The following is a 72,089-nucleotide window of genomic DNA, read 5'->3' as shown; positions in this document are numbered from 1 at the left end:
ATAGCTCAGTATTTAACACCGTAATCGCATCCAGACTGACTGATTGCCAAGCTCTTGGACCTGGGACTCTGTGCCACACTTTGCAACTGGATCCAAAATTTCCTCACTGGCAGACCCCAAAACATGTGTGTCAGTGGAAAGACCTCTTCCCTCCTAGTCCTCAAAGCCAACACTCGACAGGAGGGGCCCTGACTATGTTTCCTGTACAGTTTCACATACTACAGGATTTTATTTAGTATCTATGTTCGTATTTTGTTTATTGTGTTTTTTTTTTATTCACCCAGGCTGCGGATAAGGTCTCCAAGCCTAAATACACAAATGAAAAATTATTGTTATTTATTGTTTCCTGCACATCTGTTGTTGAAGGTTAGGAGGTGTCTGTGTTAGTGTGCAAGAAAGAATTTCACTGTACTTGGTACATGAAATGACAAAAATTTGAATGTTGAATCCTCAGGAAGAGGACCCTAGAATCATTCAAGATGCGACTGGCTAATCAAGTGGAAAAGTATTGTACCAGTGTCTTTTCAAAGATAATTTGCCTGCCCTAATTAATTACTCAAACAATATACTCCAAATATTTCTGCAGTCATAAATAAACAAATATAAATTGTGAAGTTATGTTACTCACATATTGATTTAAGTACGATATTATTTAAATAATTCAAATGTTACACAGGCAAAAAATATAGATGAAACAACTGAGGTTGAGGAAGAATCTTCTAAATAAGATTTAAATTATTAATGAATTAGCTGTCATAAGCTTCTCTACAAAAGGAGTGATGTGTTTGAAGATGATTTTTTTAAAGATCAGTGTGTAAGCCAAGCATTATCCCAGACATAGGCAATGCTGAAAGATTAATCTTAATTTTGTTTTCCTAAGATTCTCAGAATATTACAGTCAATCAATCGCTGATGGCACTGGACTTCTGGCCTCAGGAGCAATGAACCGAGAGTTACACATCAGGAGAAGTGATGGGGATGCCCAGCTTGTGATTCTCATGTTTCTCACCACCTGTCACCTCGAAATTCAGCTTGTGTGAAAGCTGCCGCAAAAGGATCCCGGCTGCTAGAGCATGGAGGTGGAGCATCTTTGAAGGGATCAAAAATCTGTCCCTCCAAGGTACCTCAGGGCTGTTGGAAAAGCTCTTGGTTATTATCATTGAGGTCTCAAAGGAAAGGTCAGATTTGAGGTTGCTTTCACAGCACAAAATGAAATTAATGTTAAAAAATGAAATTCAGTATTTTGACTGCTATTACTCAACCATAAAATAAGCAATTTTGGAGCACTGTATTTTAAGTTGGATCAATAATATGGAAAATGTATTCTGATGTTGTCACATCCTGCCCACCATGTCTGCCTGACCCTCTTGTCTCCTCCCTGGTGTGACCCTAACACACCTGGTGTTCGTTTGCCTTACTTCTCATTCCTGTACTCATGTTAATCACTCCCAGCTGCCTCTTGTCTGCTCCCTCATGAGTCATGTATTTAAGTGCTTCCCAGTCCTGTGGTTCCCCAGTTCTGATGTAGTGTCTTCATTTGTTTGTTTTCAGTTCTGTTCAGTCGATTTAAATAAGCATACTTTTGTTTGCCCTGATGCCTCCTCCAGCGTTTTTCATTCCACCTGTTACGAGAGATGTATTTATTAATTCATAAGACAAGTTTATATATTCATATTTATTGATGTACAGTGTTTTCACCAATGTGTAATTTCATAATATTCATGAAAGTCATATCCACATGACACCAGGACAACAGCTGGCCATGCCCAGTTGGCTCCCATTCCGCCAACCTTGAATACTAAAGGTAGGAGTGATCCTATTTTTTTTTTTAAGATAGAGGGTTATAAGAGGGGCCATAATTCATATAAAGGGGCAATATTATCATTAGCCAATAGGTTTTTAATGGGTGACTGGCATGGGAGGGGACATTCTGGGAAGCAATCAGCTTTCAACGGGGGCCAGTGGCCCTGGGACTCTGCCCCTCTATACACCCCTGATTAAAGGTATATCTGTAGCTCACTAACTTGATTTGATTGAGTGCATAAATGAACATGGGATTTAATTACATCCTTGCAAAATATTGAGCGTTTCTTATGGAATAGCATATATGCTTATTGCAAATACCGCATTTAGCTTGCTAACTAATTTTGCATACCTAGCTGTGAGACTACCTCCCAGCTTGCCATTGCCTTATCTGCACACACTTTGTGACAAACTGCGGTCTTAAGCATCCTGTCAGCAGAAAAACAGACTGCTGTACATTCCTTGTTAGGATGTGTATCATTATGGTCTCACTGCATTGTCTTTTTCCCTCAATGAACAGTGGAAGATCTCAGAATACAGCAAGAGTATGTTGGTATGCAGTCTCCCAGGTGGTGAGTGGCCTTCACTTCCCCAACCAACCATCTGTAACATACACAGTTCTGTGTTTTGTGTGTGTGCAACCTTCAGAATACTAATGTGTCAGTGAATTTAGCTTCCTGTATGATCTGTAATCCTTGCCAGGCTTTTTTCAAAGAACCTATTGCTTCAAAGATTCAAAAGGTTAATTGGAATTCTTCAATATTCCCCTGACCTTGGCAATGTTCTTAAAGGAAAGGTAAAAGAAAATTACATGATATTGCTCAGAGGTGTAGCTTTTCCAGATGATGCTTAGTCTTGAACTTGTTTGTGTCATGCATCTAGGATTAACAGAGCTCAGTATGGGACTCTTTCAGGAGATAAGTGCTGTCAATCAAAGAAACATTGTTCTGTTTAATGACATACAAAAACTACTGAGCAATTAGCATGAAAGTGTGGTCCTGTTCTGTAGCTCAGTCAAGTATTAGAAATGTTCTCAATTAATGTTATGCTGCTGTATTGCCCAGTGTCACACAGTGACACAAACGGTCTGACAAAACCAGATTAAACTAGTTCTATCCGGCTCTGCCTTCTAGGAGGTCTGATAACAAGAAAACAAAAATGATAATGGGAAAAGAAATATTAAAATACACCCCTCTGGGTAGAAGAAACTTTCATTTGAAGTTGCTAAGACTACTTCTTTTTATTTCCCTTACCATTTCTTTTCCATCTGTCTTCTTGATCTGCTTGTTGTGGTCTATTATTCTTGATTGCCTACTCTACCGGGGAGGAAGACTGATTTTAAAAGTCACTTCTGGACAAAGCATCATTATGACAACATTGTTCATATGCACTTGTCTCCTTGGAGGTCTTAGTTGGTGTGTCCAAGCCTTTAAATTGTGTGTGACTATAAGACATGCGATCAAATCGCATCCTGCTCATAATATACACTGTCTCATGTCCCATACTTCCTGTGATAAGCTTCTGACTTACCTAGATGCTCTAAAGGATAAATGCTTGTGGCAGTTGAATGAATGAATATATTTTAATGAAAATAATTGCCATAAAAATTTCAATTTAATATATTTTAAACTTGTGTTTATATTTTCACATTATATTACATGCATTCTATCATTCTGTTTTAAAGCTGAGGATATCTTTCACATGAAGATCACTCTTTTTAAAACACAAATGATCTATATTTTATGAGGCACTTTCTCTTGCTTTTAAATTCTCCTCCTGGTGTCCTCTGAAAGAAGCAGGAATCGTGAAGAGGGATGGTCCTTCATATTAATCACGAGTCTTATTGATTTGAGAGTTTCTACCTGCCAAATCTCATCCAAATGTCAGGCAGCAGTTCAATTCACAGCATTTATTTTATTATCCCCTAGTAGGGTTTGGCTGTGCATTAAAGCAAATTGTTGCCTGCTTTTAAAAGCACTGCTCAAAATACACACACACTCTGTCTGAATCTTAATTAGCATTAAATTTATGGGCTGAACATTAATCCTAAAAACAAAACAAAACAAAAAAGGTTTTAAAAAAAACGTTTTTTTTTGTGTTTGTGAATTCATTTTATATGCATTTTTTTCGTTACTGAGGATCAAAAGAATTCTGTATCCAAAACGGCTTACTACAAATTCCACAAGATCCACCCCAATGTTTTTGTCTCTTCAAAGTAAAGAAATACAGTAAAAGGTCTTGAGGAAATATGTTGCATGGCAATTACACTGAACCCTCAAAATAAAAAAAGACCATTTTCCCCATATAAAATTACACATGCATGAATGATTGGTGCCCAAACCCAAATAAATAGTCTGTAGGGTTTGCAAACTGCCCCAATGCTTTTGATGTAGTTAATTTTAGGTTTATAATGGAAAAATATAGATTTGTCTTAAGATTTCTTTTGTGGGTGTGAGAGTCTGAAAGCTTGAGTGTCATGCCAGATGTGTGAGATTTGGCAACCCTACATTACTGACATGGAAACCTCACTATGATTGTTTTTGTTCCAGAGCTTACATGTCATCTGCAGTCACTACATTTTGCCCTCCTTTGACTACCCTATTACCTCATCCCCTCTTCTTTATGGTTCATACATACAACTGTGGTCTAATGTTTCATGATAATTATTGATACTTTATTGATCCCCGTGGGGAAATTGTCTTTACGTTTCTCTCAACTTGCTCTTTTTTGTAGAGTAAGTTGTCCAAAAAGGGCAGCCACCTGTAGCGGTGCCCAGGGAGCTGGGGGTTAAGGGCCTTGCTCAAAGACTGAGAATGAGTTTCAACTGGCGACCTTCTGATAACAGGCACACAGGCTTAGCCTACTGAGCCATACACTGTGATCTAATGAGTTGGGGTTTAAACACACTGTGGAGCGACCACGCCAACATTGCCTGTGTTTGATTTTTCATATTGTATAAACATTTTTTTTTTCCAAAGATCAAACCATAACATTAGTGTTTATTAGTCTTCAGATATCATGTTGAAGACATAAGGAGAGTTAGGTATTCATCAAAGATTGCTGTTGTTCAATCAAGTTCTTTCCTTTTTAATTACACAGTATATATTATTTTACTGCATTTATTTCTTTATTCTAACCCCTCACAGTGTAGTATTTGTTACATCTGTGCCTTCAGTTGTGGAACTGAAGAAGGTCTGTACAACCTTGCTCTAAATCATAAGTAGCTGGCTCCAAATCTTATTTAGACTGAGCAGTGAGCTTTGACCAGGACTTGGTCTCATCAGTACTCTCTGAGTATAAGTTTCAGTGCTTGATTCTTTTTGGAGTCTAGTTTCCAGGTTTGTGGTGCTAGATTTAACATGTTTTACGAGGTATGTGGGGTTTTACAGGGTTGCTGGCATCTCAATATTAGTTTTTGGTTCTTTGCACCGGTCTTGTTTCCAGGTTTGTGGTCTGAAGTTTCCCATAATTCCGCAGCTAGCATGCTGTTGACCCCGCATCTTGTTTGAGGTTTCTTGTGGTTGTCTTGTCTTTCAGTTTCAACCCCATTTCCTGGTTTCTGTGTCCCGGTTTCTGTTCCCAGTTTTCCCACTGCTGTACACCTCATTCTGTGCACACCATCCAGTCTGCATCCCCAGGTCCTACTGGTTACCTGGTTCCTGCAGTGTGCTGTCCAATAATCTCAGGTCCCATCAGGTTGAAAACTTGGCATCGTGTATAAACGACCCAGTTCAAGATCCCCTGTTTTGGACATGTTTTTGTTCTGAAAGTAAATAAATATGTTTTAACTGAACACTCTGAATTCTGGTCATGACAGAATTACTCTCAGAATAATGAACAGAATGTATTATTTAGAATGGAAAATTGGGGTACATCTGCTCATATTCCCCAGTGAGACTAAATATTTCTTCATTTGTAGGAGTCCTAGAATAATGATCCAGAGTTTTATGGCTTGTAATATTTTGTAATGAAATACTCCACAGCAGAAAAGTACACCATGTACTACATAAATATTGAGAAAAATTATATATAATAATATGCTAATTCAACAAGGAACTTGCAAAGGTAAACGGACACTCTTTCATTTGTATAATTAATAACTTTTATCTTTTCATGTATCTGTTGCATAACGGAAGACTGTTGTGTAAATAAGCACTGTTTCACTTATGCATATATTTTGATTTAACATCTGAGTGTCTTTGTTGCTTCTTTTCCTTAGGTGGTTGAACAACGCAAATATTTCAATGCAACTTGGACCACAGCAGCACGTTTTCCTAAGCGGATCAGTCCCGGATGTCAATAAGGACTATTTTAAATTACAGGGAAAGAATAAAATGTCATTGAACCTGTTTTCTTAGGGAACAGCCAATTCTAGCATCTTTAAGGTTATGATTCCAACAAGGGGTGGAGGGGTCACAATATTCTCCCTTATAGAAGAGGCACAAAGTTGAGGCTGTTCTTTCATGTGTCTCTCATATTGAAGGATAAAGGCCCCTCTGCTAGCTTCAGTAAAGGTGAAGAAGAAGAATTTGTGTCAGTCATACTTTATTCTGTAATATTGGTGTTTACTTCAAAATACAAAGAGAAGCAGGATATTAAAATGAATGGTCCACCTTGGGATGAAAGACATCCATCGCTTTGTCCGTTATTCAGTTCCCACAAATGCTGCCGGTGTGTTTAATTGGAAGTGATGCCATTGAAAGCCTTTGATGACGGAAGATCATCTGTCTGAAAGCTCTCTGTAAGTATTTTAAGTTGAAAGGGAAAAATGTTGATGAAGCGACAAAGAAAATTAATATCTCTACTATAGCTTTCAGAGACAACATGTTGTTTTCAAAAGTAAATCACTAAAATGGTTTGAGAGGATTAATCATTTTAGATTTTTTGAAAATTTTTTGGGCACCTTAATGGCTTGAGCACTGTTGCCTCACACCTTCATGGTTGGGAGTATGAGTCTCACCTCTGCTCTCTTTTTGTGGAGCTGTCCTCCCCATGTTACTGTGTGTGTGTGTGTGTGTGTGTGTGTGGGGGGGGGGGGGGGGGGACATTCACAAAATAATTTCTGAATCTGGTGAAACTGTTACACAGCTATGCATTTTAGCATTCCTTGCGAATAAATGCTCAGGTTATCATAATCATAAGGGCAGTCTTTGTCCCAAAACTCTGAGATGAGACCAATGGAAATCCCTAAATCTCAGTCGCCAAAGCTCTCACAGCAACCCGCAAGGGCTCCCACAAATTTTTCCTGGGTTTTTCCTACTGGATATCATATGAATCCACAATCTGTGACTATATATTACTTAAACACCCTGTATATTACACTTTTTTGTCAATTGTCTTTCCTTGTAAATCATATATATTTATATATTGTGTCATGATTTAGTTATGTTTATGTGCTGTGGTAATCAGTGCGATTTTCCTGTTCCTTCTTCCTTCTTTCTACCCTTTTTCCCAACAATAACTGTTTTTAAAAATCATTACTGTATTTACTGCAGTTCTAGATATTGTTTACGGCACATGACTAATATTCTGTGTCTGTCAAAATATTCAAATGTCATTGGGATGTGCTCGTGGGGATTTTACTTAAAAATCTAATCTGAGGGCAGAGGGAAAAATAATTGGTTCAGAGAGATACCCAATCAGATGTATTGATCCTGCCTCCTCTAGTTGCATTTTTCTTTCTGTCTTTAGAACATTTTTGTGTAAGTAAAACTCCCACGAGCCTGGAATCTTGGATCGATACTGATGTGTGACTTTGCGATGAATGTGAATATAGTATTTCATGATCAATAGTGATCAGAGCAGTAATTTGCTCTTACCTGTTCTGCCTGTTGGAGATTATTATCATTTATGAATATATAGTGATTATGGATATTTTGTGTATGTGAATTTGAAGCCTTCTTTCTATTTTTCACTCTCACATGGTGGCACTATTCACATTGGCAAATTACAAAGAAAGAAAAACGTATTACAGAAAGGTCAATACTAATCATCACACTTCTGTTTTAATAGAACAGCAGATGGGCTTGTTTATGCATAGCTTCAAATGTCACACACTATTAAAACAAATTTTTATTAACCACAGAATTTCAGGTTAAACAGGAAGCTCAAACGGGAACAAAAGCAGATGTCCTTTCTGTAATTTTAATATGATGCTTTATCATCATTACAGTTCAGTAAAAATGTATACTGTCTAGCAATATAACATTATTATTATTATTAATAATAATAATAATAATAATAATAGGTGTAACACAACTGTATCCGAACAACTGAACAAGTCATTCTCCACTAGAACTGTTTGGGATTCCAAGAGAGATTTCTCTGTGAGAACAGAGAGACTGTCACCTGTAGCCTCCATGTTGCTCATAGAGGAGGTGCGAGGATTCTTGAAGCTAAACTCATGTAGCAAGTTAGCTTTCAGTAGCCTCAGCCTGTAATGCAGCCCCTTTTATCTTAATAGTGGCATAAGTAGCATGACAATCACGTGATGGCCCCACACAGATTATCTCAGTCTGTAGACGTAGAGTGCGCATTAGTGCTGCAGATAAATGAAACTATCAATTCAACAGCATAGCTTGCGTTATATCATTACGCTGACCCCCAGAGCCCCAGCACTCTGAGCCATGGTGAAATCCCATGAATCAAAAATGAAAAGCGAACTGTCACTTACAAGCCCACACTGGGTTAGGAGCAGCTGAACCTGTGTACACCCTATTCCATTTACCATTCTACTGTAAGGCGGTGGTAGCTGAGCATCTTTATAAAACAGCATGTACCAATATTTACGTTAACTGCACCTTCATAATGCCTTTATAATGCTTTAGTAGAATATTAATGCACATTCATAATGCATTCATAATGCATTGATAAAACAATGCATTATAACAATGCATAATATAAGCAGCATACATTAACGCCCTAACATACCTTAATAGCGTTAATATACATTAATAACAAACATTATATAATAATAACATACATTTTAGTCATAAAACACAGGACTACAAAAAAAATTCAAATGCCAAGGTTTTTTTGATGGATTTAGGGTATTTTGAGGGTGCTGAATTGTCAAGTTATACAAGTAATGTACATTAATGGTGTTAAGGTATACTTACATGCTGCTTATGAATGTTCAGTGAACACATTAAAAATTCATTATGAAGGTACAGTTAATGTAAAGCATTACCCAATATTGGCATTTTTGATCATGGTAAATCCATTGCAAAAATAGTAGTCATAAGCAAAGCTGACACATATAAAATGAGCTTTATGTTACAAGTTAAACATTATAAGTCATTATCCCTGGAATTCCACATGAGACAAAGTAGCTAAGGTTAACAGTTGCTGTTTTAAGCAAGGAAGTTCCTGTGTACTTTGGCTCAAAGGGCAGAAGTGCGGGATGTGAAAGACGAATGCTACTCAGTGAAACCCTTTGTGTGATTCAGTATCCGGCTGACAGGGTGATAGATAGGGTACATACTGTGAAGACCGTCTGTTCTGAGGATCACCTCTCATAAACCATCTACCATCCTCCACGGCTCTCCTGCATTACTTTTGTGCTCAGTAGCAATGCCATAAAACTGTAGGAATGGACCGGCAGGTAGCATAGCGGTTAAGTATATTATATAAGAATATCATCTAGTTGTAAATATGGCTCAACATACAGTAAATCCCCTTAGCTTGCATTTGTATATTCTTTCACATACACATACAGAGCACATATTGTTTACCTGACCAGCGCTAGCTCTAACTTTTCAGGGCCCCTAGGTAAAGCTTTACGTGGGAGAACCCCCACCCCACACACACCACCAGCACCAAGAAAATCGATGATCATTTCACTTCCTCTACAACAGAGGTAATTTGAGGGCCTGAGGCAACTGGCTATTCTGCCTATAGCTAGAGTCAGCCCTGTGCCCAACCCCACCTGAGCATGCTAATAATAAATAGGCTGGGAGGTTGTGTATATGTTGGTAAAGTGCTATCTTCTATTACACGCTCTGTGAGTCACTGCTGACTATCTAACTGTGGTCTGCTGTGTACATGGAATGAACTTTGTTGATGTCCACTCAATGTACAGGACCTTCAGCCATACAAAGGCGAGAGTGACAGAGTAATCCAGTGCAGATGCTGATAGGTGATCATCAAAGACAATGACAAAGAAACAAAAACAACAGCGGGGTGGCATGTGGCACGTGGCACTGAAGGTTAGGACTCTGTGCCCATTATCAGTTCAAATCCCGTGGTCATAGAGTGATTTCACCGTTGGGCCCCTGAGCAAGGTCATTAACCCAAATTATTCCAAGGACTGGCTAACCCTGCTTTGTCAATGGTCACTTTGGATAAAAATGTCTGATAAATAAATAAATGTAAAATTGTACCAGCAGCCTTAATTATAGCAGGTAATCTGTCTAGAATTAAATATCTATAAGACCGAGGGGTGATCCCTCACATGTGTTGGTAGACTCTTCTATAAACGTTCAGTCCCATGATTTAAATCTCTACTTCCAGCAGTCTTTTGATTTAATTACATTTTTTCAAGAAGGCCTGTATGTTCAGGATTGCATATATACCTTTGGCCTTTTATTGTGTAATAAAATCAGACAATAGTCTGATGTATTAGGGTTAAAATAACTGCAATTTATTGGATGTCCCATTTTAGAGGTCATGAGTCATTTCCAGAAGTGAACCTGGAGGAGAAAATATTCAGTCTGTCATGTAAGATCACATGGATGAGGCCTGAGTGGCCATGTTCTGCCATGTTCTTCGATAACACTAATGATATTGATCCATTTTGGATGGAGGCTGCCCTCTTGTGAAAACCAAGTATTAATAAATGATTTTGAACTAATAATTAATAAGTTAATCTATTCATAATGTTATTCATAAATGCTCACCAATTCTATAACCAGCAATTTATGGAATATTGTCTGCTACAGGTTACATTCCATCAGCTGAGATTTAGTAACAGACCAGAGATTATTAAGTTCGGAATTTTTGTAGCAGTTCAGACTCTGGCTCCTGGGAGCCATTTTACTAAAACCATTGACTCACCACAATCCTTAAGTTGACAAGCACCTTATCTGAATTAGCAAGCATGCAGGAAACCTGTGTATGGTTTTAATAAGTTACCGGCCTGTTCTTTGAGCTTTCAGATCCCTCTCTGACAGTGACTCAGGACTCAGGACTCAGAATTAGCTGCTGCTGGTGCCAGCAGCAAACTTGAAACAGTTGGGACAAGAGGGCTTACAGTTGAGTTAAAAATAGCTGAATAATCAGAACGGACCAAGTCTGTTCAGTGCTCGGGCCACCCGATGTGTAAGAATGTGATAATGTATCCCTGCGGTCCATGAATCAGGGCCTGTACTCCAATGGAGCATTTTTGACATCTAAAGTCTGTAGTTTATGGTGTTGGCAAGACATTTGGATTAGGAACGTGGTGGCTAAATCTGTCGACTTGTCATCTGAGGGTTGCTGGTTCAAACCTCATTAGGGGTCTGTTGCGGGCACTTCAGGTGAAAAGCTTCAAGCTGAATTGTTTGGGGGTGTTGTGCGGCCCAGTAGGTAACAGAACCATGCCAATAGCAGGAATGCTGCACAACCCTGCTCTCTGACCTCATGCCTTCCTCTCTTGCTTTGTTGCTTTGGACAAAAGCCTCTGCTATATAAATAAAGTGAAAGACTGCCTACACTCTACATATATCAAGACTCACACAACATACAGTAAGCGTGCTCTTAGCAGATGACATAGTGAACTCTTAGGGAAAGATCTACCCATTAATTGCTAATGTCGCCTATTATCATTATCACTCCAAAACGTATATTTCCTGTATTTTCTATTAATTACACTAACCACTGTTGTTTGGTGGTTATATGGGATTTTTCCTCTCTATTTAGAGTTAGACACAAAACTGAGAATCTCTGCTGCCCGGACCAGCTGCATTTTTTTTTTCAATTGAAATTCCTCAACACCCATATTTATTCTAAAATGTAACTTTTGGAGAGGGTTCTGTATCCAATTAAATTCTGCTTGTCAAAAAATAGACAAACTATATATGGCATGTGTGCGTGGGGGGGGGGCGGGGGGGGGCTTGCCAATGAATAAACCGACTCTAAACATTTCTCACATGTACTTGCACGCACTGGCTTTGGACATCATGCACATTCTTCCATTCTGTGAACAAAAGCTTAAACACTGGTTCATCATTTAACCCTAACTTGATCTTAATGGTTTCCTTTGACTGAATGTGTGTGGTTACCAAGTGAATAATGTAGTAGTACCTGCTTAATGCATTAATTAACCAGTAACTAAGTATTTGTTAAGTACCGATCCCATGTTCATTCATCATTTGTCATTTCATGGGGAAACCTATATTAGTTCATGATTTGTTCTTGAGCAGTAAATGACTTAAATAATTCTTCACTTACTCAAGTGAAGTTTTACCATTATTAAGTAATTAGTTAACTGTTAAGTAATATAGTGCCTGAATGGAGTACAAGAACTCTCATGCTTGATTAATGATGAACAAGCATGGGAGCAGTATGGAACTTACACTTAGTTACTGGTTAATGCAATAATTAAGCATGTACTACTACATTATTCATGTCCCCTCAAGTAAAGTGTGACCTGATTCTGATTAGAAATCTCTGTCTTGAGCAGCTCCTGTTTAGAGTGTAAGGTTGGTGCTCCCTCTCATTAAAATGTCTACAAATTGAACTTTCTGAAGCAAGTCAATAAAAAAAAATGCCAAACACTATTATTAAGCATTATTATAAGCATTAACCATTATTTACCAGTTATGATGAAATAATACATGTAATAATGATGCCTGGTGTGCAGTATCCAGTTCAAATCCAAAAAATGGTCCTCACAATGTCAAAATAACAGGTTTTTATCACATTGTGGGGACATTTGGTTTCACAGTGTAATATATACAGTACATGCCCATGCACACATACACATACACACACTAATACAGACACAGTCATACCCTTTGAGCATTTCAGAGACTCCATATAACCTAAATGAATGTAAGAGAGACATTGGGAAGCTCACATGGGTCAGATAACAGACTCTCTGCATATGTAGTGGAGGTTTATAAACCATTAATGTGCCATCATGCACATAGCCAGGGAGTAAAATTATAAGTTTGAACCCATCTTGAAATTTACTGCAGCCCCCCTTTAGTGAAATGAACTGAGCCCCCTCCCCCCAATTGGAAAAATGTACTGGTAGCGGTGCCAGACTCCCCATGAAATTTATTTCTGGCTACGGGCCTGTTTTCTATACCCGCTTGTCCTATACAGGGTCGCAGGATAAATCATGCAATGAATTAAATTTAAAAACGTATATATAACCATCCATCAATCCTCTATAACTGCTTACCCATTTTGAGATTGCAATGTTAAATATAATTCACAAAGAAAGGAGATACCTTAAAAGCTAAGTTTCACAATTCACTACTTCTGATATGTATAACTTCTGATGACTCCGTGAACAATTCTTTTTTTTTTTTAACAATTATTTTTATTGTCATTTCAGAATGGTAGAGAATACAGTATATTATTTTAGACTAATACCATACCCCCCACCCGGTAGACTTATTCAGTACAGAGGATATACAGGATATAACAATTCTTGATAAATAAATTTATATAGGCAATCGATTCATATGAAAAATATTTACATTAACCTACATTGCCCATTTCAATAGCATTCATATACTGTACTAGCATTTTAGTGATCTAGCAATTTCTGTACACTATAGTTAATGTCCCTTTGAGCTTTGAAATAGTTGCAGTGAATCACATTATAATAAGCTAAACTTGAGGTTTGTTTCTACCTAAAAGTGATTGCCCTTGTTTGTGGTGCACAACTGAGAAAGTACATGAAACCCTTTTATATAAGAAATGGTGGAATGTTGCAATTACAGTAGCTTATTCATAACGTTCATCATATCCAAATCCTAAGGCTGAGATACTGCAAATGATCAGAGCAATAATTACCTCATGAAGCCATTTTTATACAGCCACTTAGGCTACTTCTGTTATTTAATAATCAGTTCTGAATCAAAGAAAGAAACGGAAGTGATGTTATAACAATATTTTCACAATCGGAATATTAAAAATCCGGAGCTAACATAACTGATAAAACTGCTTGAATATAAAAGTTGTTTGTGAAAGAGTTTTCCTGTTTATTAGATATCAATGCTATGCATGAGTCATAAGAAAAAATATTTGGTTCAAATGAGAAATATATTTTGTCCAGTGAAGCTGAAGTTTTCTCAATTTTTTTCTTATCCAGCAGTCCATATTTTTACCTCAGCAACTCTTCTGAATTAAGACAATTCTGCCCTTGTGCCTACTTAGTCACACACACTTATGTAAACATCCATAGAAGTGGACCTAAAACAGAAATACCTCTGGAAAAAAGACAGACAGCTACAAATGCCAAAAGCCATGACAGTCCGCACTAGTTAGACATTATAATGCTAAGCATTATCAGGCAACTAACAGAGATCCACAGAGACTGAAGAGTAGGTTCCCAAATTGCAGATATATTAATCTTGCATGTGCGCAGCTCAGTTGTGTTTCAGACATGCTGCAAGTGTTATGGCGTGTGCAGGAAAGCAGGCAAGCAGGCAATGGGAGCCGTAAATACGAGAAGACAGGGGTTTATTCACGATACACAGACTTCACCCGCAAGCAACGTTAATGACAGACCTGGGGATACAGACTCAGACGAACTTAAATACACAGGATCAGTCAGAAGTAACACAGGACAGCTAAATAAAATCAAGAATTCACATGAGGTAACGAGGGGGGTGTGGCAAACTGAAGGATCGTATGAGCAGGTCATGACAGCAAGTGCTTGCTGCTGGTATCTCTCAGATCGCATAAATATAGACTTTGCTTCATGAGCTTTTGAAAGCGCTCAAACTCAGGAAAGTCACTTTGAGTCCATGCAAAAAGCTTAGTCAGTAGGCTCCTTTTAAAAATAGTTATCAAAACGGTATTAAAACTCACTAAAGACCCATTTGTGGAAACTTGGAGAGTCATATGCTTGGCCTCAGGATAGCCGAAGATTATGAGTGGGTGGCTCTGCATATCTGTGCTGTATAAGGGCAAAGAAATACTGTATAAGGCCATAACTTCATGCAAAACTGGTAAAAAAATCTATATAAACAATATAAAAAAAAAATACCTGAGAGTACAGAAAAACAGCCTTCAGCCTGATTCATCAATTTATAAATGCTTATTTTTTATTGAAGTAAGAATGGGTTCTTAGATCATATTCTGAATTTCACTGCCTGAAAAAACAAATTCTTATGTTGCTTATTGAATTTGCAGTCTTGATTCCATTCTCCATTAAATATGTCATGTTCAGTTCTATATTGGTTGCCTTGAATTTCTGAAATATTGTACCTCAAAGCATTTCAGATTAAGGTTCTTTCTGTGCATTCTGTGTTTTTCAAATATCCATGTATGGATCCATCTTCTAACTCCAAATTGTTTTGACCTGTAAGCACAGGTGCCACAAGGAGTTCCGTTCATATAGAATTCACCCATATTCCTTTATCACGTTCCCTTTTTTCCTGCAGGGGAAGAGGGTCAAGGGCATCATGGACGCTGGGTGCACCATCACTCTTGACTTTGAAGATGTCCTGCCCCCAGGATATTTGTTGGACAGCTAGATCAGGCACTTGCAGAACACAGTCTCTCCTTTTGGGTTGTATGAGGCCCCAGTCCTCCTGAGGTTACATCGGGCAGCCACTGCAGCCTATCTAGATGATGTAGTGCATTTAGTGTGTTGGATAGAGCGAGATGCGTGAGGAAGATGTTGGATGACCTGAGAGTGGCTGGGCTTACTGCCAACCCCAAGAATTGCTCCAAAAGTGTAATATGCTCCTAAATCTGCAGAAAAAAAATAATTATTGTGGTTTGGAATGCACCCTGGCTGATAAAGGCCCATGTGTATACCATGCTCGGGTTAGTGGAGCACTATCATCACCTCATTTTCATCCCTGGCAGCTTCACTATCAAATCACACAAAGAAAGGCTGGCCAGATACAATAATCTGGACCACTAAGGCAGAAACAGCATTCTGGGCACTGCAGAGTTCCCTCACAGTAGGATTGGTCTTAAAAGACATAAACTTTAACTGCACCTTCTTGTCCAGATTGGCACCTCCAATACAAGTCTCAGAACAGCGTTAGCTTCACTAAGGCAGTGGTGAAGAGTGCCTGGGACTGGACTTAAGGCACATCTGCAGAAATGAGTGTCCCACAGTGACCAAACTTGGGTATTACCTTATCTCTGGACATGTGCTGGTCACCGACCATGCCTCAGTAGATAGCACAAGGGAAGAACACCAACACTCAGGTCACCAGGTGGTTTCTCTCCTTATCAGGACTTTTAGCTCCAGATGCATAAGAACATTTACAAACGAGAGGAGGCTGTTCGGCCCATCAAGCTCGTTTGGGGGGAACTTATCTAATAGCTCAGAGTTGTTAAAATCTTATCTAGCTATCATTTAAAGGAACCCATAGTTTTAGCTTGCACTACACTAGCAGGAAGACTATTCCATACTCTATAACTACACGTTGGTGTTTTCTCAAATTCAATTTAAAATGTTCTCCCGCTAATTTCCACCTATGGTAACGAGTTCTAGTATTTAAAGTAGTATTAAAGTAGCCACTTGGCTGAACAGCATCCGGACCTGTTAGAATCTTATATACCTGGATCATGTCACCACTCAATCTCCTTTGCGCGAGGCTGAACAGATTCAGCTCAGCTAACCTCTCCTCATAAGACATTCCTCTAAGACCAGGAATCTTGTAGCCCTATGTTGCAGTACAGGCCTGGCACTGATACGCCAACATGCATTCACGACTCCTGCTGGTCTGCCGCTCTGACCACCTAACAGGTGGCCCTGTATAAGTTGCAACACAAAGAACAGTGAACACCTGTCAGGATCCAGCACCAAGGCGGTGGACAGCCAGACCTGGGCTCCGCCCTTCTTCAGCCACAGCTGGAAAACACTAATTAGAGAAAATGATCCGACACAGCATAAAAACCGGCACCCTTAGAAAGAAATGGTGCCTTGTCATACTAGCAAAATTTCCATAGCTGTGAGCACAGACTGCCCTCATTCCCCTTTCTAATCCTAGATGGGATGTCTACCCTATTCATACTCTGGTGACCTTATTGAACAGAGAAAAGGTTGCCACAAAAATTGTCACAAAATTAAAAAGCGATCTTCTACGTGATGCTCAGTTCTCTCTCTCTTTAAATTTTCTGCGGTTAAGTCTGTTGTTCTGCATTTGCTTTGAGAAGGATTTATAAATGGTCGAGATCAAGCATGTCGCTACAGATTTATGAAAAGAGGGGCTAAGCCTTTATTGGGGGAGTCTGATTTTAATGAAAATCAGCTCTGGAATCAGCAAGGGAGGTCACTGTCCAAAAAATGAAAAAGTGTGTTTGTAAGAGCTTGCACTGTCCATGTGGACCCCCTTTACTGAAAGTACTAAATTGCCTTTTATTTTTGTCTTGACATGTGAGACGCGCTTTGGTGTCCTGTGACTGACAGCTTATGGAGCTGTCAGTCACAATAACCACTGGCTGGCTCAACATGCAAAACCACAGAAAAAACAGCTATGGCTGTTCTTCCGTGTGTAACATGCGTAACCGTATACTAAACATGCAAGTGCATTGTTAACACATACACTCATAATACGAAGAGTTTAACTGATGTGTGTGGTTTCTTTGCACATTTGTGCTCTCTAGACATTCTCCTGAAAGTTTAGAAGACAGATGTGATATGCACTTGTCACATGACAAGGGAATTGAATTTATTGGGGTTTTCCTTTTTGGGATTAAGAGGGTATGTAAAGGGTCAACAAAATACAAACTCCATCATGAACAATAAAAGGATGGTTTCAGCGAAAGAGAAAAATGTGGCCTGTTGAGGACAAATTAAATGAAACAATTCTTCTTGGGGCTGGTGTCTAGGTGGGATCCCAGTTACTGAGGGCAAAAACAAAACAGAATGAAGCAATTTTTCCATATAGAGCTAAAAAGGGACAGGAGACAACCATCATCATCACAACCCCAATGCCTGACCATCCACCTTGAGGAACCCAGGAGCCACAACTTGCTCACCCATCACAGAAATGGCTATGCACACTTCTAAAAGAGGTATTTTTTTTCCATTATCTAAATCAGTGTTTCCCACACCGGTCCTTGGGGACCCACAGCCGGTCTATGTTTTTGCTCCCTGTCAGATGAGGACCGGATTGGGAAATACAATATAAATGAATTAAAAGCTTAATCAGCATTTTGTCTAGTGATGAAAAGAAGGTATATTTTCTTTATTATCCACAATGGCATCCTGTTGTCTTGTGATATCCTTTTGCTTGTTTTTTTAATTTTGAGCACTATTTACTCTGCACAAGATTTACTTCTGTGTTGAATAGTAGTCTCCATGTAGTTCTGTATTGTATTGTGTGTATTGTGTGTAGCCTGTAGTATTTTTTTATTTGTTTTGCACATTGAGCCAGGAGAAACGCAATTTCGTTCTACCATGCACTCTCAAACTGCGTGGTCCGAATGACAATAAAGTTTACTTTGACTTGACTTTGACTTGCTAATATTAGTGTGTATAATGACAATGTACTGTAGAATGAACAACACACTGAAACTGTTAATATATGTCCTTGACAAAGAATTGAAAGTTAAGGTTAAAAATAGTAACTGTCAAGAATTATATTAGGCAAAATCCCTTCACTTTAAGTTTGCTGCAGGACTTGGGGATTTATTTCATTAATGAAATTTTACATTGACGTTCACAAGGCAAACCAGCTCAAATCCTGAGTATATTTTGAGTGTGAATGATAATAATGAAGGAATGAACATCTGTGTATGTTCAATGGTGGTGTTTGGCTCTGTGGGTTAGGATCCTGTACCTGTAATTGTAAAGTCACTGGTTCAAACCACATGACTTTATTTTTTGGGTCTTAACTCCAGTTGCTTCACAAGCCACTTGCTTTCCCAGGTGTACATTGTGTTGGATAAAAGCATCTGCCAAATAGATAAAATAGATAAATGTTCCATAAACACTGATCCAACCCAGGGTCACAGTCAGCCCGAAGCCTATCCCAGAAAACACAAGTCACATGACAGGAGACATCCAGTATGGGATGCCTGTCTGTCCCCTGGATGGGATGCCAGTCCATCACAAGTCACATGACAGGGGACATCCTGGATGAGATGCCAGTCCATCACAAGTCACATGACAGGGGACACCCTAGATGGGATGCCTGTCTGTCCCCTGGATGGGATGCCAGTCTATCACAAGTCACATGACAGGGGACACCCTGGATGGCATGCCAGTCCATCACAAGTCACATGACAGGGGACACCCTGGATGGCATGCCAGTCCATCACATAACACACACACTGTCAAACCTAATTGGCAACAGAGAGAAAACAATTCACATATGGCTATGTTTTTGGACTAATCATGCTGGTTACCTTTTGTATTTCAGAGAGTAGTTTTAAATACAGGCCAGTAGATAATTATTTTTATTAATTAACTTCTGCACTGTACTAAATCCCTGTACTAAATATGCTGCTGTAAATAATTTATATACAGTTCTCACTAGACAATTTAGGGAAAAAATGCAGTTGTCAGGAATGGAAACAATATGTTTAGCTTTTTTGTGTTGCTAAATTATGCATACCGCGTGGAGAATTTAATTGCATCTTATCTCCCTGGGTATCCAGCAAAATTAAAATGACTCACATTCATAGTGAGTTGTAGTGAATAATATATTAATGGTTGAAAATGTAATGAATTCATTTCATTACTTTTTAAGATTTTAAAAAACTGAACTGCAGTAGAATGTTTTAAACACAGCTTGATGAAATTCTCTCTCTGCATACTGCTGTGGATAACTATTTCCAATACAAAGTAAAACCATCTCTCTCAGATATTTCAGAATGGTATGCCTTAAGATTGTTTAATTTAACTGCAGTCTATTCAAATTACAGAATGGAAGCTTTAGGTTGCAGTCACGCAATTCGCCTCTACAGCACTTTTTCTCGATTGCTTTGGCACATTTCATGAAACATACTTAATATTCTCAAGACTGTAAGAGCGTTTCTCAAAACAGGTCATGTATTTACCACAACACTATTGTTTAGCTGCAAAAGCCTGTAACTTACACAAATATACACTCACCTAAAGGATTATTAGGAACACCTGTTCAATTTCTCATTAATGCAATTATCTAATCAACCAATCACATGGCAGTTGCTTCAATGCATTTAGGGGTGTGGTCCTGGTCAAGACAATCTCCTGAACTCCAAACTGAATGTCAGAATGGGAAAGAAAGGTGATTTAAGCAATTTTGAGCATGGCATGGTGGTTGGTGCTAGACGGGCCGGTCTGAGTATTTCACAATCTGCTCAGTTACTGGGATTTTCACGCACAACCATTTCTAGGGTTTACAAAGAATGGTGTGCAAAGGGAAAAACATCCAGCATGCGGCAAAAATGTGGCGAAAATGCCTTGTTGATGCTAGAGGTCAGAGGAGAATGGGCCGACTGATTCAAGCTGATAGAAGAGCAACTTTGACTGAAATAACCACTCGTTACAACCGAGGTATGCAGCAAAGCATTTGTGAAGCCATAACACGCACAACCTTGAGGCGGATGGGCTACAACAACAGAAGACCCCACCGGGTACCACTCATCTCCACTACAAATAGGAAAAAGAGGCTACAATTTGCACGAGCTCACCAAAATTGGACAGTTGAAGACTGGAAAAATGTTGCCTGGTCTGATGAGTCTCAATTTCTGTTGAGACATTCAAATGGTAGTCAGAATTTGGCGTAAACAGAATGAGAACATGGATCCATCATGCCTTGTTACCACTGTGCAGGCTGGTGGTGGTGGTGTAATGGTGTGGGGGATGTTTTCTTGGCACACTTTAGGCCCCTTAGTGCCAATTGGGCATCGTTTAAATGCCACGGCCTACCTGAGCGTTGTTTCTGACCATGTCCATTCCTTTATGACCACCATGTACCCATCCTCTGATGGCTACTTCCAGCAGGATAATGCACCATGTCACAAAGCTCAAATCATTTCAAATTGGTTTCTTGAACATGACAATGAGTTCACTGTACTAAAATGCCCCCCATAGTCACCAGATCTCAACCCAATAGAGCATCTTTGGGATGTGGTGGAACGGGAGATTCGTGCCCTGGATGTGCATCCCACAAATCTCCATCAACTGCAAGATGCTATCCTATCAATATAGGCCAACATTTCTAAAGAATGCTTTCAGCACCTTGTTGAATCAATGCCACGTAGAATTAAGGCAGTTCTGAAGGCGAAAGGGGGTCAAACACCGTATTAGTATGGTGTTCCTAATAATCCTTTAGGTGAGTGTAAAAACAATTAACTCATGTCTCAAAAGTAAAATCCCTTTACAACTTCAAGGGGCCTCGCAAAACAATCCGTTACAGTATATGCAGAGTTGCTGTATGCCCAGAACACAACTACAGGACACCATTTACTCATGCCACACCCCAGCAGACACACTTGTGGTATAGATTATTATATTGTACATGTAGTAATCCAGCTTTACCTGAGCAGATGCGTGACTGTTAATAATCCCGACTACGTGTCTATGCTGGATATCACCGGCACGCCACACGCCTTGTAGGCCGAACAAAACTACAGCTAAAAGCGGCCCTGGGGACCAAATTGTTTGTCCATTATAGGCGAAATTCCGTTATATGCCAGTCCGCTATATCCAATGCTTTTTCTGTATGTCTGTTACAGCCGAACAAAACTACAGCTAAAAGCAACCACAGGCATAGGAACCTGCTTGCAAATTATTAAGTTGTGTCTCCCCCAATATCAAACTCTCTCCTATGCCACTGTCTGCATCTATAATAAGATAAGTAAAATCCTGCGGAAAACAGACTGCCTCACTGGGGCACACAGTGATTAGGTATAAACTTCATATCATATTGGTTACTGTAACTCAGCAATGTGCTGATCTTATTTCCCTGAATACCATTTAAACATTTTTCACTTAAATACACTAATAATTTACATAAAGGCCAGACTGAGAAGGGATAATGAGATTTGCTAACAGCAGATACCAGCTTTATGGAAGTGTATTTGAACACATTTGAGAGATCTGGTACCCTTCCAGAAAGAGTCCAGAGTCATTATCACTAAGTCTGTAGTGTGGGAGGAACAGATGGGTTAGCCTTAGCAGATGAGCTGCATTTCCTAATAGCAGAAATACTGTGCTATTGTGGATGGTATATTAAACCAATAGCATCACTTTGCTTTGATTGGCATTTTTTATGTAACCTAACTACCTATCTGTAGATGATAACCATCAACAGGGTTCGTTATGGTAAACAGAGTATGTAACCTTAAAGTAATCTACCAGTGGTACTGTGTTGTGATTATGCACTCTGTTATGTAGTTTTTGTCATGGTCTACTACCTGAAATTGTATTATGCAGGGAATTTATTTGAGATTTCCCTATATTAAAATAACACATTAGCTCAATATCTGTAGTCTTTGAGCTCCTAATTATATTCTGGAGAAAAAAAAAGTCTCTGTCATACCTTGATTAGAATTTCATTTGAATGATTGTTCTCCTAGAAGGAAAGTTCAGTTAATTATTTAGCATTAATGAATTAATTGATATGTCTCAACTATTCTTTAATACATACTTTAAGACTTCCCTATGACACACATTGATTGTAGTTGGATTAATAATTTACATATATTGCCGCTTGCTACACTTTCTGATTTTATTTTACCATCGGTTCAACAAATCAGTAATATCGTCGTCTCGGCACACCCATCTACTTGCTCTCTTGATCCTCTCCCCACATTTCTTGTTAAATCATGTCTCTCCATACTCTCTCCGGTTCTCACTACCATAGTTCATTCTTCGTTGTCCACCGGAATTGTTCCATTATCACTTAAAACTGCTTCAGTTACACCTCTAATTAAGAAACCTGGTTTAGATCCCAAAGATTTTAATAATTATCGACCTATTTCTAATTTACCATTTACTGCCAAAATTCTTGAACGTATTGTTACTGCACAACTTCAGGATCATCTTCAAAATAACAATCTGTTTGAGCCTTTCCAATCTGGTTTTCGCTCTAAACACAGTACTGAAACAGCTTTAGTTAAAATCACCAATGATCTCCTTCGTGCAGCTGATTCTGGTCTTTTTTCCATTCTCATTCTCCTTGACCTCAGTGCCGCCTTTGATACCATCTCGCACCCAGTCTTACTCGAGCGTTTGGCCGGCATTGGGGTCACTGGTACTGCCCTAAAATGGTTTACTTCATACCTCAGCGACAGGAAACAATTTGTACAAATGAAGAATATCAAGTCATCCTCATCTCCATTATATCATGGAGTTCCTCAAGGCTCAGTGTTAGGTCCTCTTTTGTTTATTATTTATATCCTTCCCCTTGGTAATATTTTTCGGCATTTTGGAATTTGCTTTCACTGTTACGCTGATGACATTCAAATGTACATTTCCACAAAACCTAGTATTCCATCATGCCCAACTGCACTTATTGATTGTTTACAGGCCATTACATCTTGGATGACAAATAACAAACTCAAATTAAATGGCAATAAAAGTGAAGTTCTTCTTATTGGTTCCAATTCTACACTTTCCAAATCCCCACCTATCAGTATAAGCATTGAAGATTGTCTGGTCCCCATTTCCTCTCAGGTCAAAAGTTTAGGTGTAATACTGGACTCTACTCTTTCTTTTTCCTCACATATTAACAATACAGTTCGCATAGCTTTTTTTCATTTACGCAATATTTCTAGACTCCGCCCATCACTCACTCAGCATTCAACCCAAGTTCTTGTGCATGCCCTTGTTACCTCACGTCTCGATTATTGTAATGCCCTTCTTTTCGGTTTACCCCAAAAGCTTCTCCAACGACTTCAAAATGTCCATAACTGTGCTGCAAGAATTATTACTCGCACAAAATCAACTGAACATATTACACCGATTCTCATTTCCCTTCACTGGCTCCCAATAACCCAAAGAATTCAATACAAACTTCTTCTTCTCACTTTCAAGTCACTTCGTAATCTTGCTCCCACATATCTGTCTGATTTGCTTCACCCATATACTCCTTTTCGTGTTCTCCGTTCTTCTTCTTCTGGTCTTTTGTCTATTCCTTCGGTTAAAATGGTTAAAATGGGAGCCAGGGCCTTTAGTTACACTGCCCCTAAACTCTGGAACACACTACCCATTCATATTCGTCAGTTGGATTCTGTTAACATTTTTAAATCACAACTTAAAACTTACCTCTTCAAATCTGCTTATTCATTGTAATTTTATTTATTATTATTTATTTTTTTTTTCCTAATTTTTATGTATTGGTGATTTTATTCCATGTGTTTCTGCTGTAAGGTGTCCTTGGGTGTCCTGAAAGGCGCCATCAAATAAAATGTATTATTATTATTATTATTATACTTTAAAGCCAGCTAGCATACTCGTTTCAACTATGTCCCTGCTTTTGTATAGTACAGGTGTAGAACTAAAATTTTGGCATCTGCACTTGGATAATCTCTCTGTCTAGTCATCACAATTAAACCTACATTAAGCATCGCATATGATCCTTATTGATAAATGCAGTAAATGACAGAAAATGACTGCTTTCAGCAGAAAGAAACAGCACAAATTAAGCAAAGATTAAAAGCCTTGATAATACCTGCAGCTATGCATTGTGCACAGCTTTGAGGCGTAGGGCAAAAATAACTTTGCATATTTCAGGGTATGTGAATGCATACACATACACAATATCAGACAGGGAAGTCATTACTCACTGTGCCGTTTGCTCATATACAGTAGCTAAGTTGTTTATTATTCAGTTACCTGATTGGTTAACATGTTACATGAAGGGAAAACTGATAAAATGGCATATGATAGCTACATTAAATTTGGTTACGCATGAGTAAGGCCTATGTTATGTTCCACTATCTCAGGTAAAATAATTAAAACAGTGTAAGTTTAAATCCATTTATTTGATAGGACAGAGGAAAATACTGCACAATCTAGGAGTGGGGGTGAGGGGGTGGCGGAGGGTGCGGGCAGCGATAGTGAAGAACCCTCGTATGGGCAGATAGTCCGTAGCCACTCCCCAAGGGCGGATCAGGCTAGTCAGCGTCTTTGGGTTATTATTGTTGGGGGAAGGGGGGGGAAAGGCACAGCTGGTCATCCCCCGGTACCCCCTGGCTTTGACTGGCTAGTATTGTTTTTTCTGTTAGCTGAAATTATCTGTAAATTTGGTCTTGACATTGGCTCAGAGTAATTTACCGATTGTACCTGATTACTGTAGTTATTACATAAAATAATATTCACAGTCTTGAAATAATACTTTTGCCTCGATTTCTCTTAATTTGTCTTAGATGTCCTAATTATATTTCGGAGGAGAAAAATGTCTTTGTCACACTTTGAATAGAATTTCATTTGATTAGTTTTTTCTCCTGGAAGGAAAGTTCAGTTAAATTATTTAACAGTGTAGTATAAACCTAACCCAGAGAGTGAAACATTTCCCCTACATATACTTATTATTGTTATTATTATTATTATTATTATTATTATTATTATGGGACACATGGCTTTGTGCTTCCTGCTCTCTCGCCCCGCCTCCAATCAGAAACACTATAGTCCGCTATTACTGAGGATGGCATTTACAGCGAGAGCTGCTCATTCGCCCGAAGGACAGTGCGAGCGCGGCGGCACGTGAGAGCTGGCGGGGACCGCAGCTGTAAGCAAGCACCTTACCGCCTTGTTAACTCACTCAAACGGATACTTTTACAATATTGAGTATCTTGTATCTTTAAAGAAGATTCTACAGTTTAGTCTGGATTTATTGACAGGAATTAAGGCAGAACACGATTTTTTTCGGGTGGGGCTGAAGCGCTGTGTTTCTGCCGGTAAAAAAAAACATGAGTCTACATTAGCGATGGAATTAAGAATTAATGCAAAAGAAATATTAAAGGGCGAATATTATCTCTGAGTTCGGAAAATGGATATGGAAAGCTACTCTCAAATCTGAAGGTGACAACATTTGGAAGAGGAAATGCACACAGGTGAGTTTTTGAGTAACGGGAGCGTATCGATCACTGATATAAATAAACTTTTTGCATGTATTCAGAGCATCTGCAGTTACATCTACTACTAGTAATAAAGTTGCCTTTGACACAGATAATTGCAGTGTTGCATTTCATTCGCTACTTAATTTTTTCAGCTGAGCCACTTATTTCTCTCTTTATGCGCCTAGTTGTATGGTTTCCAAACAACATTAAGAGAAGATCGCCACCTGCTGTAGAAATGGGGTAGTCCTTCCATCCATTCATCCATCATCCATACACCCATCCAACCTCCAACTGCTCATTCTGGTGACAGTCACTGCGGGTGGGGGCAGGGGCATATAAATATACATATATATATATATATATATATATATATATATATGTATGTATATATATATATATACATATATGTATACATATATACACACACATATATATATATATACATATACACACACACACAGCATTTCTCAAATGACAATTAACATTTGCAAAACAACAAATGTAATTCCCACACCAGAATGTCACATCTGCCAGGCAAAAAATATTTTTTTCACACAAATTTCCAAATGTTTTAGTACATATATGCAAATGGATTTGTACAATTGTCATCATTTGGCACAATTTTCAGTTGCTTTTGTCTTGTTGGTCAGAATAGATTATGTAGTTTCCCATTGAAATAATTGTACCCAATAGTATATATGTAAGTGATCATGTTAGCTACCACATACAGTTAACCAAGCTTTCAAAATTATTTAAAAATATATCCTATAAATTGGTACAGCATTGTTGTGTTTCGTTACATGATTTTGTTGTTCTTGTATTGCCATTTTGCTGTTTTGTGTCATGCAGTGCTGTGTGACTTTTTGTTTGCTATTCTACTATGTTTAGAGATCTGAAGAAGTTACATGTGCCTGTGAGTGCTTTCTCTTGCCAGTGAACTTTACATACTATAATGTAGAACCTTGCAGTGTTGTAACTGGTGTATTTGACATGAATAAGTATCAGTTTACTTCAGAAAAATTATCAATGACAATGAGAAAGTGAAGCTCAAAGGTATGCTTATATTGACATTTTGACAATATATCTAAACACTTTCACTCTCATGGTGAAAACGATTCAGATTGTAGTTTTCATTTTGGTGGTAGTGACTGTTTCATTGGTGGAATTATTTGATTTTTTTGACTTGCACCCATAGCCTCAAGAATAGGCTTTGGACCCCCTGCAACCCTGAACAAGTGGTTAATAAAAATGGATGGATGTCCTTTTATTATTCATAATAATATTTTATCTGTGTTAAATTTACTTTGAAAATAATAATAAAGCGTCTTCTCATCAAGTTTCAAATGTGATGACACATCCACACCTAATGATCTCCGTGTTTTTGATGATTGGCAAGCAACAGATGAGCAGCAACTCTGCTAGAAATGTGTGAAGTTTCAAAATTCTCATCCACTTAAAATGAATCTGTGGGAAGCACAGTATGCTAAAGAAGTTTATGTTTTAATTGGCACACACAGAAACTTAAGAATAAACATTCAGATGATTAACAAAAGAAGGCTACTCAATACTCCACATAAATATTACCTGGAACTGTGAGGCAAGTTATTTTGATCTGGAATAATTTGTGCTCTGGACGGGGTTGCAGGAACCAAAAAAACAATAGTAAAACTATTTTTAAATTGGAGCGTGTAAAAAGTTAGATATGTACTAGTAATATTATATAATATTAAATAATACTATAATATTATAATAGTATATAATAGTGTAGTGGCAATGAGGTGGCTCTGCATTATGGATCCTAGTAGCATTTCCCGGCACACTAGCGAGCCTTGTATATATCTCCTGTGTATGTCTGGATGTAAATAGCTGTTCAGTGAACCTGACTGTCGTGTGTGCCTTTAAATGTGTTTATACTCGGTCCTTGCCTGGTCCTTGCGTATCTCTTTGTAATGTCTAGTTACACACCATGTGTGTGACCTAATGTGTGCCATGTGACCTACATTTCACCATAATATGTGTTGGAGTGTGTTTGTTAATTGTATGCATTCCTTTAATTGAAAATGTCTCACCTTGTCTACTCCCTGCTGCTGCGATGCCTGGGTCTGTCTAGCGCTACAATACATTACACTAATGTTCTGTAAATAGGTTGTTGATTTATTTTTCTGTTCTGCCCCAGACCTGTAGTCAGAAGGGGACATTCACTAGTCTGAACCTTTAAAGTAATAATTTTTTCTTTTGAAGTGATACCCTAAATGATGATCACCATTGCAGTAGTAACATTTTCGTTAAGGAACTACTGTGGCGGGAAGCCTAAATAGATTTTTTTATGCTTCTCATCAAATAATTTATATGGTAATTTTCTCATATTGACCTTTTCTCACACCCAGCCAGGGCCGTGTTTGCTCTTCTGCAGTAACGTGTGTAATTATGCCTGATGAGGGAAATGCTGATGACCCGGTCAAAATGGGCTTTGCTTATTTGGACTTCAGTTCTTTCCAGGTTATGCTTGTTGTCCATTGTCTTAGGCAGGTTTGTCCTCACCAGGTATTTTTGTTTCTCAGACATCATTTCTGCACTCATTCTATTACATGTACACTTTTTGCATTAATTCCCACAAGTCGGATAAGCAGAACAGAAGTGTATTTTTCATTATGTTATGAATCATTTTGAATATTTTTCATTAGGTTGTGAATCATCTTTACAATGGGGGTTTATAATATGTCAGCTAAACTCTGTATTATTTGCAGTTTTAATCACAGTAAAAGCTCTTGTGTCCGACATTCAAGTAATCGGCACAATTATAAAATAATAGTATAAATAATAAAAATTAATAGTAACGATAAGAACTAATGATAATAACTAATAACACTAATTAAAAATTTATGCTAAACTAACTAAAATAAACAAAGCATTGCATAATGCAAATATCAGTTCCTGTGCTTGCCTACGTGATCTTGTGCTATCTGACATTGAAGCGTGTTAAAATAACAGTACAGTAATCATTGGTGTGTGAGTATAAAAATTTTTAATTTACATTTCAGTTTTTTTTTACGAGTAATATTCAACTATCTGGAAAATTTAGGCAGCTGGGAGGGAGAACAAAATGCGGTTCCCAAGGACCAGGATGAGAAATATAGAATTGGGGGGGGGGGGGGGGGTTTAGTAAAGCTGGCAAAATAATTATGTGACACATAGAACATGTGAAACATGGACATATACCCTCTATACCTTGGGCTATTCTTAGTCTTATTCTGGTTAAAATGTGTCCTTGAAACAGTCGCACCCAAGACATTTTGATTTTAATTGGGTGTTTTTCTGTATTTTGCTCCTAACATGATTGTTTGTCCAGAGAGTGTGCTTTGTGTCCGCAATATGTGCCACTGAATTTGCACAGCATAATCTTCTGATACATATGCAGGTCATGATATAATGTGGTTTTGTTCAGCATGTGGGATATTTTTATCTGCTGACAAAGCAGTGTCTTATCTGCCAAGACGGTGCTGCAGCTGGGAATCCTGCTCCGACATACTGTGGCTTTTCGCTGATAGTATGTGCACAGTGTGGCTCTGCCAGTGATTGCTTCGTATTTCGATATCTCAGGCCTACAAGCCTTATCCTGTTTGTTCCTCTGCTGGCATCATGAGCCATTCCACATTTGAATGCATGAGAGTGCAGAGCCCACAGTTTCCATGCAGGGTGATTTATGTTAATGGCACTCCCAAATACTTTTTGGGGAATACCTAGTGCAAACCATATTTTTGTACTGTGGTTGTATTGTACTGATTTGGTACCTTGCGATTTAAATTGTGAATTAAGCAATAAACTGCCTGTCTGTCTGTCCATCCGTCTGTCTATGCATTGTACAGGTCTGGTTCTGCTTACATTTGCATTCATTGGAAGTTCAGCCTAACTGCACTTATGTCTAGTTAACGTCTTGACAGTTGTATGCTTCTAATGTGCTGTTTACCTCGTTTAACTGTCACTTTTGACAATAACATCTGCTAAATAAATAAATGTAAGTGTATATATCATCACCTAGGTCATAGTAGCCAGATGAGTAATCAGAATCAAAATGAAAGTCCTCTGGAGACAATGTGATGGTTGTACATCTCAACCAGTGGTGTTGGAGGGGCATGGATACCCTGCCAGATTCAGGGGGTCCAGTACTTGACGGGGGCCCTTGAATACGTAAAATTTGGCAGGGGGCCCAAGGTGACATTTTATCAGGGGGCCCAGAATTTCAAAGTATGCCCCTGCTCTCAACCTTGTGAAATATGCTATAAATTAAAGATCTATGTTGAAGTTCATAGTAATATGGTAGATGTTCCTTGATGTTTGATGTATTCAGTTCACTTGTTTGTCCCAATAAAAATCAAACATTATTATTAAATATGTTTTATTACTTTTATTTCCAGCTTGGGTTCTTCTGATTCTGATTGAAGAAGGATTTGTACTGGCACAGAAAACGAAAGGTTTCTGCCCCATTGTTATTATGTCAACAATAAAGATTTGTTTACTTAGTTGTAGTGGTTAATCATTTATTGATATAATGTGAAACAATATTATTTCTCTTTAATAACACTTTACACACAAATAGGTGATGCATGCTAAAGTGCTATATTGTGAAATTTCTGCTAAATAATAATCAACCAGACAGGCAGTGAAGTATCTGCTACAATAATGTGCTAAGTTGAAGGATCTCTTGTGCTAATAATTTCACTAATTTCTTCAGGACTGCATAATGTGGGCCAGATGAACAAAAGTGCAGGACAATGTGGTACCTGGATCCAGAATTCAAATGGAGGACTCTTCACCTCTCCTAATTATCCTGACACATACCCCCCAAACAAGGAATGTGTTTTCATTCTGGAAGGTACAGTATATGTTGCACATTTATGTTCATAGAACCTTGTTTATGTGTAAGCTATATTCTGCTTGCTTGATGCAAAACTGAAAGACATACTTTTTGCAACTTATTATGGAAAATGTGCATATCCCCCAAGCAATAAAACACTTACCTTTACCAAAAACTATTCTTTTTGCCAAATTGCAAATCAATCCATCCGGCCATCCACTTTCTATAGCCACTTATCCTGTGCAGGGTCACAGAAATATTCATAGTCTTTATGCTGTAATTAACAGAAGACAACCAGGGAGCACAGCAATGGGTATTGCTATGGAGATGCTGAAATATGATTTTCAGATACTCTGAATTCCATAGACTTAAATATACTTCTGCTTTGTTTGACTATGATGCTGATGGAAGGTGTTTGATTTTGATCTTCCCAGCATTATGGAATTTTCTGTAAGAAAAAGGGATAGCATTGACTATACATATTTAACTCATTTTGATTAATAAAAATAAACAAACAGAATACCTGAATTAATGAAAGAAGTATCCCAGGCAATATAGCAAACCAAATGTGAGACCATTGGTAAGGATGGCATACCAAGACATGATTAATTTTAATGTGAGAGATTGAAAAAAACAGGAATTGTGTGAGTCAGAGACACAAAACAAAATGCAACACACTAGTTTATACATCTTGCAAGAATGAGAAACAGGTGGAACTAATAAACGCACAAAAACCCAGATACCTATCTTTCCTTTATAAGATAGTCAGGGCGATGGGAAGAGAGGTGAATTCAAAGGGGCCTGGTTGCGCCATCCTCAGTGCTCAGGAGTCTTTGGGGTTGTGGCTTCTGATCACAATGTATACTTCAGGATCTCGAAAGGTGAGTCTGATAGGTGTCAAGTCTGACAGCTGCCAGTCTGCATCTTGCGGTCAGATTGAGTCCTTGAGTGTTTATCAATACCAGAAACGTAAGGAACATACTTGTGTTCTTGGCAAGGGCACTCTTGCTAACTTGCCTCCCAAGAATGTGATTCGCGACCATGCGACCTGAATGTGACGCTCAGATCGGAATTCATGTGGCTTTTTGCTTATACGCATGCGCTGACATCAACCTGCACCGGCAGCACAGGAAGGTAAAAATGGAGAGCTGCGATAACAGTCAGTGGAAGGATGGAGAAGTTGGGGATTTAATTGATATTTGGGGAAATTAATCAGTTCAAGCTAAACTGGAAGGAACCTATCATAATAATATTAATAGTAGTATTTGAAATAATTGCCAAAGAAATGGCACAGCGCAGACATGAACGTGGCTACAATGCCAAAGAAAAATAAAGAGCCTGAAGTCAAAGTTTAAAGAGGCAAATGACTCGAATCAGCGCAGCGGTCATGGCCGCACAACGTGTCAATTTTACGACCAGCTTTTTACCCGTGTAAAAATGTATCAATGTGTGCATGCGTGACGTTTCGGAGGACCGATGCGTTCACATTACAGTCAGATACAGGTCACTTGTACTTATGAATGTGAACCGTCAAGATAGACAAATCCGATCTGAGCAAAAAATCGGAATTGAACAATGTGGCTGGCAGTGTGAACGTAGCCTTTGATAGTCGCGGCTGGGCAAGAAAGACATTTTTTCCATCACTCGAACTTCTGTTCTTGAGTATTGGAACTGAACTTGGAGAATGGGAGATTTTATCAAACGGGTACATGAGAACACAAAAACGGTGAAGTATGCATATTGATAAACAATCCTTTTCTCCCCCCTTCCCTGCTTCAGGGAAAGCCAGGTCAATTGTCTTCCGCATGCAGTAATAATTGACTGCCATCTGGATGTTGTTGGGCTATTGTCGCTGCCCAACCCCCGGCAGGCAGTGCTTACTCTAAGCCCTGCACTGCCAACACCACCATGAATCTTCCAGGGCTCTGCTGTCACAAAGGGTTATAGAATTAATATAAACCACAAGAAAAGCTCATAGGAGAGGAGTTTGAGGACAAAACCACAAAGAGACCAATTTTATAATTTTCTACCTTTTTATACACTTTTGACAATAGCTAACGTGATTCTGTTAACCAATAATGAGACCACAACCCCTTCTAATGGTAACATAGGACACGGTTCCCCTCAACAGTGCAGCAAAAATCTTTGCTGTTTCAGCTGAATCCCTGATGTGAGTTCAGACATAAACTCACTTAACACCTGAAACATCAACACGTTTTTTGTTGTAGTGAGGATGAGCCATGCTTTTGATCTGGTCAAACAGTGGGGACATTAGATTGCATGTGATCCAAATCGGTTTGTAATTCTATAGTTAAATTTTTATTAAACACAATGTAAATGAAGTTGAAATTAACTGTAGGAAATTAGTTTTTAAAATGGAGTTCTGTTTCAATATACTGCTGTAACAAAGTAAGAAATGAGCTGTTTGAATTAATGCACTGTTTTTAAAATGTAAAAAGTTAGTAATTATGCTTCAAACATGTTTTGTATGACATGTGACTTAAAAAGTACACACTTACTTGCTGTTGAAAAAATAGTAAACCTTTATTCAAATCTGATTTGTTACACAAAAATAACCCAATGAGTCCATTTAGCTTTATTCAACATTTCTTATATCAATGACATCAAAACAAGATATTTGATTAATTGAAGGACGTAGCAAGGGCGTAGATTTGAGTGTGGGAGGTAGGGACATATCCCTACCAATATTGTAGGAATACCTTGTGCGTTTAGGTGGCCAGGAGGTTGGAGGCTGATTTGGTCCCTACAAATGCTGATAACAAACCTACAGCCTTGCGTGAGATTTGGAGGTGCTTGCATACATGCACTGTGAACAACATATACATATGTTTTCAAAGCACTTAATTAAAGCACTGAAACTCCCCTCAGACACACTCATACTTGAAATGTTACATTAATATTGTTTTTTTTTTTCACTTTTTCTGGTCTCTTCCATTGTAATTGTAACTTGTCATTATATGTTAAATAATTTAATAAACAAACAAATAAATAAATAACTTTAAACATGATTTAAATAGTGAAATCCTTTTCACCTGTTGAAGGATGTTGAATGATTTTGAATTTTTTTTTGAGGTGTAAGAAGGAAAAAGCAACACGTTGACATTTTTAGCTGACCAGTAAGACGTCCTGCACTTGTTTGATTGCTTTGGTGTTAGAATGACCAAAACACTGACCTACCCACAGCCCTACCCCGCCAGAGAATTGAGCTGACCTTTGATGAGACCTATTACATTGAGCCTTCTTTCGAGTGCCGCTTCGACTACATTGAGGTACGGGATGGTCCCTTCGGTTTCTCTCCTCTCATCAACCGCTTCTGTGGACCCAGCAGTCCTGGCATGGTCAGATCCACAGGGCGCTTCATGTGGATCAAGTTCAGTAGTGATGAGGAACTGGAAGGGCTCGGTTTTCGAGTCAAATATGCCTTCATAGCAGGTAAATAAGTAAATTGATTCATAATTCGTAAATGATAAAAATTTCACTTTATGTACAAATATAGGAAGATAGTAAAACAACATGGGTAGTATATATACCTGTCTGTATGTATGTATGCAAAGACTACCCAAATTTCCCCTTGGGAATAAAAAGAATATTTCTATTCTATTCTAATTCTTTTGTCTTGCAGGTAATGTGATGCGATTAAAAAGGTATAATTATGAAACAAGATGTACTGGTCCCATCTGTGCTTCAAGCGAAATGCTTTTAAACTTTTGGAAAATGACTTATCTAATTAAACAATCTTCTGTATGCAACAATACAGATCAGCTTGAGGGGTCTTCACAACCATAGATATAGTGTGCTTGTTTACACATCTTTATCTAAGTGCAAAATATTGTCATAATGTTTCTTTATATCATCTTAGACCCTGACTTTCGTCTACACGTTGGGGATATCTTTAGCCCAATTCCTGGTAAGTTCCTTCGTGCTTCATGTGTTTATACCAGTATTCTATACATATTTTTCTTTTAATAAAGGTAATGCATTTATCTAAATCAACTTACATTGTTATTATTATTCAGAGGTGGATAGACCAAGACATTGTTTCAACCAACCAGTTGAGTATTCTGTGACTGTTTCTCTTTGTACTCAGCTGGTAGGTTGAAACACAATCTTGGTCTGGATTTTCACTTTCTGGACCTGAGCTATCCACCATTGTTATTATTTATCAAGAATGTACTGGTGCAAGGTCAACCTGCTATGCAATGATCTGCTAATTGAAAAGCTAAAATAATGATGATTCCTCATATTTCCTTGAAGTTCCCTAGACAATATTCAGACAATAAAGAGTAGGTGTTTTCCTCATCCTTCACTTCTGTTCTCCCTCAATGTTCTTCTTCTTTTCTTCTTTTGTTTTCTGTACTCAGATTGTCAGTTTGAACTTATGGGCTCTGATGGAGTTATCCACTCCAGTCAGGTGGAAGAGGAAGCAAAGATTAAATCTGGCAGTGCAGTAGACTGCATCTGGACTGTGCGTGCCCCTCCTAAATCCAAGGTGAGCTTGAAGGTCATCCTAAAATAAGCAGTACCTCATCTGTATGCCTTGTAATAAACACTGCACTCCTGAAACTTTTTACTTATAACAGAATAGATTGTTGCAGTGACAGTTTCTACCTGGAGATTTTTCTAGAAGCTGACAGCAGCCACTGGCCAGGCATTGTTCCCTGAGTCAGCGTGATTATCGTCACTGTTTATTTAGGCAGTACAGCTAACTTTCTATGACACTGCCCTCAATATTCGTCTAATTTTCATTCAGTGTTCGCCGAATCTGAATTTTGTACATATAAAAATATTAAAGATTCATTCATGATTTATTTGATATAACAGAAAGTACAATTAAAATGTATAATGAAACATGACTGTATTGCTTTTTTTTGGGCAAATTTTTAAAAATTTTATTATAACACTGATTTAGCTTCACTTGACAGAGAAATCAGGCTTAACTTAACATGGAGCTTTGTGTTAAACCCTGAAATAAACCATTTAGCTGAGAGCCTTGGAGTTAAACTGTGGATAAGCTACTGAAAGAATAATTCCCCCCTTTGTTTTAGGGGTCAGTGTTTCAGTTAGGCTCGGTATGAGAGTAATGCCTTTGGAGTTAGCATTGCAATTACAGTTACTGTTACAGTTCCTTTAAGGATTAAGGTTTTATATAATAAAGAACTGTAATCTGTTTTTGTTTGTATTGTTTTCTTAATTTGGTTAAAATTGTATGAATGGATTAGATATGTTACGTTTACTTGTGGAACGTTTGTGCATTTCAGAATCTACGTTTTTTCCATTATTGTAGAAGGTTCAGGGCGATTAACCAGTAAATCAGCGAGGGCCACTAGCATCTGATTACTTGCATTTACTTACATGCTGTCATAAAGGAGATGATGAACTAAATACTGACCTTATTAGATACTTGAAGGAGAAATGTGAAATAGTTGTGACTCTCCAAGTTAGGATATAGTGCCAAGCGCTTGGTCACTTTCATCTGTTAATCACGGCTTTCTTATAAAAGATGGTTGCAGGCTTTTCTTCCTGAAATAAACAATGTTAGTCATTAATGTACAAGATGGCAGAGAGTTGAAGCACAACAGCTTGGCACTCTTCTCTACAAAGAAGCATGTTTGTTTTTTTATGTGTTTTATGTCTACCTTTCTGAGATGTCAGGGCAAACATTTTTCAGTCATCAAGGCATCACTGAATAAAAGTTGTGTATTGTATGAAATACTCAATGTCTCACGCAATATTTTGTTTGCAATTTTGAGGACTGTTGCCAAAATTTCAATGACAATAAAGTATCTTATCATAATACATTTCTTTCATTTTGCTTTGCAATTTTTTAAAATAAAAATGGATTACCTGAATATTTCCACCCCCTATTCTGCAGATCTATCTTCGTTTTATGGAGTACCAGATGGAACACTCAAATGAGTGCAAGAAAAATTTTGTGGCAGTGTATGATGGTAGCAGTGCCATTGAAAACCTGAAGGCCAAGTTCTGCAGCACTATCGCCAATGATATCATGCTGGACAACGGTGTGGCTGTGGTCCGCATGTGGGCGGATGAGAACAGTCGACTCAGTCGATTCCGGATGCTTTTCACTTCATTTGTTGAACGTAAGAATTTACATCTACTGATTCTAACACTTCATTGAAATGCGGTGTACAATGTTTATGCAATTTCATCACATCTAAAAATGAAACCTGAGAAATAGTTAGTCTGATAAGCCATAAAACACAGGCAAAAAGCTCCCAAGAATGGTTAAAGAGAAAATGTTGGAACAATTCCATAGTGGACTGTACTGAGTCCAGATCTAATTCCCACTTGTAAAGAGGTCTGGAAACTGCAGTTAGGTGAAGTCATCCTTCAAATCTGGGAGAGCTCGGAGAACTTTCTTCTGTCCAAAAGGTGTCCCACCAAATTTTAAATCCAAGTGTCAGTATTAATTCTATGTGTCAATAATTTAGTCATTTTTTTTCCTAATATGAAATCTATGTTCTGTAATAAGAAGGTTCTGTAATATGAATTGTAGCAATTGTAGTAATTCTAGAACTGTCAAGTTGAACTAATTTGTGAGATATTTCACAGAAGTACATGTTCAGAATAGATGTATATGTGTATTCTGGCAGACAAAAATGACCATGAGGGCATGTACCACAATGCCTGCACCAGTAATTACAGTGTGTTGTGTTTTAGGCAGTGGGTAAGCAGGACTAGAGTAATAAACTGAGATTTAAAGACCAGCTTGGCATCCCATACATAAACTGGCATACTGTTCCTTAATCTAGTGGTTTTGTATTTTCACATGTATGTCATGTGGTTCTATTCTATTACAGTTAGTTTCGTCATTATGTGAAATTTCATGGCAATATGTGCTTCCTTACGTTATGTGGATTGTGTTAGTTACATATGCTGTGTTACAGTTACTGACCTCTAGAGTGGCTTAACATTCATTTTATCACTTTTATCCCCTTTATGGTTTAACCTTTTGACAGCAGCACATCTGATCTCTATTTATTTCTTCCAGCTCCTTGTTCAGATGATACTTTTTTTTGCCACAGCAATATGTGCATCAATAACTCTCTTGTTTGCAATGGAGTTCAGAACTGTGTGTATCCCTGGGATGAAAACCAGTGCAGAGGTAAGGGACTCGATAGCTGCATCATCTTCTCTTTCTGTTGTATTTAACAAGAAAAGCTATTACTGCTGTTGTTGAATCGAACTTTTGCAGATTTTTAATTAAATGCTAATCTTAAACTTATCAGTTTTTAATAATTGAAATGAAGTGTAAAGTTACATTTATTTCATTTAACATATATGCACTTTATTCTCATCAGAAAAGTCCGGCAGCCTTTTAAATCAGATCATCCGGGCACGTGGGACTGTCATTGGAGTGTCGGCTGGCATTGTCTTGGTGCTGCTTGTTATTTCCATCGTGGTGCAAATGAAGCAACCACGCAAGAAAATATTATCCCGCAAGCCTCCATTGAATAAGGCAGGCTTCCAGGAGGTTTTTAACCCACCTCATTACAATCTTTTCTCTTTGCGGGACAAGGAGATGTCCTCAGACCTGGCAGACCTATCAGATGACCTGGAGAGCTACCATAAGCTGCGGCATAACTCTGTAGCCTCGCGATGCATCCATGAGCACCACTGCGGCTCACTGGCCTCCAGCCTTAAGCCAAGCCAGGCCGACCTTAGCTCCATGGAGCTGTTATACCATAATGACTTCTCCCAATCACAAACCCTGCGGACACTCAATAGCACCTATAAGAAGAGCTGTTGTGTCTACAAACAGGCTCATGACTGTGCAGAGAATGTCATTGAGGATCGTGTGTTGGAGGAGATCCCTTGTGAGATCTACATGCATGGCAACAAAAGAGCTGCTAGTAGTAAACATTGTATTTCCATGGACTTTTAGAAGAAACAAGTCCAGATGCTCACCTTTCTTACTGGTCAAATGACAGAGAATCTCATACAATAAACTGTAGAGTCTGTCTCATTCATTTAAATGCAGTACAATGATGTTAGGGTCATTAATAATTAAACTGGCCTCTTTGTGTATAAAAGATTTTTGTCTTGCGTTGTTAGAATCAGTTCCATCTGTTTGCCTGATTTTAATAATATGTTTTTGTGATGCTATTATAGTGAACAAGACTGCTTCACATATTGCTCCTTGCAATAAGTGGTCTCAAAATTACAAAAAACACTTACAGTATGGTAGGACAGTTGTCTATTGTTATCACATACATTTATCTCTCTTGTTTTATTTCAGTTATTAAATTATGTTTGACTATAAAAGGTGTTTTAATCTGTTTGTCATTATGTCATGTATGATCTGTAAATGGAAGTACGTTTTACAACTTAAAGTTATTCAAAGAAAGTTCCTCACATAAACTTTCTTGAAAAACACAGTAGCTCACCTGCTTCTCTTTATTCCTAACTTCAGTGCTCTGTCTTCCATCAAGCTCCAAGAGTGGTTTAAAGCATTGTTTAACACCCTGGTCCTCGGGGACCCCCAGACCACGTTTTTGTCCCCCCCTAGCTCCCTGTGTCTAATGCAGGGGTGGCCAATCTTATCCGCAAAGGGCCGGTGTGTATGCAGGTTTTCGCTGCAGCTCCCTAATTAGATTACTAATTAGAGGACTGATTGGCTGAAGAGTCCTCACACCTGGGTTTGAACAGCTGACCTTAATGTTACTGTATCTCAAAAAACTGCATACACACCGGCCCTTTGGGGATAAGATTGGCCACCACTGGTCTCTTGATCTCCCCCTTATGTTTTTAGACACTATTATTTTACATGCCACTTTTAAGTTGGTCCACCATTTCAGTACTATCATAATGCAAGGAACTTAATTTTTAATAAAACAAAAAAATAGATAATATATTCCAAAAAGTTAGGTTTCAGTGCACAGCAATTGTCTTTATTGCTTTCAGATTTTTTTATTTTACCTTGAAGTGTTGTTCACAAAACCATGCTGTCTGCAGCCATCAGCAGGAATGACGTCTGGCATTTCATTAAAAGTAGCTGTGTCAGTTCTGTTTCATGCATATTGTTTATTCAAAACCTAAATCATTTTCAAATGATGCACCACTATTAGACATTATACAATTATTTTTTTTCTGGTGCAAACAATCTCCCAGTAGGGATGAAATGGACCACAAAAATAACACATCTCATAAAATTAGACATTGTCAGAATCACTACAGTGCAAAATAATAATACAATGTATTATAATAATTGCAACAAAGATGGAGAAAAATATGCACATCTTGCAGGAACACTATGCATAGTGGGTGCAGTCATCAGGTAAAGCAGAGTGACAGTACTAGAAAAATGAATTATACCAAAAATGTCTCTGGTAAAAAACTCCCCTAATAATAGAGTTACTTCTCCTGATGCCAACAATAATCCCTCATCAATTGTACAAATTACACCCGAATCGGAGCAGACATCTGGGAAATGGGAATCGGGCACCTCCAGATTATCAAAGACCTGTCTTTTTAAAAACAACACAGTGAAAGGTTCCAAACCAATTACAATAAAGGGACAGGCTCACCATACAGCACATTCACATTTCATATATATATGATGACAAAACTGAAGCATTTAACACAGAAACTCAATTCCAGAGCTCCACTCCCGTAGGTCCCTACACTCCAAAAGCTGATACGGATGCTCTGGAGTTGATCACTGATATAAGGGAAGATGATGAAGTGGCAAGGAAAAGGAGTAGACCCCCAACCAAAGTCCAATCTGAGCCATCTCCTCTACAATTGCAACTGCAGGGACAGAATCCAGAATGCCACAACACTCTAGCATAAACTATTCAATGCCCCTCTGTAACACTGGAGGAAGACTTTGGACCAAGGAACCAAATTATATGACCACCACACAAACATCTGAATACAGACAGGAAACATACTTAAGGTCCACAAACCAATTCTATTAACTGGGGATTCAAATCTGTTCAAATCCCTGTAGAGGTCCCCATCCAGATCCGCAGAAACAGAAGGTAGTACTTTCCGTTGGAATCAACAAGAGGGAACAGTACTCTTGCAAAACATCAACTAGAAAATACTCTAGGGCCTCCAGCAAATAACTTGCATAACTTTCTTACATGCCTTTATGTGCATGCCCATTTCTCAGATTTACTACTAAGAATATCAACAAAACTTACAAATTCTGAACAATTATACTGTTCCATGGGACCCTGTTACTCAAAACTAAGATGATCTTTAAGGAAGACCTTGGAAACTTTGTGCACTAGACCAGGGAGACAGCAGCACAGATTTGTTTATTTTAGTGTCAACAGTTTACTAAAGTTGGAGATGTGTAATGGGAAGACAGTACTTCAAATCAGGAACAGAACTTCAATGCCTATATAACATCTTAGATAATAATAAATCACAGCGTTAATGATTCATTTTTACACATTTGGGGTGGAATGTTTGAAAATATCAGGCCTTGAAACCCAAAACAAACGGAATAAAAACCAGAGAAATGCCAAGGAACAGGAGTCAATAAACAAAGTAGATACGTGGGTAACAAGGGGGTTTTATGAAAACATAAAACTTTAAGGACTGGGGCCTGGTCGTTCTTTTTCCTGACCTTTTATTTTCTTTCTTTTTTTTGGCTAACCTGAACTTACCCTTACCCCTACCATTTCCCCCTCACCTAAACCTACCCCCAGCACCTGTCCTAACCCTAACTGTAACTGCCAAACCCCTTGCCTAATAGTAAAGTTACCCGTTACCAAACCCCAAAACCTATCCTTAGCCTATCCTCTTACCTAAACCTAACCTCAACCCTACGCCTAACGCTAGCCATACTTTCCAAACACTACTCCTAACCCTACACTTAACGCCGACCTTGACCTCTTACCTAAGTACATAGTAATGTTACATCCTCTCTTTTTTTGGTCAGATTAAGCACATCCTCATCAACATTAATATTCACTGAGCATTTACATTAAGTTCATTTCAAATAATAACTACAAAATGCAGCAATTAAATCTGTTTGAGTGAACACTTGCACATACTCAAAACACAGGTCATGAATTCTTTCATACTGCTCTTCAAACTGTACTCCTCGTGCTTATTTAATGCATTTCCTGTTCTGCTGACTGACAAAGTGGGTAATATAACTAGAAATTGTCAGATCCTCAAAAAATAACATTGTCCACCATAAGACAATCATAGCCAAATTATACTATTTGAAGCATCATATCTACCATGGCACCTTTTAGTTGTTGTAAGAATACCCAACACCTTTGGTTCTCAGTTCTTCTGTATTCTCACCCATCTCCTGCCAAAGCTTCTTGGAAAATCTATTAATTAAACCAATGCAGCTGTGAACTCAATTGAAGTTTAGTGGCCTGATTTCCAAAGAATTCAATGAGACAAAAAGGTCAGATTTCTGTTTATCATATTTCTCTCAAGACAGCAAAACTCTGTTCAAAAATCACTGAAAAAAGAACATCTATACACAGCACTAGAGCTTCAAACATGCAGATTACCATAATATTGAGGAAGATGTTCTTCTTCTTCTTGTGGAGAGTCAGGTGCATTACTGCCACCTACTGGGCTGGAGTTTGGCTCAGCAGATGGACAGGAAAAAAAACATCCTATGTCTTACGCCCATCTCCTTTAAGTATTCAAGAAGTACTCCACCCAGCACCTTCCTCCAAGAAATTCCCCAAAGCATCTCAAAGCTCATCCTCCTTCAGTAGTGCCTCCAGAACTTTCTGTTCCTTACTCTACTCATTCTACTCAAATAATACACATTGAACTGTAGTTGGCTATAGTGTGTGCACAGCCCTGTTGAATGTTTGCTTATCTTGTGGAGTGTGTAGTTAAGCCCTGTGCTTCCCAATCTCAGTCATGTTATGACATTTTCTTCTCTCTGGTTCCTGCCCTGTACTTTACTCCTGCCAACCTATTTTTGCATGAGATGCTGACCAAGAAGTGCAGTGCCACTCTCTACTCTTTATCAGTGCAATATGTATAGTTAGTGCAGACAGTGCAATTTGTATATGTCAGTGCAATTTGTATATTTTTAAATACTTTTATTACTCATGCCTCACATTTAGTCGCCTGCACTTTCGCAATTTTGTTGCCAAGGGACAATGACAATGAAGATTATCTTATCTTATCTTATCTTATCTTATCTTATCTTATCTAGTAAGCCAGGGAACTGCAGCAAGAATATCTGAATTGCCCCCTGGTGGTCATGTCAGGCCATTACACATTTATCTATATGCATCCTCTGAATGAATGAATGTTACATTTATATGGGGCTTTTCTAGACATCCAAAGTGCTTTACAGAGGCAATGGGGCACCACCTCAACCACCACAAATATGTAGCACCCACGTAAATGATGCAGCAGCCACTCTGTGCCAGTATGCTCACCACACGATGGCTAAGGTGGTGAAGGGGCAGGAGAGAATTTCCAGTTAGATATAGCGGATGATTTTGAGACCAGATTTGATAAGGTCACAGTGGGCAATTTTAGGTACCACCCCTACTCTTTCGAAAGACGCCCAGGGAGCATTTATGACCTCAGACAGTCTGGACCTTGGTTTTACGTCTCATCCGAATGATGGCACCAATTTTACAGCGCAGTGTCTCCATAACTTTGAAGATTGCTCTATCAAAAACACTGCTGGCCCAGGGAAACTGCCTATAGCTAGAACCAGCCCTGGGAAATACCTACACTGCCTGCATTATATTCTGAAGTTCTGCTAGCTCATTGGCTTCTTCAAATTACTTCAAATGTGACTGATTGCGTAAAAATGATGATACCTGTACTTATTTCTACAATGTGATCTTGTATCATACTGTATCCTCATTTTAAATATGAGGATATCAATGTTATTTAAATGGCATTATGTTTAGACTTTAAATAATTCAAATTAGTCATGTGTAAGTTTTGTTCCAAGATACAGACCTCACACAAGTTCATGTCATGTCGTTTATGGTAAATGGATTGCATTTATATAGCGCATTTTCTACTCCGACGAGCACTCAAAGTGCTTTACAATTTTACCTCACATTCACCCATTCACGGTCTCATTCATATCCTGGTGGTGGAGGCTGCCATGCAAGGCACTAACCTGCTCTCCAGGAGCAATTTGGGGTTCAGTGTCTCGCTCAAGGACACTTTGATGGGGTCAGGAGGAACCAGGGCACAAACCTGCAACCCTCCGGTTGCTGAACGGTAGCACTTCTTCCTGCACCACCACCATTTACCATGCCCCTTCTGTTTTTTACCCCCCTAGTGTGGCTATATTTGGCCGCGCCCGGTGTGTGGTAACCTTACCTCCTGTTCTTGCTCCTAATGTCTGTCACCTTCACCTATTTCCTGTTTGCATCTCATTCCTGCTGCATTTAAGGTCCTCCCAGTATTGTCGTCCCAGACAAGTCATTAACATTGCTTCCCAGTGTAGTCTATGCCTCTGTCTTCCCTTACCGGTCCTGTTTTAATTCCCCATCATCTTGTTTGTTTTCAGTTTGGTCATCATTTATTTAATAAAACCCTTCTTGTTTTCACTCACAACCTCTGTTCTCATCTCCATCGTCCTGCAGGTTGTGACAGGTTGACACAGAAACGAATCAACAACTGTTGTAAAACAAGCTAAACATATGTTTATAAATCTCAAAATACATGCTTATTGTGAAGGTAATCGATAACCCTGCAATTCCATATAATGCACTGGGAGCATTATTTAGTGCAAATTGCATTACTATACACTTATAGTACATACATGTGTTTGTTCGTTATACACACTGTGAAGATCGAGCATGATAAGAATCCAGGTAGACTGGACCCTCCAAAACAGAATTAGTGGCAAGGGTTAGTCAGCCAACACCTTGTCTCCAATGTTTTTTCTTTTGCTATAAGTTTGTTCGGCCTTTCTTGTTTTTGTACATTGTGTCCTGGTTCTTGTTCCTGGTTTCTTTTTTTCTCCACATAGTTTTTTGTGCCCTTTGTCCCAGAGTTTCCCATCCATTCAGTCTCAAAATTTGCCTCAGTAAAATGAGTTTTATCAAGTGTGACATGATAATATTGCTATACTAGATTATTATTTACAACATTTAATTTTGACACTAACACTGATCAGGTATATAATTTGACATGTACAGAGATAGTTATATAAGCCAAAGGAGGGAACAATTGTTGTTAAGTTGTTAATCAGATGTTTTGTTTGTTTTCTGCATCTATTTATGTAATGAATCATAATTAAGAATTAATCAAAAGTTATATTGTCAAATATGGAAAGGTTCACTTTGTATAAACAGTGGGGTCCAAAAATTTGAGACTATTAATGAAAATTCTTATATTTTGCACATTTTCACAACCACACATCCTGGCAGAGAAACTCTCCACCCGCTTCCACCTGGATGACCAGCTCACTCTGTAGATCATGAACTTTCTGACCAACAGGACGCAGAAAGTGCTCATCAACAACACCTTCTCTGACCTCTCCATCACCTCTAGGGGCTCCCCCCACATGGCTGCGTCCTGTCACCTCTTCTGTTCATCCTGTACACCGATGACTGCAGGTCCTCCCACCCAGACTGTCATCTAGTGAAGTACGTGGATGACACAATTCTCCTGTCTCTGCTCTCTGGCTCCTCACATCACCACAGGTCAGTGCTCAGTGAGTTTGTGGAGTGGTGTGACAATGCCTCCCTGGAGCTAAACGTGGAGATGACCAAGGACATGGTGGTGACCCTCTCTAGTAAACAGAGGGAGCTGGTGACAGGATCTCCCAGCATAATCCACGGGCAGACAGTTTACTCCTCCACCACCTCCACTATCTTCGACTGCACCCTAAAGTTTGCCTCCAACACCGAGGACATTCTAAGAAGATTTCAGCAGCGGCGATATCTCCTAAGGAAGTTCAACAGCTTTGGGGTCAACAAGGTCATACTCAGAACCTTTTACTACTCCTTCATTGAGAGTGTCCTCTTTTTCTCCATCGCCTGCAGGTATCACTCCACCAGTCTGCAGCACAGGACCTGCCTGCTTTAAAGTCTGCTCTAAGATCATCGGACTCCCTGTCAGAGCACTTTCATCCCTGAGTGAGCAGAAAACTCTGAGAACAACGTGTAGGATTCTGCAGGACCCCTCCCATGCCCTGCTCCCGGAGTTTGAGCGGCTCCCCTCAGGACGACGGCCCCGCTGTCCCGGCTGCAGGACCCCTCCCATGCCCTGCTCCCGGAGTTTGATTGGCTCCCCTCAGGACGACGGCTCCTCTGTCCCGGCTGCAGGACCCCTCCCATGCCCTGCTCCCGGAGTTTGAGTGGCTCCCCTCAGGTAATCCCCTCACCTCTTCTGTTCATCCTGTACACCGATGACTGCAGGTCCTCCCACCCAGACTGTCATCTAGTGAAGTACGTGGATGACACAATTCTCCTGTCTCTGCTCTCTGGCTCCTCACATCACCACAGGTCAGTGCTCAGTGAGTTTGTGGAGTGGTGTGACAATGCCTCCCTGGAGCTAAACGTGGATATGACCAAGGACATGGTGGTGACCCTCTCTAGTAAACAGAGGGAGCTGGTGACAGGATCTCCCAGCATAATCCACGGGCAGACAGTTTACTCCTCCACCACCTCCACTATCTTCGACTGCACCCTAAAGTTTGCCTCCAACACCGAGGACATTCTAAGAAGATTTCAGCAGCGGCGATATCTCCTAAGGAAGTTCAACAGCTTTGGGGTCAACAAGGTCATACTCAGAACCTTTTACTACTCCTTCATTGAGAGTGTCCTCTTTTTCTCCATCGCCTGCAGGTATCACTCCACCAGTCTGCAGCACAGGACCTGCCTGCTTTAAAGTCTGCTCTAAGATCATCGGACTCCCTGTCAGAGCACTTTCATCCCTGAGTGAGCAGCAAACTCTGAGAACAACGTGTAGGATTCTGCAGGACCCCTCCCATGCTCTGTTCCCAGAGCTTGAGTGGCTCCCCTCAGGATGACAGCTCCACTGTCCCGGCTGCAGCACCCCTCCCATGCCCTGCTCCCGGAGTTTGAGCGGCTCCCCTCAGGACGACGGCCCCGCTGTCCTGGCTGCAGGACCCCTCCCATGCCCTGTTCCCGGAGTTTGATTGGCTCCCCTCAGGACGACGGTTCCTCTGTCCCGGCTGCAGGACCCCTCCCATGCCCTGCTCCCGGAGTTTGAGTGGCTCCACTCAGGACGACGGCCCCGCTGTCCCGGCTGCAGGACCCCTCCCATGCCCTGCTCCCGGAGTTTGAGTGGCTCCCCTCAGGACGACGGCCCCGCTGTCCCGGCTGCAGGACCCCTCCCATGCCCTGCTCCCGGAGTTTGAGTGGCTCCCCTCAGGACGACGGCCCCGCTGTCCCGGCTGCAGGACCCCTCCCATGCCCTGCTCCCGGAGTTTGAGTGGCTCCCCTCAGGACGACGGCCCCGCTGTCCCGGCTGCAGGACCCCTCCCATGCTCTGCTCCCGGAGTTTGAGTGGCTCCACTCAGGACGACGGCTCCTCTGTCCCGGCTGCAGGACCCCTCCCATGCTCTGCTCCCGGAGTTTGAGTGGCTCCACTCAGGACGACGGCTCCTCTGTCCCGGCTGCAGGACCCCTCCCATGCTCTGCTCCCGGAGTTTGAGTGGCTCCACTCAGGACGACGGCTCCTCTGTCCCGGCTGCAGGATCCCTCCCATGCTCTGCTCCCGGAGTTTGAGTGGCTCCACTCAGGACGACGGCTCCTCTGTCCCGGCTGCAGGACCCCTCCCATGCTCTGTTCCCGGAGTTTGAGTGGCTCTCCTCAGGACGACGGCTCCGCTGTCCCGGCTGCAGGATCCCTCCCATGCTCTGCTCCCGGAGTTTGAGTGGACTCAGAGGAGGAGAGCCACCTTTGTTCCCAGGGTGGTTCAACTCCTCAATTCACAGTCTTCTCTTCCCCTCTGCCTTCCTGCTCTGGAACCCGTCATTCATTTTGCACTTGACCCACCCCCCCATGCCCACTAATAATCCCTCCCTTTTACATACTTATTCAGTTCTCATCTACCTGATTGACTGCAATTTTGCACAGTACCTTCCAAATACTGTAATTACTGTTGCACTTTACATCATTGTGTCCTTGTTCAACTGCCCTGTGTGCCTAGGGGAAAAATAAAGTTTTTTTTTATTGAATTGAATTGAATTGAATTTACATAAAACTCTTCATTACAACTGATATTATCAGCATAGCAATTTGAATGAAAAGTGTAAATAATTTTCAGTTTGTCCCCTTTGCTTATTGAGCTGCCATGAACTCCAGGAGTTTGTGAAAACCTGAAGATCCATATTATCCAGCTTGATCTGAGAATCTTCTAAAGATCATGTGATGTCACTGCATGCTTGGCTTGCTCAGTCTTCTAGTGCCCCCATGAATGTTTGATGGGGTTGAGGTCAGGTGACTGCTGCTTAATTAGTACTCCTGCTCTTCAAAGACCTTTGAGGTATGTTTGGGGTCATTATCCTGCTGCAGTATGAATCCTACTCACCGGAAGATCCAAACCAGAGGGTATAGCATGCCTCTAAAGAATGGGCTGATACTTTTCTTTTGTCCAGTGATTCACCGTGAAATGCTGGTATGTCTTTGCCCATGCCAAAACTTAATTTAAAATTCATAGACTTTCAAAGTGGTTTCAGACTTTTGGACCCCACTGTGCAGAACCAGTCCTAGTTAACAACCCCGAGGCAATGTGAAATTGGCTGGCAAGTTGGTGCCCCCTCAGAAGTAACTTTGGTATAGTGAGTGTGTGTACATGTATGTATATGTGTGTGCGATTATGTGGTATGTGTGCGTGTCCCCACAAAGTTATAAAAACCTAGTAGTTTTTACCCTGTGGGGACATTTTTCCAGACCCCACAAGGGAGAATCCAATTTCATAAAAATTTATGAATACAATAATTAAAAAAAATAGCCAAAAGTCTTGTATTTTGTTTGGTTAATGTACATCATAATAACCTGAACTGTAACCACACGTTAAGGACAGATCTAATAATCATCATTTAGTAATGATTACTATTGTTTCCATATTTAAAATATTACTGCCATAAAGAATACTTAGTACTACCTGAAGTAGTTCATAATATACTTCAAGCATTAATGTATAGTACTGCCCATAGTATCGCCCCAATGCAGTGTGCCCTCACTGCACAGATTCCCCAGATTTGCCGCAACATTATTATTATTACTATTATTATTATTATTCCTATTAATATTATTGTTCTAATTACTATTGTTATTATTATTATGTGACGCAATCGGAAGACTAATTCATGTTTTGTGCACATACTGTACTTAATAGTGGGGGGAGGGGCTGTTGTGTGTGTGACGCAGAAAGGTTAAAGTTGACCCATTGCGTATGAAGTTTCCGGCCGGCTCCTCTTTCTGTCCTCCTCCGTTTAGCAAGCCGAGAGTCCACCTCTTAACGCCACCATGGCTAACGTCGCGGACACCAGACTGTACGACATCTTAGGGGTTTCCCCGTCCGCCTCTGAAAACGAACTGAAGAAGGTATTGATAGGTGGCTTTCTTGTCCGAAGCTCTTCAGCTTAAGTCACTTGAGTGACAAAGCCAGCCGGCTAGCTGGTTAAGGAATTAGGGAAGGGGGCATTTACTAGCTTTACTAGCGGGGCCTACGCATATATTGTGTAGGGCCCAGGTGGAAAAGCTAAGGCAAAGTCAGGTTTGCATAGGTTGCCGTTTTTATTACTCCTTTTACTTATTGTTGTTCATGTTCTTTTGGCGGTTATTGCCGCCTGTGGCTTGGTTTCGTAGTAATACGTTTTTTATTTACCTTGCACGACTCGTTTCAGAATGTAGCATTTGGTAGCTAAGCAGCTAGCCTCCGGTTATACTGCGAAGACAGCTAGCAGTGTGTCTACCGGTTGGTGATTTGTTAAAAGCTGGTGTTCTAACTGGCATGTTACTTGACGATGGCATTGTTGGTGGGATTATGGGTTATCTTGGTTAGCCAGCTATTTGCACACATTTACAGATGTCTAAAAGTCTAAAAATTAAAAGCAAAAAAGTTGATCTGATGAGACTGTGATGAGCTTGTCTAAGTCATAGATACCAAAACATTTCTCTAAATAATTTAACCTGGGCTTTGTTAACACGTACAATCATGGACCATTTCGGTATTAAATTAAGAATGTTATAAAAAGCGATTTGGAGTTAAAGTGCTGTGGTTCGCGGTTACAGTAGATCATGACATTAGTAAATGGACCCTTATAATAAACGTCGAAATTTGTAAACGTATTGTGTGAATTGGGTTTATTTAGCGGTTGCGCTTGATTGGAAAAATATTTTGATTGTATCTGTGACTTGAACTCTGTCGTCCAAGAGAAGACATTGCTATAGCTAACATATTTCGGACAGTTTTGAAATGCATATGTATTTTTCATTGTAGGCATACCGTAAGCTAGCAAAGGAGTACCACCCTGATAAAAATCCAAACGCTGGAGACAAGGTAAACCAGCATAATTTCTGAATGGTTCTTGTTTTTATTTTAAATTTATTACCGGCATCTACAGTTAAATGTGAAGCCAGTGGTTAGTTAACATCGTCTGTGTAAAATCTGTGATGATACATTGTGATTAAAGGTACTGATTTGTATTGTAGGTTTATTGTTTATTTAACGGGTTAAATGTTAACCTGGGTAGTGGAAAAACCAAACCATTTTTTTTCATTTTGTTGATTATGATTTGAAGTGTGCCGTTTAAATCGGCTTAAGCAAAAGTTATTAGAGGAAGCATCGGTATTACTTGGTGATTAAATGTACCCATTTATATGTTCTTAAAACGCCAAACTAATTCTATATCATCACGTTGTTTTTGGTATGGGGCCTCTTCACAAAGTCACATTAGAAGTGTGCTTAAATTAGTGTCTAATTTTCATCTTATTTTATGGGCTTACACTGGGGATCCTGATTATTTAAATTGTAGCAGTGCAGATTCTGAAAACTAGGTTATACTAATAAATTTAGAAGGATTGTGTTTGTTAAAATGGTAATTATGTTAGTGTGCTTGTTTTTTTTCCCCCTAAGAATCTAATATGATATTGAGAGGTCAGACCTTTGTGTTTTTTCCTGAGAAGTTTCCTTCCAAACATGAATTAGCCCAGCTTTTGACAATGACTGTTATTCTCAATTTAGTTTAAGGAAATAAGCTTTGCCTATGAAGTGCTCACCAACCCAGAGAAAAAGGAGCTGTATGACCGGTATGGAGAGCAGGGCCTTCGGGAAGGTGGTGGAGGCGGTGGAGGGATGGATGACATTTTCTCACATATCTTTGGAGGCGGACTGTTTGGGTTCATGGGAGGACAGGCTAGAAGCCGAAACGGTGGAAGACGTCGGGGGGAAGACATGGTCCATCCACTCAAGTGAGCCATAGGCAGTTTAATTTCCCGTCATCTAATTGATGTTTGTCTTGCCGCTGTTTCTCCTTCCCCATAACAGACATTATCTGCTCGTTCAAACTTCTTACAATAAAAATATTCCTAGCTTTTTTTTTTAAAGGTCTGATGTAAATTGGAACTTTAAATTTAATCTTGGATAATGTTTTCCAATGGGTCTTTGATCAGATCGTGTGTGTGTGTGAGAAGGCTGTGTGATGTAGTGAATTTTTATATGGTATTTGATACATTATCAAGCCATTTCATATGTAAAAATGTATCTATTGATTTTATCTATTGTAAATGTAGACAATACGATTTTCTGTAAAATGGCAGGACGAATGAATCAGGTAGTGCCAGGACGTGTTGTATGCACAGGCTGTGCCAGATGGTGAACACCTATTCAAAAACGCTGTGTATGAGCAGACATGCAAGCTACAAATCAGGCACTTGGTATGGATTGGGTAGTGATGGACACCCCCACAAAGCCCTGTCCAGCCACACCACATCAAAAAGAGGCCAGATATTGAAATGCAAAGGGAAAGATGTACTGCAAAGTGCAGCAGAAGTGCCATAAAGAAAAGTGAGTGCTGAAAAGCAAAATACAAAGGAAAAAACTATTTCAAATATATATAGTAAAAACTTTCCAAAGAGAAATCTCTCCATACATTAATTTGTTTGCAGTACATATGTGGCTTTGTTTGCAGTACGCACATTTGTTTGCCTCACAATCTGGATGCAATTTGACTTCATTTAGCAATTTTTTTGGTTCATGTGAAACAGTTCAGCAGAGAAACAAAATAGTACTATTGCTGCAAACACTCATTTTGAATATAAGCGTTTAACTGTTAAATACTTAAATTTAAATCTTTGTTTAAATTTCAGGCAATTAAATTTTTTTTCTAATTTTCATATGTTCAGAGATTCTAGTTAAGAAACATTGATTTGAATAAATTAAAACCATAATCCACTGACTTTTTAAGAATTGAGATCAATGTATATTGAATATCGATACTGTGACATAAAATATCGAGTGTTTTACAGCTATATTGCCCAGCCCTAGTGTGTGTGTGTGTGTGTGTGTGTGTGTGTGTGGTGTGTGTGTGTGTGTGTGTGTGAGACATATTTACAGACGTTTTCTGGTTTATGATGGTCCATGTTATGATATTTTGACTTTTTGATGGGAATGATTATTCAATACATTACATGAGATATTCAGCACTTTATTATAAAATAGCCTTATGTTAATGCTTTTGTCAAAACGTAGTCTGATGTAAGTGTTCTAGGCATGCTTACAGTAAGCTAAACTAGGCTATTTTGTTAGGTTTACTGTATTAAAATGAAATTTTGCCTTACAATGGGTTTACATTCCAATAAAACTATCGTAACTCGGGGAGCATCTGTAGTGTAAAAGTTGTATAATGTGTAACTGTTTTTTCTTTCGTTAGGTGTTTTAAATGCTTATGTTTTGGTGTTTCTCATTTTAAATTATCTGTGCCCTGGGCAGGGTTTCTCTTGAAGATTTGTATAATGGAAAAACAACCAAACTGCAACTAAGCAAGAATGTTCTGTGTAACACTTGTAACGGGTATGTAAAGACATGGCATTTTGTGCTAGAAACACTGTTAAATTCAGGCTCTGGTACTTCATAAAAATTGCAGTGGAATCTTGGCATGAATGCTGTGGGTCATTAGTTCTCCTGCAGTGCATAGATAAACCCCATAAGCAATGCTTGCATTTGTTTTTTTTGTTTGTTTTGTTTTTTTTATTTCAAGTATTCAAATGTTCCTTAATTAACAAATGTTTTAAACTCGCTGAGGGGACATATCTGGGCAATAAGCCAGTTATATCATGGCATGAGAAGCTTTTTGCTCACCTCTTTAGCTAGGAAGCTTATTCAGGTAGTTTTCTACAAACTTGATGAGGTTGTATTCAATGTGGTCAATGAATTGTGTGCGAGGCTGTATTCCAGGCCTGCCCAAATCCTTTATCTCTCTGACTTGTTTCATTCATTTATTTCTCTGTTTCATTGTTTCTTTCACAGCCAGGGGGGTAAGACCGGAGCTGTTCAGAAATGTGTGGCGTGCAGGGGACGGGGTATGCGCATTATCATCCGACAGCTGGGTCCTGGTATGGTCCAGCAGATGCAGTCTGTCTGTACTGATTGTAATGGTGAAGGTAAGACTGCTGATTGCTGAAATGTAGATGCTTTCTAGAGGGAATGGATTTTTGGATCATATACAAAATTTCAAACCTCAGAAATCATAAATTGTTCAGGCTGATTACATTTTGCTGTTGTCATGGTAGTAGAATGGCCTTGACCCCTAAGCTGAATCCTGTTTCGTTACACTTATAGGTGAAGTTATAAATGAAAAAGACCGTTGTAAAAAGTGTGAGGGGAAGAAAGTGGTGAAAGAAGTAAAAATCCTGGAGGTTCATGTTGACAAAGGCATGAGGCATGGTCAAAAAATTACCTTTGGAGGGGAGGCCGACCAGGCACCTGGAGTTGAACCTGGAGATATTGTCCTTGTCCTGCAGGAGAAGGAGCACGAGGTACAGTTATATATTACTGTAAGCCCTGCGTTCATTTTGATGTAAGCAGCCAGAACCTTCTCGTTCTCATGACCTGGATATATTTCAGTTAAAGCTTGAATTGGAATTCTAAACCAAGACTTGGAGAAGTGCCAGCAATTCCTGTATTTCTTCCACATAATTTTAGAAATGAAACATGTCATCGGTGATCATGCGGGACAGTGCAGGCTGTGCTGGCAGCTCAGTGCACTGTTGTCCTGAGCTGTAAATTTATACCTGTACTGATAAAATTTGTTTTATTGATCTATGCCATTAGTTTGTCCGATAGAATACATTAAATTGGAACATCAGAGTGATGGAGTTGGGGCAGGGTTTTATTTCCCTGTCACCGACAGACTGAGCCTGCTTCGGGATATTTAGAGGAAAAACATGTTGGTGGCACCCAGGACGCTGTTTAAAGTGCAAGTTTTAAACCTTTGCCATTATCTTTAACGAGAATTTTCAGAATTTAATCATTATACAATAAGTTACCTTTCAGCTAGATTTGTGACACTGGCTTTATAAATTCGCTGTTACAGTAAAATCCCATTATAAGGGACTTCAAGGGGCCTGGCAAAACAGTCCGTTATATCTAAAGTCTGTTATATCCAGAGTTGCTGTATGCCCAGAACACAACTACAGGACACCATTTACTCATGCCACACCCCAGCAGACACACGTGGTATAGATTATTATATTGTACATGTAGTAATCCAACTTTACCTGACCAGATGCATGACTGTTGTTAATCCCGACTACGTATCTGTGCTGGATATCACCGGCATTCCACGCACCTTGGTGGCCGGAGCCTGCATGTCCGTTATAGCCGAACAAACCTACAGCTAAAAGCGGCCCTGGGGACCAAATTCTTTGTCCGTTATAAGCGAAATTCCGTTACATGCGAGTCTGCTATATACGATGCTTTTTCTGCATGTTCTTAAAGCCGGACAGCCGGGACCAGGGGACCTCGTCTGTTATAGACAATATTCTGTTATAAGCGAGTCCACTATTACGGGATTTTACTGTGTGTGTGTGTGTGTGTGTCTCTATATATATATGAAGCAAGATGTACTAATTTGACTGGATACAACATGGAAAACCACAGCCTGTTAACAAGCATATTTTTTATTGTTTGAAAGCAATGGAGTGGTGTCATCTTCAAGATGAATACAGTGTGGTTTATACTAGATATAACTTTCTATGTTTGATGGGCTTTCTGCTTAATGTCTTAGATTCTGATTTGATTGTCGTGGAATATTTCCTCCTAATTGAACTGTGGCTTTAAGGCTTAAAGCGTGTAATGTTTCTTCCAGACATTCAAAAGAGATGCCAATGACTTGCACATGACTCACAAAATCGGCCTTGTTGAAGCACTTTGTGGATTCCAGTTCACACTGAAACATTTAGATGGCAGACAGATTGTTGTGAAGTATCCTGCTGGTAAAGTAATTGAGCCAGGTATGTTTGGCACTGATGACCTCTGTGAGATTTTTTCCTCCCTTTGTTGAACAAGTACTTTGCTGTGAGGGTTGCCATTTTAAATTGGTCATAGTCTATTAAATGAGTTGATTTCCCACAATACTATTTGCTTTGCAGGTTCTGTCAGAGTAGTGTGGGGTGAAGGTATGCCGCAGTATCGTAATCCATTTGAAAAGGGGGATCTGTATATTAAATTTGAAGTGGAATTCCCAGATAACAACTGGATCAGCCCAGAGAAGCTTTCTGTGAGTATTATAGGGATGCTTGCCCCCCTGAAAAGTTTTAGTCTCTCATTGTATTTTAAGGTTATAATTATAAGCTTGTATGGTTTACTGAATTTAATTTTGTTGGTGTCTACTATAATTGAAGGATTTAAAAGCTGTCATTTGCAGAAGCACAATGACTTATTTGCTTGCGTACCTCTCTGACTTGATCAACATAACTCTAAAGAACAATAAATAAAAGTAGCAGTGAACATTAAGATACAGAGAGACAGCTAAAACATCTTGCCGGAGAGTGATGCATTGCCTGTTCTCCCTGCAGACTTCTCATTTTTATTATTGTGTTGAATTGTGTGTACCTTTTGCAGTTGATATTTCCTTTCATTAGCTTATTTATAGATACACATTGTACTGTGGAACCCCTGGTTTTGTCCTGTTGTGTAATACTTCAATTTAATTTCAGGAACTGGAAGACTTGCTGCCTGCCCGGGCTGAGGTGCCCATTGTTTCTGGAGACGCAGAGGAGGTCGACCTCCTGGACTTTGACATGAGTCAAGGCACTTCTGGCGGACATAGGCGGGAGGCGTATAACGACAGCTCAGATGAGGAGAGTGGTCACCATGGACCTGGAGTCCAGTGTGCCCACCAGTAGTAAAATCACAATGCACAGGAAATGGATTTCCAGATCTTTGTGGCTTGAATTTAACATATTTTACTTCTGCAACTCCTTGTACCTTTCCATCAAATATCTGGTGCTGCCCCCAGTACTCTTGCATTCTGTCTTCTATAGGCAGTCCAGAACCAATTAAAAAAAGTTAGATTAAATCTTTTTTTTTTTTTTTTGGTATGGAATTAATTTAAAAGTTTGGCACATTTGAATGATTCGTAGAGGAAAAACCTCACTGTCTATCAGTATAATTTACTTATTGTTTTTCTTTTTGTTTTAAACCACTAATTTCCCCTGTAGACTTTTAAAATTCCCTTTGCATTTTAAAATGGGGTTGGGGATAAACGTGTATAAAGTGGAAGCAGTTGTCAATCTTCATCACTTGGCCTCAAAGCTGGTATAATGTTTCAAACCTGTAACACAGGAACACATTTGTAACATTAAGCGGGGGGTGGGGGGCGGGGGTCTATGCATAAATACTTGTCAGATTATGAAGCTGAAAGAAATGTTCAAAATTTGAGCAATATCGCATGTCATTTTACAAAGCCCTAAACATCTTTTTTTTGCTGTACAGTAAGTGCTGTGGCATAAGCCACACAATATTAGCAGCTTCCTTTGAAATGTGGGTGAGAGAGAACCTGTATGCTCATTGGCTGCTTGGGGTTTATTCATTCTAGTCATAGTGTGCACTTTTTAAACCAGCCTATATGTAATTGACTAAACCTGTTGTCATTCAGCTGGCTCTTCAAATGCAGCAGATGTTTGCTGCTTCTTGAACTGCACCACCCATCTTTTTGTGCACTCATGACAATGGGCTGTTTGTTAGAAATAAATTGTCATAGTTTTCAGCTGTTATAAGCAAGTCCGTGCAAAGCTATCATTTCTTCTCAAAGCTGTTTAAACTGACTCCAGCATCTGCTTTGGGTGGAGATAAGCTAGTGTTGCAGTAAGCTTTTGTCCTACTTTGTTTTTCTCCTCCTTTCCCCCTTCTCCCTTCCTTCAGCTTTTGTGTAGTGCTGACCAGTTGCTTGACCAAAATTGAGCCAATAATGTAAATACTGTTGTTTTTTTTCTTCAAAGGAGGATGTCAAAGCTGCTGTCATATTGTGTTCTCCTCCTCAGCATAGCAGAACGCTTACATTCATTAGCCCTGGACATATCCTGATAAATCAGATTGTTACTGAAAAGTGCATTGTCCAAACTCTTGACACCTGCTGTTGAACATTTGAAGATATTGTAATTGATTTCTGTGTTGATGCACATGTTTGTTCATGTTACTTGTACAATAAATTGTCATGTGTTAATTGGATTCTATGGTTCTCTTTTCTGTTTTTCTGCCTGAATGTGATCTCTGTATAAGAAGCTCCTGCATAAATTTATTAATTTAAATCTTAAATTTTGAAGGTGAGGTAGTTAAAAAAAGAAAAAAAAATGGGAGGATGGTTTGATTTTGTAAAACCAGTATTTACTCTAGTTTAATTATAATTGTTACATTAAGTCAGTAATTATTTCCTTATCTATCCCTTAATTTTGGAATCTGAGAATATATTTCTCTATTTTTTTTTTTTTTACACTTCCATGACCAAGTAATTTAATTGGGGGGATGGGGTCATAATGTTCCATCAGTTGGGGACAGTATTCAAAAACAGACAAACCAATTACTCCAATTTGTTCATGACCAGTTGTTTCAAACATAGCAAACTACATACTAAGAAAGCTTTTATTTTTATGTTTAGTATGAACTTTCAATTAATGCATAAAGTAATTTTTAAATCACATATTTGCTAATGTCCAATATATTTTATTGTGTCTGGCAACACTCATTTCATAAGAATTTAAAAATTGCTACTACTTAAGGTAGATACTTCTGTGAGGAGCAAAATTCTTGTTCCTAAGTGATCTCTTCCAGATACAGAGTATACTGTATATTTTAACATAGTCTGTAAAGCTCAGACATCTGACTCAACACTAAACATACACATCTAAGACAATATGACAATAAGCACTGACAATTGTTTCTGTTCGTGATGAAAAGTTCGTTCTAAAATTTCTTTAAATTGATTATTTTAAACTTTTAGATTTATTTACCTTGAAAGTTTATTGCACCTAAAAATGCACGTCTGGAAACTTACGAAGGTTAATTTTAAGAGAAATGTCAGTAAATTTCTGTAAAACTGTATGACTGCTGCAAATATATATTCCATAAGTATGAAGTATGTAATCTGTATGCATAGTCTGTACTGAATCAAAATATAAAACAGTTCAGAAAGTCCTTACTGTTTTTTCTTATCTCTGCTCTGCCCTTTTTCCCTGCTGAAGGATCGCGCATGCTCAATGCTGATATATGGAAAAGGAAGAAATCAAACATCTCACTTCCTCAAATGCGCATGATCATTAGTAACGTTGGTACTGTGTGTGTGTGTGTGTGTGTGTGTGTGTGTGTGCGTGCGTGCGTGCGTGCGTGTGTGTGTGTGTGTATTAGCGCGCCTGCCTGCCTACCTTACTGCTTGCTCAGCCTTAAATTTCTATATATATTTGTCAAAAACCTAGAGGGTGATTACCGGACTGTAACAAATCACATTTAGCATGTCGACAAATAAATCAAAGAAAGTGAAAATGGCCACTAAATCATGTCCTGACTGTGATCAACAGGTAAGAATATATGCACAAGTATGTTACATTTTTGTTTTATTTTATTGTAATAAAATAGTTGTCCGTGTTTGCGTCGTTAACAGCGATTTATTTAAAATAATGTATGTTTGATGCAGGAGATTTGGGACATGGAACCCGTAATCGTTGTCTTGAAATAGTTTGAAACATGTTGTATTTCCTCTATTATTTCATGAATAGTACAGCGAAGAAAAACATCAGTGCGAGACTATGTTACAAATACGGATCACTTCCTTGCGATACATCGTGTGAGTGGTGTATATATAAAGAAAAGGATTATGAAAATGAGCGGCCAACAAAAGCAATGCAGAATTGTGTTAATTTTACCGCCGATTTTAAGTATTCTGCTCTACGTACATGAAGCTGTATCGATATTTTAAAATGTTCTCATAGGCCTACTCAGTTATCGTTTTATTTTTATTGGAAACTGCTCATGTCATATTCCGGGAAACTCTCAACGACATTACAAAGAAAGCTGGGTGGAACGAGAATTGTTATACCTGCCTGTAATGCAATAAAATATTCAAATAAATGCCGTGATACATTTCCCGGTAACTTTATATGTTACATTGATACACAGACATATCACTAAACGCTGTTTGTTCATTATTAGATTCCAGTAGCCTGCAAGTCTTGTCACTGTGGCTATGTGTTTATTAGCCGAAAACTCCTAAATGCTAAACAGGCTGAGAGATCATCAACCACATTGGGTAAGAAGTAGTGATTTTAATATATATATATATATATATATATATATATATATATATATATATATACACACACACACACACTAAATTATGCCCCTTTGGAGTTCAGCTGCGTAACTTCAGCATGTATTAAAACTTCCTGCTTAACTGGTATATTTTCCATTAAAACCCATATTTTATTCTCTGTGTTTTGGTCCTTAGTTTGTCTTTGTTTATCTCATCGCATGATTCTGTTTTGACTTTAGTGGATCTGCACAATTGTTATATGATAAGGTCACTAAAATATTTCTCAATCCACAAATTCATCAAAATAAGTGGTTGAGCAATAGCTGGAAAAAAATATTCAGGACTGAAACTGATTATATTAGTATTCCTTTCCAAGTGAATATGAGGAGAAAGATCACTGTGTGAATTATTTCCAACTATTTGGTTAGAATGTTAATTTTAACTGAATAGAGGCAACAAAGATGACAATAAAAATTATTCTTTAATGTTCCACATTTCTTCCCTTTGAAAAAATACAAGAAATTAGAGGAATTTTTCCCTGCTATGTATTAAACATTTGCATTTCAGTCAGACCAATGAGCGCACCCCACTCAGAGATTTACTTTCTGCCATTTCCTTTTCTGTGTGGCCCCATTATATTATATCGCTGTCATAGTGAGCTCATAAATGTTATTGGTCTACAATACGTTATATTATGTAGATAGATTATTTGATATTCATTCATGTATTTTCCAGTTATAAAAGTCGTATATACGTGCTTCTGTGTTGTGTGTATATGCTGCGTGTTTGTTTAAGCATACGAACCTCTGACTCTAACAAGTTATGCGTTTACATTTTTATCAAGATATTTACACAGATCCTTCTAGTTCAGTTGTATTATGATGTGGTGTTCATTCATACAGTCTCATATGATTCAAAAGATTCTTTAATAATTAAAAACTGGACAAACTGGTTTATTAGTCATTAAAATGATTAAAGACATATTTGCCAGTGTTTTCAGAGAATAATGCATAGTTCTGAAGAAGGAACATTAACAATCATGTAGATACATTTAATCATCTCTCACTGTCTAGATAACATACAAAAAACATTGTCTTGGATTGCCTGATATATGAAATAGTTTTCTCCTCTTAAAGATTAAACTGTTCATTTGTGATGGTCAATTTTACAGATAGGCTAGATGCTAAAAGGAGGAGGACAGAAAGAATACAAGCAGAGAAGATTAGTTCGACCTCAGCCAATCACAAAGAGCAGAGAAGGCAGTCCCGCTCAAACAGCCAATGTGAGCAGGTCCGAAGAGGGAGGGGACGGCCCAAAACCATTGCACACAAGAAGCAAGAGGAAGAGAGAGGTAAACGACTGTTAAACATTACACAAAGCCAAATCCACTCTTTACAGTTTGCAGTTTCCATTTTGCTTCTTAATGTAAACAGTGGGAGGTTTCCTAAAAAAATGATTTAAGTAGAATCATAACAGTATCAAACCACGCAGTCTTGACCATACGTGTTTTATTCAAAAGAACTGAAAATTAAAGCCAAATGGAATGTTCAGTAGGGTGTCACTTAGGTACTATGAGAAAAAAAAATCATAAATTCTTTACTCTCACCCTCCAAATTTGTTCCACGTGGTCAAAAGTTAATGTGTGCCAAATTATTTCATAACTGTGTAATGTTTACAGGTCGCCCATCTACATTTTAGTTTATATCACAAAATGGATGATGTTATACACAGTATATTTACCAATTAGACAATTTGTTTATGCTCAAGAACATAGATAGAACATGTAATAATGGTTTATTTGCAATAAATTGTACAGTGTACTGCACTAACACTTATAGTTAAATGTGATTCTTATAGTCAACCTGTAAACTCGGTTTTAATACACAGTTCTGTGGTGTCACAGTCGCTAAAGTCCATCTGCTCTGCAATCAGGCAAATAGTTATAATATTAATTAGCAAACATAGCAATGGCATGGCACAGTGGGAAAATGCAAGAAAAGCTGTAAACGTAAACAATAAACAGACTGTCAATGCATGCAGATTGCAGGTCAATAGGTCATAAAAAGTGAAAATTAACGTAACGTAAAAATTTGAAATATTGAAAATCTAACATTTTAAATTTAGAAATTACAGTTGACTAATGAAAACTAGGACACATGAAGTTCCTCTCTCCATTCTCCAGCTTATTTAACTTGGTTTTTTGTGTCTTAGCCCATAGCCCTGTAGTAAAACAGGCTACTTGCTTGTTGCAATAATGCAATATAAACACATGAAAACAATGCATTTAATTTATTGCAATGCATATATTACCTTCTTTTGATTGAAGTTGAATAAACAGCAGATTGATTATCTCTGACGTTACTGTGCTCGACACTACACTGCAAACTGAATAACTGGTGAAAAATAGCAATCAAACACCAGCATAAAACAAGATGGCTGACTGTTTGTTTTGTTTCTGCTTTCATAGAATAGCTAAAATATCACTGTCAGAAATATAAATAAGTAATATTGGTGTGGTTACTGAGATTAGTGAGATAGGTACCTGTGAAAGTGTGGTCATCATGAGGTATAATTAAGCTTACAATGCTAACATTCAAAAGCCTTGGGCTACCTGGTGCTTTCTTAATTCCCTCTTGGGGACAAATACAACTTTTTGAATTTAGTTGAATTAAATTATCTCTTACACTCCAACTCAAGTCATACATAAGTCCTGCTATCAATTTCATGTCATATGTTTGTATCCTTATATTACATTTTGCAATGTTGTCTTTCTCATCAATCTATATCTCACATAATATCATCTCCCTCCCTTACAGAAAAGCAAGACAAGGACATTGATATTTATGCTAGTCTCTCAGATGAGAAAGCTTTTGTGTTTTCAGTGGCTTTGGCAGAGATCAATAGGAAGATCCTTGGTCAGAGATTGATTTTATAATGGGGTTGATTTTGACAGTGATATGCTACTCATGAGTTACAAAAGCTGAAAATGACTGCAATGGACCAGTACTGAAGTAATACGTGAACTTTGAGTAAGTCAGGGCTTGTCAATGTCTGCCAACCATGGTACTGTCTGCATGTGACATTCCAAGTTTCTTGGATGGATGGATGGATTTTCAGTACCACTTATCTAGTACAAGGCATATTGTGTATAAATGCATTTTTAAAAAGTAACATAAAAATAGAATTTAAAAGCAAATTAACATAGATAATCAAAGAAAGATTACATTTTGATTTGTTTTATGTACAGTGGACAGTTTTTATTGTATTAATTTATTAGGCAAAAACATTAATAAATGGATATTTAATAGTTTTTTGTATTTCATTTTAATTGCAATACAACTTCAGATGTGTAAAGCTGTTACTTTTGTGGAATAATCTGCTTTGCACTCAAATAAAAATGTTGAGGACTAAATGGCTGAAAATGTTGCTTTCAGTCTTCTGGAGGCTTGTTTGGTCTTTTGAAGATAATAGTGGAGCAATTCACTTTGATATCTTGCTGTATAATGTTTTCAAATAGTCTTATGGTAAATTTCCTCTAAGCTTCTTTCAGCACTTGCCAGAGCTCTTCTTTCGACTTTGGCTGCTTTGCAGTCTTCTTGCTATCCAAGTGATCCGACATAGCCTCAGTTGAGGTACAGAGTTCTTGACAGAAGGCTGCAAGCCTATAAGACCCTCTGCCACTCCATGCTTTATGGTATTTTACATACTGAAATCTCGTCTACTTGTTACCTTTATGAAAAAAAGGTAAAAATATTTTGTAGAAGACTTTTCACAGCTGAAGCATGACTTGGTACCAGATGACTCTGATTCTGAGTGAGAATATCATTGAATTTCTTTCTGTACCTTAAAGAAGTGACCTTTGCTCAGGCACAGACAGCTCTCTGAGTCTTCTGCTCTGTTTTTTGTCTTCAGCTTGCCCAGTTTCTTTATGACATCTTCAACACAAAATCTTGAATATCCAGTTTATCTAACTATTGCTTGCTGACTTAATTTGTTCCGGACTCCAGATCGAATCCTAAAAAGTTCGAGTTCTGATTGAATTTGTCCCATAAGAAATAATGGAAATCCAATTAATTGGTTCCCAGCCCCCCAAAATTACACCTAAATATGTTTTTTTAAGCATTTAAACACAAAATGAACAGGATAAAACAGGAAGAGCATTTTTTTCTTAATGGCCTCCAAAACGATAAAGATCTTATCCCAACATTACCCTTGTCCTGCTCCGATCGTCCGCTCCTTCCGTATGCCACGCCCCCTCGTTAACCTCGTGTGGGATCCCCATGTGATCAGCTGTTTCTGGTTGTTGTCATTAGTCCTCTGTATTAAGTCCGCGTTTCAGTTTGTTAGCCCAATCCGGTCATTGGGTGCATTCAACTCACTTACAGCGCTGGCTTAAAGCAACGCATTCTGATCCTGACGCAATGCATTACGGTTAGATGCATTGCGACCTCTCACCTGGCTGCACAAACTGGAACCGCCTCCGTGACGACAAACCTTTGCCCTTATTGGCTGAAGAGTTTAGTTACACGCATGACGTTTGTATCCCAGGCAGTTCCGTTGCGTAATCTATTTCTCCCGAATATCACGTAAAGCAGTGAGAACTGGTCTTCAGTTAATTTACCTGGTAAAATAAAGTTTAAATGAATGACATAAATGCTGTAATAGTACACGTAAGTTAGTGGTTTATTAATTGTTAGTTACTGTAATGTTGCGCTGCTTTATTTGGTTAATCGTCCAGTCTGTGAAGAAGGCATTCAAGTAAGAATTGCACTGTAGTATGACTCATTTCCTGGCGCTTACAATTTATATTAGGTCAGCGTTCACGGTTCGACTTCTGATATTCAGATCGCGTTCAGATCAAACTGGTTTGTTCGACTTTCAAGAAATTCGAGTTCTAGTGAGTTCGAGAACCGAGGTACCAGGTACTACAAGGAAATTTATGAAAGAAAATTTCTAATAATTGAAGTCTATGTTGTTGTGTGTGCCCTGTGATGTGTCTCTTCATCCAGAGGGTTCCCCAGCCCTGTGCCCTGCTGTGTTTCCTGGAATAGGCTCCAAGCCCCCTGAAACAGCCCCCTCGCCCCTCCCTCCAGTAGGTGGACAATAGGTGGATGTTTACTTAGTTTTTTTAACCACTAGGGGGCAATAATACATTGCAATATTACTGTAATACTGTGTTTAAAAATGGTATAAAACTAAGTAAATCTAAGTTTACTAAATTGTTATATTGGCTTACATATTGTACACTAAAATATGATCCTAAAATTGTAGCAGATATGTTTCAGGCACTGACGAATTCCAAATGAAATGAAATAAATTATTAGACAAAGCCATCACATTAACCCTTATGCTGGTTCATTTTGAGATGTATTTCTCTAAATGTATAATGTTTACACAGTTTTTGATATATATGTATATATATATATAATATCTTGATGAAGGCTCTATCAATATATTTGTACATACCGCACACATAAAATAGGTCAGGTAGCAAGTTTGGCTGCTCCTTGAAGAGGCCCAGGGTTATTACACACCATAATTAAATGCAGTGACTGGAAATAATTGCTTTTAATATGCATGTACTTTGGTATATTCAACTTTCATTTAGCTTCCTTGGTATGTCTTGAAAACATGCAGTAATAAGTAGTCAGTAAATGTCATGTAGTAGTTTCCAAGGAGTCCCCAGTAGAACACAGTTTCAGATATTTTGAAGAATTTTGAGGAATAATGCTTAATGGCCCTTAGAGTTTCATTACTGCAAGATGTACCTTATAAAGGATAAAATACATAACTGGCTTCACAGTATTCTATTATTACACATATTCAAAGAGTAACTGTGAGTAAAACTGACCGTGGCAGCTGCTTTTTCTTCTGATGACTGCTCACCCCTGCCTGCCCCCATCAAGCACACATTATGGTGCTGGGCAGGTTCCTCTGGGCTTCTCTTCTGCTTTCAAGTCAGAAGAAATCTTTTTACGACTTTATGAAACCACAGAACAAATATCTACAGACTAGCACATACTTTGCCAGCTGCAAGGATTCTCATACAAATCTGAGAGGTCCAGTTAGCACTGATAATGTCCTGTGGTGTTGAACATGAATTTAAGTCGACGAAAACATCTATTTCTGGATATGTGGTAGGTGTGTGTACCGAGTTCAGAGGAGATTCTATGCCAACAAAACAATACACTGTATGTATGACTGGTAAAAATATCAGATCAAATGGTTAATTTGGCATCCTTGTGTCCCATGTTAGTCTGTACCAGCACTGTTAAGTCCCATTGATATATTGCTATAATTGATGTGCCTTTAATATTTTGAGGTTGATCCATAATATGAACAGTTGAATAGTTGATGTGGGTATTACAGGCTTTTAAAACAAACTCCACATGCTTAATGCTCAGTTAGTTTCATCATAAACGAATAGATTCATATGTCAATCATGACATAATCTACATAATCTGGGTCCTTTGGGAATAGGAGGTGAATAAAGTAGGTGATAAAAAGCTGGTTTTACCTCAGGCCTATTCATCATTTCTTAGGGGCCACTTGGGTCATTAGATCTGGTGCTGCCTGCAAAACTCATCAAATCGAGAGACCAAAGACAGAGAGAGAAAAAATAATATACTGAGGAAAGTAAAATCCAGTTGTTTTTTTTTGTCTCTGTGAATGGCTTAAATTATCACCTTTAAACATATATTACCTTTGAATTTTACTTTGGATGATGGAGAATTGATCAAATTACTGATTAGGCCAGCTGATGGAGATGAATGCCACTGTGAGTACAAGACAGATCTGTGATGGTGTGCATTGCCTTCACCAGCAATATTTTCATCATTTAGATGTCAAGGTCTCAATGACAAACTTCCTTTGTTGGATCTCTTTTAGGAAAAAAATGACAAAGGTTACTGTTGGATTATTAAATCTTGTCACATAATAAATGATATCTTTAAGATGCTTTTGACAAAATACAAGAACAACTTTGTCATCTACAACTCAGTTTAAATGCAGACAAAACAAAACTAATGTTCTTCACTTCTAAAACGGATAGATTAACATTAGCTGGAAAAATTTTAACAAGAGATGGTCAACAAATAGAATTGGTGTCTAATTTTAAATATCTAGGACTTTTAATTGATGACCACCTGTCTTGTAAGGAACACATTAAGTATGTAACAAAAAAGCTGAAATCTCTTTTAGGATTCTATTATAGAAACAAATCTGGCTTTTCTTTCTATGTAAAATTAAAACTAGTTGAATCGACGTTTTTACCTATCATCGACTATGGTGATGTACTGTATATGCATGCATCTGCTCATTGTTTATGCATGTTAGATAGTGTGTATCATGGAGCACTGAGGTTTATTTCAAACAGCAGTTCTCTTACTCATCACTGTGTGCTTTATGCCAAAGTAAATTGGTCATCTTTACAAGCTCGTCGCCTCACTCACTGGTATATGTTCATTTACAAAGCCATTTTGGGTAAACTTCCTTCCTATTTATCATCATTCCTGATCTGGAAGCAAGGAAATCGTAATCTTCTTGGACTTTCTAAATCTGGTTGTTCTTAAAGTAAGAACTGAACTGGGAAAGAAAGCCTTCAGGTTTTCAGCACCTGGCGCATTGAACACACTTCAAGCTGAACTTCGTCTGCAGAACTTAATACCTCTGAAGGAATTTAAAACTCTGGTAAAGACTCTGGAGACTAGGTTGTCTGTATGCAAATGTATGATTTGAGTATGTTTTTATGTAATATTATGTAAGACTATGCACTCGTTTTATGTTTTAATTTTGAACAATGGCAAAAGGGTTTTATGTTTTTCTCATCTCAACATTAATGCGGTCAAGGCGAAACTAAAAAATATATATAGTAGCTTACCAAAGTAATTTACCAAGGTAACTTAATATGCATATAATTCTATTTGATACTGACACACTCACGAAAACATGACATTTCAGCTCTACCGCTTAGAAAATGCTTTATTATACTTTTTGTCTAAAATTGTGAAATATTTACTGTTAATGTCATCCCAATACCTATGTTTAATAGATCTACACAAGATTAATCCGGATGTGCAGACACGTATGAGAGTGAGAGTCTCTAAAGAATTAAATCTTTCGGTTTACATATTTTAAAGTTCACAGTAGCAATGATATCATAGGTTCGGTACGGAGTCTCCTTTAGACTGGGGGATTCGGTCACTAAAGCGTCTATAACTTTTGCTACTCTGTATTCTCCGATCACCAGTGATGATCTAAGAGTGTTCAGTGCACTACAGTATATACAGTATTATTTGGGAAGAGAAAAAAGAACAGAGTGAACGACGGGTAACACTAACACTACATACTCGCATTTCCCCAGTTCATGCCTGGAGGGGCGGGTGTGGTCTTGCAGTTTCGTCACCGATTACGTCACGCAGAACGAACGCAACCGAAACGAGTCACATGACACGCTTAAAGGGGAAGGGCTGCCTTTTGGTGAAATATATTTAATAAACATGGTAAGTAACTGTTATCACACCTCATATATATTATCATCAAGCGTACAGGATCGGCGATGGTTATCAGTACAAATAGCACAAGCTGTGCCCAGCAAACTGGCTTTAAAATGTTCGAAAGGACATGTAATATGGCATGTATGTGGGCCTCTTGGAATAACTGATGTTTTATATTTATGAAAATGTTTGCAGAATTTCTAAAATGTTATATTATTCCATTTTCTTCCTCCTGTTGCTTCTTGAATGAGCATGCTGTTTTGAGATGTACGCCAGACAATAAAGTTGAAATCGCCACCTTCAAATATTGCTGATGCTACCGCTAATGCTATACTGTTGATTCCTACTCTTATTTACAACCTTCGTTCGGTACAGGTGCCATATATAAATATCAACGCCAATTTATAGATAATTCGTGCGTTTGCTTCGTTAGTGCTTTCTAACTAGATTTCATTCAACGTCTTAATGTATTAAGATTTTGGGTTTTAATCGTCTTGGTGTAATTCAGTTATACGGCTGAAAAACGTCTACGTCTAATGGAAAAAGCAAAAACACCTGTCTTAAGTGTACATTTTAATAATGATAATAATTTCAGTCCCGTTATGACTGAAATATAAACACAGCACCAGTGTAAACAACACCGGTAGAGTTAAAGTTATTTAAAACACTTCCGGAGCTGCAATAACGCTTTGGTCTGAGCAAAGGCACAGTTCAGTTACAATTTTTATATATTTTTTACAGTTTCCCTTTCTGTCTTTGCTTAAATCAAGCATTAGCGTCTTTTGTATTCTTTTTAAAATTTATCCGGAACATATGCAAACATATTCTGAGTACGTTTCCAATATGCACCCATGGGATGTTTTAGCCTGCCACACAGCAGTCCATGCAGGATGATCAGGAGAAACTCCTCGATGAGGCTGTCCAGGCTGTGAAGGTCCAGTCCTTTCAGATGAAGCGGTGCCTGGTAGGACCCCTACCTGAGCTTTTTTAATGGAGTGAATGAGTCCTGTACAATGTACCTTTAACTGTGCATTCTTACAGGACTGTATAATCGTTTTCTTACCTTACTGTTCCAGCTGTTCTTAGACACAATTTTCATTGTAGGACAAAAATAAGCTGATGGATGCCCTAAAACATGCGTCCAACACGTTGGGAGAGCTGAGGACTTCCATGCTCTCTCCAAAAAGTTACTATGAACTCTGTATCCTTTAACTGACCTCGGGCAAAAATGCAACATAGGACTGTGTTTCCACAATCAAACAGCATCAAGGATGTCATAATATTTATATCATTGGTGACACTTATCAGGAATGTAGACAGATGTAAATATCATGAAAGATTTATTTTGTGACCACATTTTAGATACAGGCAGTCCCCAGGTGAAGAACGTCTGACTTTTGGACAATTCTCTTAATAGACTGCCATAAAGCTTATTATATTAAAATTTGGGTTAAATACACACACTACTTTGTGATGCACATGAAGATGTTGCATGGCTTCAGCGGTTCATCATCGTCATCATTATTGTTATTGTTATTATTATTATTATTATTATTATTATTATTGTTGTTCTGAGACCTACAAAATTGATTTAAAGACGGAATTAGGGAATGAATCTCATTTGTAACCTGGGGACTGCCTGTGTTTCATAATAAAAATAGCCAAGGTTGACAAGATCTAACTTTATCACTCCTTGCAGTTAGTAACTGTTTCTAAACACAGTCTCTAACTAATGCATTAATATGAATGGGAGAAAATGAATTATAATAGTGCAATAAGAGGAATAATTATTTTGCTCTTGGTTTCATTTCACTCTTTAAAACATATAATGTTTTATAGTGCTATAGCTGGTCACAGTCAAGGCTGGTCTCTGTCATACACACGAAGGGAAAAAAAAGCCTTAACGTGTTGCAGACATGGCCATCTCTGATGAGCTGCACTACCTGGAGATTTACCTTACAGATGAGTTTGCCAAGGGAAGAAAGGTGGCTGACCTGTATGAGCTGGTTCAGTATGCAGGGAATATCATCCCAAGACTGTGAGTGTCCTGTTATTCACCTCAATAAAGGAATATATTAATGTAAAATTAAAACTTTCTTTTGTTTATAGTTCAGCACAGCTTAACAAAACAGACACTGACACAAAGAACAATGCATTAGTACATTTTCATGATGACAATGTATTGACATTATCCATACATAGAATTTGTCATGTCAATGGAATTCAAAATACTTCAAAACTATTAAAAAAATGTGTAAACAGTACATATTTTACAATTAGTGAAAAATATAAGCTATTTTTGTGTGGTGTTGATCTTTCTTATCTCTACCTCCTTCCGTAGGTATTTGCTAATCACTGTAGGCGTGGTATATGTGAAATCGTTTTCACAGTCCCGGAGAGATATCCTGAAGGATTTAGTAGAAATGTGCCGTGGAGTCCAGCATCCTCTTCGAGGTCTTTTCTTGAGGAACTACCTACTCCAGTGTACCCGGAATGTTCTCCCCGATGACGGAGAGGTTACAGAGTACGCCGTCTTGTGCCGTCTTACTCAGAAACACCTGCTCCATTTCCTGGGTCAAACTATTTATGCTACTGCTGCCCATTTCGGGCAAATTTGTCAAAATATGTGTTTAAAATAAAATTTAAAAAAGTTAATTTGAAAATTAGTTATAGAACATGCAGGATACAAGTACTTAAAGTATATCATTATCCATTGCATAATGTGTGGAGATGTTGTTTACAGATTGTATTTATTTCCTTTGTCAGAGAGGGGACGACTGGGGACATCAACGACTCTGTAGACTTTGTGTTGCTGAACTTTGCGGAGATGAACAAACTGTGGGTTCGCATGCAGCATCAGGGCCATAGCCGGGACCGGGAGAAGCGAGAGAAAGAGAGACAGGAGCTGCGCATCCTGGTGGGGACCAACTTAGTGCGCCTCAGTCAGCTGGAGGGTGTCAACGTGGACAAGTACACCCAGGTTTGTATGTTTAGTACTGCTGTTACCATGCAGGAGTGTTTTAAGCCTTCGAGTTAATGTCCTTCTGCAGATCATGCATAAAATTACATTTGGTAGTGCTTCACATTAATTACACCTTCATAATACTTTTATAATGCATTTATATAACATTCTGTGCACCTTCATAATGCATTGATTATACTTATACATTATGCATTCATTATATATATTCATAGAACATTTACTGTAGAAGCAATATACAAGTATAATATTTGTTGTTAATGCATATGCATATAATAGCCATTAAGGTATGTTAGGATGTTAAGGTATACTTACATTCTACTCATGAATGTTATAGGAATGCATAATGAATGCATTATGAAGGTGTAGTTAATGTTAAGCTTTACCTAACATTTTATCCATGTCTGGACATATGTTATTTCATGCTAAGGTTTTGTCCTGTCACCACTCAGGTTGTGCTGCCTGGAATTCTAGATCAGGCGGTCAACTGCCGAGATTCCCTAGCGCAGGAGTACCTGATGGAATGTATCATCCAGGTAAGCATTAATCCATAAAATGCAACCAGGAACGTTTCTTTTTGCCTTTGTAAAGCAATGTTTCGCAACTCAGTCCTCTGGGACCCAGAGATGGTGCGTGTTTTTGCTCACTACCAAAACTCCGGTTTGCTCCGGCAAAAATGAGGATTGTCTGGGGGTCCTCAGGGACCGGTTTGAGAAACACTTTTGTAAAAATCATCATAAGAAACAAAAGTTCTTCATGGGCTTATGTGTTGATCCATATTGCTGAACTTGTGGCACATCAGCATCTATTTTTTTTCATATTTTTAGGTGTTCCCGGATGAGTTCCACCTTCAGACATTAAACTCATTTCTACGTGCTTGTGCAGAATTGCACCAAAATGTGAATGTGAAGAACATTATTATTGCTCTTATTGATAGGTATTGTATACTTAACTCACTTTTTGGCTAAATAATTTTTCACGAAAAATTCAATACTGACAAAACTCCCGTTCTACCCCAGGCTGGCCTTATTTGCTCAT

At 38.6% G+C, this 72,089-nt stretch overlaps 4 protein-coding genes across 4 annotated transcripts in view; all 4 read left to right on the top strand.

Annotated features, from left to right (window-relative positions):
* Window positions 1-25,554: 25,554 nt before the first annotated feature.
* LOC111849646 (neuropilin and tolloid-like protein 2) lies at window positions 25,555-39,255 on the top strand. Its single transcript, XM_023822704.2, has 9 exons — window positions 25,555-25,974; window positions 30,396-30,452; window positions 30,713-30,853; window positions 34,040-34,288; window positions 34,716-34,763; window positions 35,218-35,345; window positions 36,729-36,957; window positions 37,869-37,982; window positions 38,179-39,255. The coding sequence occupies exons 1-9, from the start codon at window positions 25,965-25,967 to the stop codon at window positions 38,760-38,762; spliced, it is 1,560 nt and encodes a 519-aa protein (XP_023678472.2). The 5' UTR covers window positions 25,555-25,964; the 3' UTR covers window positions 38,763-39,255.
* Window positions 39,256-49,207: 9,952 nt separating this feature from the next.
* On the top strand, window positions 49,208-57,502 carry LOC111849653 (dnaJ homolog subfamily A member 2-like). Its single transcript, XM_023822725.2, has 9 exons — window positions 49,208-49,374; window positions 50,273-50,332; window positions 51,017-51,243; window positions 52,763-52,843; window positions 53,300-53,433; window positions 53,612-53,808; window positions 55,140-55,284; window positions 55,423-55,550; window positions 55,990-57,502. The coding sequence occupies exons 1-9, from the start codon at window positions 49,297-49,299 to the stop codon at window positions 56,176-56,178; spliced, it is 1,239 nt and encodes a 412-aa protein (XP_023678493.1). The 5' UTR covers window positions 49,208-49,296; the 3' UTR covers window positions 56,179-57,502.
* Window positions 57,503-58,592: 1,090 nt separating this feature from the next.
* Window positions 58,593-62,988, top strand: LOC111849643 (UPF0547 protein C16orf87 homolog). The gene is made up of 4 exons (XM_023822702.2): window positions 58,593-58,845; window positions 59,477-59,573; window positions 60,748-60,927; window positions 62,393-62,988. The coding sequence occupies exons 1-4, from the start codon at window positions 58,780-58,782 to the stop codon at window positions 62,509-62,511; spliced, it is 462 nt and encodes a 153-aa protein (XP_023678470.1). The 5' UTR covers window positions 58,593-58,779; the 3' UTR covers window positions 62,512-62,988.
* Window positions 62,989-67,938: 4,950 nt separating this feature from the next.
* Window positions 67,939-72,089, top strand: part of LOC111849654 (vacuolar protein sorting-associated protein 35-like) — an 11,916-nt gene continuing 7,765 nt past the window's right edge. The window contains exons 1-9 of the mRNA XM_023822726.2: window positions 67,939-68,077; window positions 68,937-69,035; window positions 69,176-69,272; window positions 69,986-70,109; window positions 70,413-70,595; window positions 70,838-71,051; window positions 71,504-71,587; window positions 71,879-71,988; window positions 72,071-72,089. The exon at window positions 72,071-72,089 is cut by the window's right edge and continues 78 nt beyond it. Of these exons, the coding sequence (XP_023678494.2) occupies window positions 68,075-68,077; window positions 68,937-69,035; window positions 69,176-69,272; window positions 69,986-70,109; window positions 70,413-70,595; window positions 70,838-71,051; window positions 71,504-71,587; window positions 71,879-71,988; window positions 72,071-72,089 (933 nt within the window). The 5' untranslated portion in view covers window positions 67,939-68,074. The remainder of the gene's footprint in view (window positions 68,078-68,936; window positions 69,036-69,175; window positions 69,273-69,985; window positions 70,110-70,412; window positions 70,596-70,837; window positions 71,052-71,503; window positions 71,588-71,878; window positions 71,989-72,070) is intronic.

This window comes from Paramormyrops kingsleyae, chromosome 13 (genome assembly GCF_048594095.1).
Source record: "Paramormyrops kingsleyae isolate MSU_618 chromosome 13, PKINGS_0.4, whole genome shotgun sequence".
NCBI lineage: Eukaryota > Metazoa > Chordata > Actinopteri > Osteoglossiformes > Mormyridae > Paramormyrops > Paramormyrops kingsleyae.
The sequence above is the reverse complement of the archived record's forward strand: the minus strand, read 5'-3'. Positions and strand labels throughout refer to the sequence as shown.

Bases quoted from the DNA above. Each gene is read 5' to 3' on its own strand.
- LOC111849646 (XM_023822704.2), top strand. The intron at 30,854-34,039 runs GTACAGTATATG...ACCTACCCACAG, and splicing joins ATGTGTTTTCATTCTGGAAG to CCCTACCCCGCCAGAGAATT. The intron at 34,289-34,715 runs GTAAATAAGTAA...ATATCATCTTAG, and splicing joins CAAATATGCCTTCATAGCAG to ACCCTGACTTTCGTCTACAC.
- LOC111849653 (XM_023822725.2), top strand. From the start codon at position 49,297: ATGGCTAACGTCGCGGACACCAGACTGTACGACATCTTAGGGGTTTCC. The intron at 50,333-51,016 runs GTAAACCAGCAT...TTCTCAATTTAG, and splicing joins ATCCAAACGCTGGAGACAAG to TTTAAGGAAATAAGCTTTGC. The intron at 52,844-53,299 runs GTATGTAAAGAC...TTTCTTTCACAG, and splicing joins CTGTGTAACACTTGTAACGG to CCAGGGGGGTAAGACCGGAG.
- LOC111849643 (XM_023822702.2), top strand. From the start codon at position 58,780: ATGTCGACAAATAAATCAAAGAAAGTGAAAATGGCCACTAAATCATGT. The intron at 58,846-59,476 runs GTAAGAATATAT...GTTCATTATTAG, and splicing joins GTCCTGACTGTGATCAACAG to ATTCCAGTAGCCTGCAAGTC. The intron at 59,574-60,747 runs GTAAGAAGTAGT...TCAATTTTACAG, and splicing joins GAGATCATCAACCACATTGG to ATAGGCTAGATGCTAAAAGG.